This window comes from Xiphophorus maculatus, chromosome 22 (assembly GCF_002775205.1).
Source record: "Xiphophorus maculatus strain JP 163 A chromosome 22, X_maculatus-5.0-male, whole genome shotgun sequence".
NCBI classification, from domain to species: Eukaryota; Metazoa; Chordata; class Actinopteri; order Cyprinodontiformes; family Poeciliidae; genus Xiphophorus; species Xiphophorus maculatus.
This window is the reverse complement of record NC_036464.1, coordinates 22862183-22934271: the sequence shown is the minus strand read 5'-3', so window position 1 is coordinate 22934271 and position 72089 is coordinate 22862183. Positions and strand designations below refer to the sequence as shown.

Genomic DNA, 72089 nt, shown 5'->3' with positions numbered 1-72089 from the left:
TTTCCCAGGGTTGTCGACATTACGCATGAGACTAATCTGAAAATATTAATGGATTAATATTACCTAGCGTAGATTAATCAAACTACTGTTTTGAGCTAAAAAGAGCTACGTAGAACACAACACACGAGGAGCGAGGAGAACAGCAACAGGTGAAAGTTTTCTGTGACATTTTGAACAAAAAATACTTGGTAAGAGTTTATGTTTTTGGTCACACGTATGGCGCCGCCATGACGTCGCGAAAGCAAACGTTGGGTACTGAGAAAGCGCTCTGTCTGCTCATACATCCTTCTCCTCTATTTTATTTATTTAACAATTAAATAAACATATTTGTAGTGTGTAGAACAGGCAAGCAGAGTTGTAAAAAAAGAAAAGAAACACAAAGAACTGCTCTCACAAACTGAGACTCGAGTCTCATCGTTCACGGTAAAGAGAATCAAAACGATCGTGAACGTCACTACCAAACACACGCTTCTTGTTTCTAATGAGAAAACTCGCTGCTTTCTCTCTCCAGCATATTTTTTGGAGACCTTTGATCGCGTGTCCATCGCCTCACTCTACATATGAGAAACCTGGAAAGAACGAAGGACGGCGAGACGATTCGCCAGAGAGCAACACGACGAGCTTTCATCTCAACCCCTCCACCCAGTGCCCGCTCTTCCATCCCTTCATCTCAGCCCGTCATCCGTTCGCCCCCCTCCTCTTCTCTGACCAAATTAAATTGAAACCAGATGGAGCAGGGCCTGGACTGTGCGTTGTGTCAGATTGTCATGGCGCATTAACCATGATTTCACATTGAAACGGTCTGCCTGGCCAGAAACCCAAAAAAAAAAAGAAAGAAGGAAAGAAAGACAATGACAAGACACAGACAGAGGTGGAGAGATAGAGGGATGGATTCAGAGAGAGAGGGGAAAAGTTATAAAAAAAAGAGGAGGGAAGATTCAGAGAAAATGAGAGCCAGATATATGGCATCAGTCCCAGTGGTCGCACAGCTGGCACATGCAGATATGAACACCAGATGACACGGAGACAGGGTTGCATCAGGGAGGCTCAGCGTGGAGCCCCTACCTGTACAGACAGGATGGAACGCTCTGCATAAATCTGAATCCAAACCTAATAAAGAGTCTCTAATTAAACCTAATTCTAAATATTGCCTTGAAATTAAATCTAGAATGGTAAAGAGGTTTTCTTCTTTTTTTTTTTTTTTTACATCTACTCGCATACCGCTGGTGACGAGCTTTTCCTCCGCTTGATGTCAAGGTCAGTCTTAAAATGGTTTGGAGAAATAAAAAAATCAAGTTCAATTTCAAACTCCGGGATGACGGATTTCAATATGAATGTTTAAAAAATGCCTGGCTGTGAGCAAGCGTGCCATATGGGTTTATGTGACGTCTTCGAGAAAAAGATACGCAGTGGCTTTTAGAACATAGCTGCTTAAGTTGAAGGGAAGTTAAACATGCTTTACAAAATTCTTTTTGCAGATAAAACTCTGAAATTTGTTCTGAATAATCACCATTGCAGATTTCCTTGAATAGACCGTCCCATAGTAAAACACGGGGGTAGCCGCATAATGCTATGGGAAGGCTTTTCTTCAGCAGAGATATGGAAGCTGGTCAGAGGTGATGGGTAGATGGATAAAGATAAATACAGGACAATACTCGAAGAAAACTGGCAAAAAGGCAAAAGACACAAGACTGACTTCTCAGCATGACGAAGACGATGAGTGTTAAAGTGTCATTGACACGTTAAAACCTCTTACGTAATTTAAAACGTTGAACCACTATGCTTTCATTCTGTGAACGTAGAAGCTTTTAAATAATAAATATTTCTCACAGAACACCAAAAATACAGTCCTGCCATTTCCGTCTGCAGTGACTTGGTCAAACGCCAGCGCCATCTTGTGATGTAATGAGGGTAAGTCAAATCGCAAACAACCCAGGTTGAGTACACAGAAGCGGAGCCAGTTGTCTGCCATTTCAAGGAAGACTGGAGAGATTTATCTGCAGTTTTGCTTGAAGAAGAGGGAGTTGGTTCTGACGAAGGAATGCAACCCTATGTTGTGGATTGTTCAGATTGTTCAGGAAGGAAAGATGATGCCAACGTTACTGAGGGAAGGCACAACAGTGAAGGGTTAGACCTGTTATCTTTGGACATTCACTTGCTCATAACACAGTGGTAGAATAAAAGGTCCAGTTAGTCACCTCTGATACTGGTTGACATTGGAAAAATTCAAGACAGAAGCAGAGGAAACCAAGTTGCCAACTGCAATGTGAGGTAGACCAGCTACGGGTTGATTAAGACACATAATCAAGTCATAATTGAAATAGCTTTCTTTTTTTATTGACAATTTAAGTTAGTTGCCCCTAGATTTGAACGTTTCCAAACATGTTTGATATCATAGAGACAGCACAAAACAAGTTTAGGAGACTTTTAAGTGGTGTAGGATTGCATCTGCGAACCACTTACTTGGCTGGACATTAGAGCCAAGATTGGATTTGTTCCTAGAACATCAGGGTGGTTCCGTTCGGTTAGAAATCCATCCATGACACCTGTAGTTTGCATTAGAGTCTCTGTTTGAGTTTCTGTTGGACTCTTTTTGGGGTTTTTTTCCAGATCTCATAGAGATTGGACTCATAGTGTCTCGTTGGGCTACTGACAATGTGAATGTAAAACGTCGGGAAAATCGAGAAGTTTTCAGTTTCAAAAGTTCATAAAATATATGACACTATGTTGAAGTTGAATATTTATAACTTATGTTGATTATTTTATAGTTGAACTATAGATTTTAAATCTAAAGCCTTAAAGCCTGTCTTTATAAATCTGATTTGCAAATGGAAATATGAGGATAAGCTTCTCCTGGTCACTCCTGGCTTCATAGAACCTTAGCTGGGTCAAGATTCAGCACTAAGGTTTGTGAGACAAATTGGAAGCATGTGACATCTTTTAATTGTTAATCTCTAATTAAAAATACGCCAAGAAATAAGCTGAAAATTGGAAATGAATGCTAGATAATTGGTCGGTTACCCAGAAATCCGACCAAGCATCTTCAATGGGCGACATTTCTACATCAGTCTAGTCTTTCTTCTGGTGAAGCTTCTCTCATCACAATCTGACTGTCCTTTGATCTTCCTCCAACTTTCCCCAACAATCAGATGAGCATGGCGCTCCAAGAGCACGGTGGGACATCCGTCTTTGGTTTGCCACCAAGGGATCAACGCTCTACTTAACCTCTGGAGAGATGGAATTACAAGTTTGACTCCAACCAGCGATATCATCTCATTGCAGGTGTCATTACCCCAGCTTATAATTGACAGATGCATTAACATGTCATTAACACATAAGCTCAGTCTTATATGTGAACCTTTTAATGAGGCCATCAGTCAACATTAATAGATTAGTTATCATGGGTAATGACTTAGGTGTCTTTGCCTGTCCGTACAGGTCGGAGTTGTGAAAACTCAGCATAATGTTTTTAGTCGGGGGGGCGGGGAGTTGGAAGGGTCCCCCAGGAAATGAGAGGGGAGATTGTTCGGGGCAAACGTGTAGGGAAACAGGAGTAGGTAGAGTCATCTATACAGTCATCTTCAAATGGCCGCAATGATTTGTCAGGAAGGTAAGCAATTTAGCGAAATATTAAAAGTTTGGATTTTGTGTCAGCATATTCCCAATGTCAATAAAACCTCGTACATTTTATTTCAAATGAAGTTACAATCTGTCAGTTTACCAGCTCCCTAACCCTTAAGCTTCTTCCCTCAGTGCCTCTTAGCAATCACGCCGAGCCGGAGTCGCACCTTGTTTACATCAGGCCTCGAATTAGAGACAACAATTAATCTCCTGGAATGCCTCCTGTCACGCCGGCCGCAGCTGATGATTGATTAAAGTTGGCTCTGGCGTGGCAGTCGCTGAACCGGGCTAAGGTTTCAGCCAACAGGAGAAGCTATATGAACGGTGTGGTCCTTTCAGTGCCAAATTCATAGCTCAAGGGTTCTTTGAGTTGCAGCGCGGCAACCCCCCCCCCACCCCTTCCTTTCTGATGGGAAAACCAGGTAGCCCCATAACCCTCCGCTGCACTCTCCTCGGCTGCTGTCTTTCCTCCTTTGCTCCCATTTCTCAGTCCTTGCGGACCCAGTGATGGATTGTATTTTACTCCTCAGAAACACATTGTTTTCTTTAGCACAGCAGGGTATTCTATTTGCAAAGGTCGGGCTGGAGAGGTATTGCGGACATCTATCACTGCGGAGGTGCCTCTGGTAAGCATGTTCCTTCCTTTAAGAGGAGCGGTTGTGAGCGATGGATAGCTGGAGCTGTCTGGTCTCAAAAGACTAATGCGAAGGAAACCAAAGATGTCTAGAAGAGGAGAAAACCCGGGTTAATTAGTAACATATTTCCCAGAGATTTGTGGGGGATTTATCAGATCACCGTAGGGTATGAGTGCAAAGGTAAAACCTGGAGTGGAACCCTTTTGAATCTGATGAGGAAGGGCTTTGGCGACGAGCCAGACTTCAACCATGATAAGGAAAGATCAGGTTAAGTACAAGAAGTCCAGAAACAAAGACTTGAAGGGTTGTTTGGGTCTCGTTTAGCATGTTTACTCCAGTTTGCAGTGGAGCCAATGGTACTAGTGAAACCAAAGAACGCACTGCAAGTCACTACTCTAGTTTGTATGGATGTGCGTTCCACATGCCTGCTGTTATTGCACAAATATTCTACCCAAGTTGGACACAATAATAATCTGATAATCATCACGAAGATAGCATGGATTAACGCATATCGTCGTGTAACAGCAGCTCCTGAAATGCAGCCCTCTTTGAGTTTTGCTCAAGTTACAGCTTCACAAGCCCCGCCACCGCCTGAATGGAGGCTTCTAGGAGATGGATTAGCATCTTCGAAGCTCCCTTTTAGCACCTCCGCGTGAAAGTCGTAGAAACAGATGACAACCTTGAACCGTCCGGTGAAAGGGACCAAAAAATTCTTTTACATTCACAAATGGGCCCGTTTCACAGTATTTTCACTGCGTCTTTCACCTCTGGAGAGGCTGAATACATATACACAGGTCCTGATATGTTTTACATGCTTCCCTCCTGAGGCATCCGGATAACGCTGCTATTTCAACGGGGTGATGATGTACACACCCCAGCTACATTGAAATAGATTGGAGATGATGTGAAACACAAACAAGACGAGTGGCTCTGAGACCCGACGGCAAAATCTTAAAGATAAAATAAATCCGTAAGAGACCGCGTTTCAGAGACCGGTTTCCTTTATTGCTGCTAAAAAAAATGAAAATAAATGTTGGTTTTGAGTATCTGAGGGTAGTTTTTTTTTTGCCTCTACTGGTTTCCATGCACACACAGGGAGAGGTCGGGGGTTACTGCATGCCCAGCAGATGAGGAGTTTACGGGGAGCGCGGGGTGGGGGGACTGAACTTGTGACCCCTCCCTTGGGCACGGGGGCCTCGGGGGTTGCAGTATCACAGCACTGATTCACTCCAGCCTGCCTGGCTTGGCTCCTTCCACTCCCACAGCTGGCACGTAACACGCAGCACTCGCTGTATACAGCCCCAGCGCCGCATGAGCTCATGCTCTCTGATGCAACACCAAAACGTCACTGCGACAAAAAAAACCATCACTCAGAGCGTCTGGTATAATCCCACAAATAGGTAACGCCGCAATAGATGGAATCACATGGTGAGACTCGGTAGGAGCTGTTACGCGAAGGAGGTTTTAGTCCGACTGTGCAAGATGTAGGGAGAAATGTTGGCATACTCCGTCAGTATGAAATGTAATTATTGATAAATAAAAATAAAAACAACAAAGAACACTTTTTGAGAAAACACCACTTCACTTTTTGACCAGTGAAATTTAACTTATTGCGTTAAATCTGTAATTTAACAATGAAAAAAGACAATGGAGCTCCAAAATAAATAAAAAAAAGAGTTAATTTATTACATGTAATCCAGTTAAGTTTGTGAAACCTACTTTATTTATACTTATTAAACTTAAACTCAACATATTTACTTGGATAACCTTAAATTGATCACTTGTAACAAATCAACTCGATTTATTTAAGTTGGATCGCCGGTTTAGTTTTGTTAGTGTGAACTTTAAGCTAAATGACAAAAAAAATAATGACACCTCCTAATTATTAGGTCGCCAGACATAAGAACTGTTTGTATGTTCGTCAGTAAAACGTCATATTAAAATTTTAGCTTAAATCTCCTGTTGTTTTTGTTTATTTTATTACTGAAACTTGCAACATTTTCCGTTTCATTTAGAGATTCTTTGTTGAATTGTGTCTAAAGTTGTACTTTCTCAATTTCTCCACCAATAAAATGATAGTCACCTCTAATACAATTATTTGATCATTTCTAATTGTTCATAATTTTGTGCCTATGGATAAAATGTTGATCTGTTGTCAACATTTTGTAATAAATTAATAAAAGGTCTTTTTCCTGAAGTAAAAAAAAAAGCGAGGGTTCGTGATAAGCATGCAATGATTTAGCTAAAATTTTAATAACTGCCCGCTTCTGTTTCGCCGACATGTGACAACGGTTCCAATAATCGGCCGCGTCAATCCTGTTATCTGCTTTTTCAATCTCATAATTCAGACTGAAAACCCGTCGCATGTGAAGCCTCAACCCAGCAATGATTACAGCATTAATTAGGGAGACAGCATCGGCTGAACAGCTATGCCGTTTTGATAATTAGGGCGTTTCAGAATAATAATTATTATTTCATAATTAATTGAACATTTCAGGGCTCATTACTGTAAGTGACATGATAACCGAGTGAAGTGTATTTTCCTCCTTTTGTTGGAAAATTCGTTAGTATTTAGGTTAATTCAGACGAGACACAATGAGACATGATGCTTACACGTACGTGTAAAAACTCTCTGCTTTTATGCAAGAATTGAAGAGAAATTCATAAACATAACGGTAAAAAAAAAAGAAGAAAAAGCTAAATCAGAAAATATTATTTTTGAATTTAGGAATATCCAACGTTAAAAAAAAAATTCACTGTTGTTTTGGCCAGAGCTGTTTGCGTCGTTTAGTAAGACTCAGCGTTTCCCTCTTGACTGTTTCTCACATTTTCAGAGCTGAAAGGGAATCTGAGGACTGCAACCTTCCTCAGGGTGGGAGGAAGATGAGCTGCAAGCCGTTTATCAGGGTGTCAGCACCCCCTGCTGGTCTTACGTCCCTGACCGGGGGAGAGAAACCTGCCCTCTGGTCAAACCCCAGTCCACCCATTCACAAAAAAACCTTCCCCTCATTCTTACACATTAACGTCTGTCAGACCTCAGCAGGTGAAGTTAAGTAATGAAAACTCTCACTGTGGCAGAGATCCATTAAAAAACACACACACACACCCCAGTGGGTGCAGTTGAATCTTGTCCTCACGTATGAATATTAACAGACTGAAGCACAAATTAAAACACAAATAGGTTAAATGCACTCAAGCTTGCTAAACTAGGTTTTGCCCACCTCATTGCAGTGATGCCACTGTTTGCAATCTATGACAGTGGTTCAACTGAGAAAGGAAATCACAACAATCTGACTTTTCCGGCAAGTATTCGACATTACAATACAAAAGTCCCTCATATACCAACTCTGTTTAGCTTCGAAGGTGCTTGAAATGAGCAACATCTAACGAGTGAAAATGCCAGTTTCATGACGTTTGCTTAAAAAGATGTCAAATTTGAATGTACAATATTCTCAAATTGGTTTCGTTTCAATCAGAAAGGCAACAATTATTTCCGATGTTCCTAAAATAATATAATTTTGATCACCGAAGTTGTAACAGCATTATCTGTAACGGTTTTTTTTTCGTTTAAATTTATTTTTGCACCCACTTTTGCAAAAGTAACAGAGGCATCACGAGGCGATATTAGCTCAGTGATTAGCAGTCATATACTGCAGAAATATCTCTGAACGGCTGAATTTATTTATTTCTTCCTACGAGTCGGATGGTCTTAGCGTTTCAGGAAACTGACTCGTGATGCAGCATACAGATACTTTTCCTGGCATCTCATTTAAAATGACATTAAGCTGCAGAAATGACATGACAGAAAACTTTATTGTTTTTTCAAACCAAGCTTCTTAGAACCTTAGAGCACTTGCTACTGGTCTGTTTGGGCTGACTCAAGATAACTTGGTAGTATAATACGGTGATAAATCCCTTATCATCATGTACGCGTATTGATTTACACTTTCAGTGATGGTATAACTGGAAAACTGAATCATAAAAGCAAGCGAAACATGTTCAAGTTTTGTTCACCTGGATAACGTCCTGATTTCACTTCGACGTCGTTCCTCTCCACTGTCGCTATATATGCTTTGGAGAAGAGGTTGCTGAAAAAATGAATCACTTATTCCAATCAGCTGACCTTATCTGGAGAGAAAACATTTTACCAGGTGACCTTACAAAATGAACTTTGATAATGATCAGCTTTGAATAATTGATCATTATTATAAATATGATTAATTTGGACGGTGTGTGATAGAATTTCCATCCTTCTACACGATGAGATTGATTTAAGAGTGGTGAATAAAAACGTACATCTTATCTTGATATATCTTCTTGTCTTCGAAGGGCTTTGGTATGACATTAGAGGCACATTGGCACAACATAAATAAACTGAAAGGAATTTTAAAACTGTTAGCAAATAGCTTATAAATCCCAAATTTACTAGTTGGCAAAGGCTTGGAATGACCAAAATCATGCTTTACTCTTTTATTCCTTTATTAAACACGGGATTCGTCGGATTTAAATGTTCGTGTTAAAAACTGGTCTGACCTGTTACATCAATCACGGCTGTAATGTTGAGTTTGTTTGGACACGAGCAAAACAAAGCCGATTACTCTGTCAGTCAGAGGTTCCCCGTGTCAAGAAAAAGTCTCTCAACTGTAAATAAACACATCTCCTAAATGGTATCTGAAATTAGTATAAATAATTCAAGAGCTGCAGTTGTAACACGAATGGTGAGTAGGAGTCTGTCTTTGGGAAGTCAGGCCTTCGCGTCATGATGTGGGATAACAAATGTCTTGGAAACAGAGAAAAGACGATCCATCCATCAGGAGGATTAGCTGCTATCTACAAGCACGTTTTGAGTCATACTTTCCACATATCGTTTAGATTTCAGCGGGCATCTGACCAAACGCTACTCGTTTTGTGTTTTTCTTTTATTTCTAAGCAGCTAATTTGAGGCAAACCTTTACTGAAATGTTGTTCAAAGAAACGCTGATTTGATGGCCTTAGCCGTTTAGGGGAAGAAAATATGGCACGTTTGAAAGCTTCTTATCATTTGCTGATGGAGAGTAATGGATTCCCTCCAACAAGAAATCTTTCAAAAATGTTTTATTCGGGATTTTCTTGTAGCTCATAAAACCAGGTCATTCAGAGTACAGTGTCAAAAATATATATTTGCTGAGTCAACTTGGCTCAGTCTAGTTTCCTCATTGCTTTGACTCAGTTACCAAGTTTTTACTGTCAAATTCAAAACACTAAAACTGACAGCAACGACTTAGTCCGCTCTTTTTTTTTTTTTTAGCAGTCGCATTAAACTAAAAATTTGTTACTAGAAATTGAAACAAATTGTTACCCCAACTAATTAAAGTTTTTACATTATTACATTAAGTTGACTAAACATAAAATTTTACATGTTGTTCAAATTAAACACATGTAAACAAATGTTCAGCCTGTTGGCTCACAATGAAATTCCCTTTTTTTATTTTCAAACTCATTTTTTAAAGTTAATAAAGTCAACTCTGTAGCGTTCACTCTTTACTCCATGATTTTTTTTCTTCCAACTTTAAAATATTCCTTCTTTTACAGATTACGTTGAGTCTAAACGAGAAGCATAAGGTTTTATAGACATCATTTATTTCATGTGGGAACATTTTCAAAAATTCGTGCAAAATTATAATTTCACATTGTTTCACCAAAAAACAGAAACAAAAAAAAATTCCTAGCTAGCTAGTTAACATGTACATAAAAACACAGACAAGTAAATAAAAGTAAAAAACTCATTTTGTAACCTAAGTCAAACTCAAAATGACTGCAGGTTTTGCTTGATTTAAAACGTAAATTTCCCTCCAGCCCCATTGTGATTTACCAGACCACCAGGATCTCAATAACACTGGAAAAAGCGCAACACGTCTATCTCCCATGTGGCTGCAGGAGAGAAGGGTGACACTCCGGGGGGCTTCGGGGTCTTGTTGTTAGCCAGGAATGGGTTGCTCTTTCTGGGTTATCAGCCTTCTCCCATGACCCTCCCACCCCCCTCCGAGTGGAGCAGCAGGGCTGTTGTGTTGTTTCATTATCACTGAGGTTCACGTAGCATGGCGAGGCGCCATCATTATCCATCAGGCTTAATGAGACTATCTCGCCGCCGTAAAGGTCAGGCAATTACCGCTGGTGCAGTTTTCAGCCCGGAGACGAGAAGAGGGCCGGAGAAAGATGGTGGCGGAGCAGATAGTGCACACACATGCAAACAACGCCGCAGTAAGGGCTTCTGTTTGCTGCTCGATAGCTATGAATCATCAGCGTTTGAGAAGATGCAAAAACAGCGAAAAGGCGTAAGAAAATAGAACACGGCGAAAACTTTATTTTGTAAGAGTTTTCCGAGATAAGAGTGACTGAAGTCAAAGGAGTGATTATTCAGAGAAGAAGGTTTTTCTTTTACCAAAATTCCCTGCCTCTGCGTTCATTAGTTTGGTTTGTGGTCCAGCTGCAGTTCCTTGGACCGATTTGTAGACGAGCAACTGCTGCTCTGTAAAACAGTGAGTGACTTCCCAGTCATCTGGATCATGTACAGTAAATGACAGGCCTATAATTGGATCAGGCGCTGGACCTCTGACTCCTGACATATGACATCACCTCGGAGACGGCCGTGTATCTCTTCTGACAAACTAGTCTGCTTTTTTTCTTCTTCTTCACTGATTAACATCTCCAAATCAAATTCTGCAATCAAGGCGTTTTTTTTTATTTCAGTAAATTGAGTTTATTTTCTTTTATCGTCGGCTCTTTAAATAATACAGTCATGCAGCCGTTTGTGAATAAAAAATAAAAAAAACCCCACATGATTTGTGTCTAGGGAACATAAATTTTACTTTATTTTTGTTTGTACCGACATGAAAATGACTGAATATACAGCTGTAGTTTGATAAATGAGAATATGATTGAAAAATATATTTATTTAAGTAATTTAGTTCTAAATGTGAAACTGGATTCTTTGATTTTACTGGGGGGGTTTATTAGTTATTGGTAGGCCTGTCACGATAGCAAATTTTGCTGAGCGATTAATTGTCTCAAAAATTATTGTGATAAACGATAATATTGTTTGAAGACCTTTTTACACTGATTTAATGGAAATGACATAATAATCCATGCGATTTCTTGCCAAAGATAGATACACTTTATTTTCAAAAGAAAACTTAACACTGGAGCTGATAAACAAAATAAACAAAACAACCAAAAACGAAATAAAATGGATTCTCGGTCTCCATTAACAAAAAACTTACTTGAAAAAAAAAAACTAAACATAAAGTACAAGTGGAAATAAATACTGCATTCAACCAAAAGAGTGCAGATTATGAAGTCTGTATATTATGTTGCCCTTCAGTAATAATTAGATTTAAATAGAGAAGACGGGCACATCGACTACCTGATGCAATAGTTCACACTACATGATTTTTTGCTCCCATTTTTCCCTTTACAACAATCAAAACGTTGGTCTTTCTAAGATTGTGTGGTGTGTTACGGTAGATCGTCCTCCGATCTAAATCAGGGGTTTTCCCCACTGGGAGCTTTAACGCAGCCTGTTGAATGTGACAGGCAGCCAATCAGAAAGCGCGGATTCCCTCAGTGCTTTCTGAGGGGAAATTACTGAGGGAATCCCAAACAGCTGACACGGCGCAACCCGAAGTCCAGCGGACATTGGAGATGATATGTGGAAACAACATTAATGTTTATTCAACATGCAAAGAATAAAGAAATGACAAGAGGAGGAGTTGGAGCGAAATTGCTACCAGTTGATAAACCCGGTAACTTTTCAGCTGTTCTTCGTTAACGTGACGTAAACAGGTTATAATGATTTTCATTCAGTCAGGACTTTACACTTTACGCTGACACTAGCCACATGCATTGCAGGTAGATTGTAGTAAAGCATTGATTAATGCCTGGTTTTAAAATTAGTTAACTGGACTTGTAGCCATTATTTTGTGCCCATTGTTGGACACCACATGATCTAACCGTTATACCTAGGATTTCTGTCGGCTAAGTTTTGAAAACGGCCGACAATCGGCCGACAGCTCTAAGATCCTGTCGTGTGCGCTGGGCTTTACACTGAGGAAATGAGGAAGGGGGGGTCAGTGTAGAGCACCGGAGTTGAGCCTTTTTTTCTTTCAGTGTCATTAATAGAAAGAGAAAAAGGCCGGAAGAGACGATAATGCCGATAATTAAAATGAGATAGTTTTAATTTATCGGACGATTAATCGATTTATCGTTTATCGCGACAGCCCTAGTTATTGGTCTTATGTGATATCTTAATATTAGAAGAGTATATGCAAGCCTTAAGAATCTGACTGGTTCTAATCAAACACAGAGAAACATTAGAAACAAATTGATAACTTTAAGTAAAATAACCATATCAGTGGTATACCATCAACTCTAGGGCTTAACGGATCATTACATAACCCAGTGGTTCTCCAAGATTTTCTGCTCCCCCCTATGGATTACAATAAAATCCCCCCCAAAAAAGAAAAAAAAATCAACTGGGCACACACATCGTTCAACCAGGCATAAACCTATACACATATTTTGTTTTCAAACTCCACTGGAGTTTATTTCACACTTCAGGTTGCAACAAAAGTAACTACAAACCATCTTTACAGTGAAACATATTTGTTAAAAGTATCGTGATGTTGTGACAGTAATGAGACAGACAATCTGAAAAAAAATCAAGCTTCTCCCCTGCCTCCCAGTGCTACATCGCTCCCGGTCAAAAACAACATGTGAGAGCCATCGATTGGCTCTGGCTTCCGCAGAGCCAGGGGGAAGGCCTTAGCGCTGTCAATCAACCATCTGTACGTGCTGCTAATTGTGCTAATGGCAAAGAAATAACTTATTGTCACAGGAAAACCTTTTATCCGCCGCAATCGTGGCTATGCGAACTAGCCTTAGCATTCGTGGCAGCTTTCGCTAAAGGAAAGACGCTGTAGTATAGCAGAGAGAAAGGAAGACAGTTTGAGCAGCTCATACACAAGCCTGATTGACAACGCTAACACCCTCCCTCCTGGTTGTTTCTGAGCAAGCTGTGTATTTCTGCATTTAGCACTGGGAGAAGGCAGAGGAGCTCTTAAACTACACTGTCACGATATGGTGACAATTCAAACCTATGTGTAAAAAAAAGATATATTTTTTTAATATTTATAAAAGTTACATACCCCAGGTTTAAAAATTACACCTAATAGTGAGCCTTCACTATTCTGACAGAATAGTGAAGGCTCAATACGTCTCTTCAACAAATCAGGACAATAAAAAAAACTTTACAAAAACAATGAGGCTACAGCAGGACGATATCTAGAGACAAATACTGGGAACTTTTTTCCTTCAAAATCCCATGCTAGCACAGTATGCTGTGCGGCTCACAGATGTATCCTTCTTCTCTTCGTCAGCAGTGAGGGATGAACTTCGTGAGACAACGGTGAAAAGTGTAGGTAGGCTATTCTTTCACACAGCTCTTCAATTTAATGTACAATAACTCTAACTGCAGCGAAAAGATATCCACATGAAAAATGTGGGAAAATAGCATCCGTCCTCGCCGTCAAGATCTCTGCCGTGCTCCCAGCGCTGCAGGCGGTCCCGGGACAGCTTTATGTTCCTCCAGCAGGGTTCGAACCACTGGTTACAGTGTTTTAACGGCTGGATTAATGGGGTGGCAAGAGGAGCCATAAATTGATAATACAACCACTGAACATACTTGCCAGGACAATTAAGATAACACAAGTGGAAGTGGAGCCTCCATGAATCGCCACGATAAAGAGCAATGGCTTCGTTGCAGCGAGGCGCGCCCTTGAGGCCCTTGGCTGGAAACCGTCGCTGGTGTTCTTCCAGGGATGAGCGGCCATAAACTCCCAACAATCACACACGACAGTCGGAGAGCAAAAGAGGCCATTTTGAAAATAGGGTGGATAATCTGGGCAATTTATCACACGCATGCACGCACAAAAAAAAAAGTCGTTACGCTGCTGCTTCTAAAGCATTGCTATGATGAAGTGATCAAAACGTAATAGAGGAAATGCTTTTGTCGGGTAAATCCGTTCTGTTCAATGGAGATTTGATATTTTAAAAAACATTACTGTGAACTGGGGGTTAAAAGGTCAACGGGCCTGTTTGTAATTTACATGGCTTTGCAGAAGGAACTTATAAGACAAAAGTGTTGGAAATTACAATAGTTTATGAAGCTATTGTTGGTATCAGTCTCCAGACAATGTACTGTAGACTCTAATAACTTGTAACAAAGCCTCACTTGAGACACAAAAAACTTTTTTTTTTTTTGTTCAGTCAAGACTCCTTCCAGGCGTATTTTTTAACCTCTATAAAAAAAAAAAACGGTAATGTTTTCCATCTTCTGCCACCCGATAACGAGCACCGAGCGACAAGCAAGCAACCAAAACAAAAGGCGTAATAAGAGGGTGAAAAATGACGCAGGGAGGTCATAATGAAGATGAAAAGACTTGCTGCGATGCCTAATGAAGATTCATGCTCGTATTTCTCTGACACGCTGCTAATTACAAGCTGAGCTTCCATTAATAGCTCATGAAATATTAAGTTCCATTAGCTAATAAAAGCAGAGTGCAAAAAATGTGGTTGGCCTTGCCGAGGAATCCCGAGCCAGGTAAAGAGTTAAAGTGTAAGGTCCTGCGGTTTTATTGGCAGAAATGGAAATGATGAAACGTTTCTAGGTTTTATTACAGTTTCAACACTGTCAAGGCTGAGGTAGGTTCGTTTTGTGGCGATAAGAAAATCACAAAGATGTTTGTGGGTTTCACCATTTTTTATTAAGGTGCTTATGGGAGACATTTTATGTAATTTTATAAAGAGATTACGTTGCTTACTTGAGATAATCACAAGCTTAAAAACATTGCAAGCAAAATGGAAGAATGGGCCATTTTCTTCTTTTGCAACATTTTTTAATTTTTGTTACTGTTGGTGTAACAATACATTCAGGTAGTGAGACAACACAGTACATAAAATAAGGTTCACGAACAGAAAAAGAAAAACATTTTGAAAACCATGAATTAGGGTTTGTTTGTTTGCCCATTTAAAGCCATAGTTTCACATGTGCTTTAAGGCTTCTGTAATTAGTGTACATTAATCCAGTCCAGGTTTGACTAGTCCATCTGTTGTATTTTTCACAAATATAAATCTTTGTCAAGTAGAATTATCCCTGTAATTCTTGCTCAGTTGAAAGGTTTTTAGATGCTAAAATTGAGATGGTTTTGGCTTTGCTCCATCGCGGATGCTAACTAAAATGTCTGTTTCAGAGAGGAAATGAAACATGCATCTATCAAACCTGATTAAAGCCATTTTTAATGTTCATTTCAGCAGTTAAAGGATTCCTGTAAATGCTCCCCATATTTTCTCAGGTTGCCACTGGTACTTTGATGATTTATCTCGAGTTGCGAGCTCCAAGTGTGTGAGTTTGAAAGTTTTTCTCTTTTTTTTTTTGTGGTCATCTTGATTGTGCATTCTTCAAATCTGTCTTGGATCTTCATCTTTTGGCAACCAATGCAAAATGACCAACTGATTGCAGGAAAATAATTTCACTTGTGTGGATGAACCTGCTGAAACCAAGTTAAACGTAAAGACGCATCTGAGGAGCACAACGAAGGTCACGTTGAGACCTGCACAAACTTCAGAGACGTTCACAGATGTGTGATTGTCAAAATAGTCAGGAAGGAAGACAAATGGTTAGCTATGAAAATAAAACTCTCTCCCACAGCTAGCAATATTCCTCACCATAAGCTACAAACACAATCTCACAAAAACACGAAGATCTTTAAAAAATAATATGCAATACAATTGAATAATATGTCAGGTCTGAGGATATTTTTTTAATGATTTATTGTCAGAAATCATCAAAAGACGTAAGTTATACATAATATTTGAGAGAGCATAAGGGTGTGAAATTGCTTGCTTATGGGGCCGGTATGAAGGTAAGTCGGCATCCCATTTGTGGGAAAATTGACCCAGAGTCGGCCTAAAACCATTGCTCAATTATCTAAAACGGCCAAGAAATGTTACATTTTCTTGTGCCGTTTCATAACCTGGGTTTAATCAGCCAAATACATTAGAGAGTATTTTTATTTAACTGTTAGCTTTTAGCGAAATTGGAGCTCCATGGCAGCACTCTCTGTTCTCTGCTCAAACAATATTTCAGATTAAGTCGGTCAATTTAACCAAAAGATAATACAGATACATTCTCCCGTCGTTCTCCTCCAGAGCTGAAGAACTTCTGTGAAGACAGAGGGATTTCTCAGAAACGGTTGGCCGGCAACGATCCTGGAAGCTGGCATTATAGGCAAATTACAATAAACGATCATAAAGCCTGACCCTGCTCGGGTCCCTTCAGCTTCAAGGCTTCTTATAAATGAACACGGAAAAGGACCCTGAAGCCCACGAGCGCGGGCTGGCCTTCCGAATTGCCCGATTGATTTTCTTATTTCCATGCTGGCAGCCTCGCTCAAAGGAGCGCGTTTTAATCCTGGCGACGCATGATTAAGCCTGCCTGGGCCTGACGCTGGCCCGCTCGAGTGGGAAAGTGGATGTGGTTGGAAAGCGGAGGTGAAACAATGAGGTTCCACGACGGGGAGAGACGCGTAAGCCGTTTCCTCTGGGTGTGTATTTAAATGGGTTCTTCTGTGTGGGAGCTGCGCTTGTTCAGAGGTCCTGAATGGCATCTGTCAGGATCTTGATTAACGAGGCCTTCTGCCCTTCAATTCCCCAGCTTGTCACTCAGAGAGGACACATTAATCTTCATCGGCCGCCTGTCAGGTCAGGGCCGGTCTGAGACGCCCACCACTGTGTTGCCACAAATACGTGCCTTTAAAGCATGTCTGTGTGTTTGAACATTGGTCACATGGGTTTTGGAGTACATGTATGTGTCCTTGCTGCGGTGAACAATAGCGTGTTAGGGCCACTGTACATATATGAAAGAAAAAATTACTTTTCCGCCAAAAGACTGGATTAAAAACTTGTACATTTCTGAGCTCAAACAATTTGGGAATTTGTGAGAAAAAAAAACTCAGAAATTTTGAGATTAATCTCAGAAATTTTTAAGAAAAAAATGTGGACATTTCTGAGCTCAGAAATTCATCAATTTGCGTGAAAATAAATCTGAAATATTGAGATTGATCTCAGAAATGTTGTAGAAACTCAAGGAAATTTCTGAGCTACCAAAGTTTAAAAAAGAAATTTTGAGACTTTTGGAAATTATTTGCGTTTCAATAGTAGAACGTTTTCAACTTTTTGAGTTTGTTCTGGAACATTTTTTATGTTAATCTCAAAAATTCAAAGTGTTTTCTTGCAAATTTGAGACTTTTTGAGCTCTGAAAAATTCTAGACAACTTCCGTGATCAATCTCAAAATTTATGAGTTTTTCATAAGTCGTAGCAGATCCAGTTTGTGTGATCGAGTACATACATGTCTGACACTGGTTGGCAGGAAGGAGGAAGTAGTAAAGTGTGTGACATGGAGCTGGATGAAAAATACACAGAAGACGTTTCGGGGCAAAATGTCAACAACAAATTATAAACAAGGATTTCTAACTAACATCTGTGTCACATGGAAACATGATATTTGCATAATTTATTACTATTCACAAGAGCGTGCGCCCTGTGTCGCACCCGCATCAATCCCTTGTGAGAGGTGAGAATCCAGGCTGAGGTGACGGTGGCGATGAGGGGGGGAGTTATGTTGCTCGTTGCTGCATCATTGTGTGTGTGTGTGTTTGTGTGTGTGAGAGACAGATGGAGAGCTGCGCTGCGCCTCCCGCCAGCCGACACTCACTGGCAGCGATCGCGACTCGAACCGCCCCCCGCCCCAAAACCCCCGGCGCCCAAACTCTCCCGCCAATCAGAGGGGTCCAGCTGCACGCGCGCCGGCCAATCAAACTGCAAAGCGAGAAATAAAAAAAGGCAGTTCAATTAGTGTATAATGAAGGGGACATTCATCATTCAATTAGGCATCTGTCATGGAGACACAACAGGAGAGCGATTTACAGCAGCTAGAAGGCGGATAGACTAGAAAAAAAAAAACTAGAGCAGGCAAATGCATTAATGATCAAGAAAAATCTAGTGTTAAGTGTAAAATACTATAAAATATTTATATCATGTTAATATTTCCATTTGTTCGTCTCGTGCAATATTTCACACGGCGGTTCCCATTACTTTCTACTTTAGGAAGCTGGGCATATCCACAAATAAGAACAGTCAAACATTTACTACCATCATTATTCCATTTAGCCAAAACACACCATCCGTTAGTGTTTTCTTAGTGTCTTTTAGTTAAACTTCCTAACCCAAATTGGACCACTGGAGGCTGCGGAAGCTGTGTGCAAACAAATAATGACACACATGGGATGCTGTCAGATTGACCGCTAACACAGCCGCTAACGGCTACCGCATAGTATTGGAGACCTGGTCAACCAGTGGCATTTGTTTACGTACTGGATAGGAAAAAAGATGGTGACGGAGTGAAAAACAGAGACAGATCATTTGTATGCAGTGAGAGTACTAGACATGGATATCTATTAGCTGATAACATTGGCAGCTTTGTAGCTACAGGTTAGTGCAAGGCTATTTCACAATCTTTTCATAAATAAGGACTTTGCTATTGTGTGTATGTATTTATATGATCAAGCCTGAATAGGATAAACCTACAACAAGGACTGTGAAGCACAGAGATAAAAAAAATAGTTTACAAAAATAGGCCCATGAACAGCTAATATCCACAAATCTTTGAGATGACTTGTAAAAGCACTTAAAACTGCCTATTGGATTAGTTCAAACACCAAGTATTACATTAGTACACACAGTGGAAACCATCTTAGCACCACCACAGAAGCTAGCATCTATAGTTTTCCTTATTTCCAGTCTTGGAGGTGTAGCCAGCCAGTGCCAAGGTAAGTAAATGGTGCTCCTGGATTTGCTGCTTTGCAAACGCAAGCCAATCGTACCTGAAGTAACATAGTGCCCCAGTATTTCAGCTCCCCAGCTTGGGTTTTCTTTCGAATGTTTGATCTGCTGTACAAAAAAAAATCCACAAACAGGTGAATCTTCCACTAGTAAAAATTGACAAATATGTAAATCTGAAAATATTAAACCCTGAATATCCGGGAATCCACTGTACCTGTGATAAATTGAAAAGAGAATGTGCTGGTTTGGGACTTTTCACCTAAAATGAAAAGATAATAATTCAAGACCTGTCAAAAATGGATCCATCAAATATATTTTCTCTTTATTTCTTATCATTCAGCACTCCATCATCTCCTTATGTTCATTTAATCATTACGCATCTAGTATGAACTGCAATATGCATTCATGTAAGTTTTTGGGTTCCCCCCCCCCACTTAACCTGCTTATATCTTTTTCTGGCGGATGTCACCACTAGCACCAGACAATATGTACAGTTGAAAATGTTGTAATGTAATTTGCCATTTAACTTCAGCTACACATAGTCACACATAGAAGCTGCTGATGAATAACTTGTCTGACGTACAATTTCTTTCCCAAGAAAGACATTTGTAGAAACAGGGTAAACAAAAAGCCCACCTATTCTTGTCTGTTATTGTTGTGGCTTCATTTACACATCAGAGTTAGACCGAATATTTAAAGCTTGAATAAATTCCACTGAAATCCTCCTCGCCACATTGAAACACCTTCCTCGCGCTGTCGTGTCTTGCCTCCTGGATCTATCAGTGACTCTTGTGCCAGCTGTCTCCAAACCCCTGCGGTCCTCCCTCCCCTCCCAAGTCCCCAACCAAGCAGGAAAATGATCCCCAGTAAATAATATATCAAGACAAATGATAATTGCTCCGATTTTTTGTGTGTGTGTGTTTCGCATCGGTTAATGAGTGCAATAAATTAGCAATGAATACGGCTGACAGCAGTTGTCAGATGTGCTTTGGGGTCCCGATGGTTCAAACGGCCTCTTCTGTATTTCTGGTATAACATGGGAGGCACATTTTTTTGACTTGAAGCTACACAACTCAGAATTGAATCCCAACCCGCTGCTATTTTTCCTTTAATCTGTATAACAAAAACAGAAATGTGTTTGATTTGAAAAGAAACAAAGGTGATTTGCTTCAAAAATTGCTAACCAGTAATGGTTTTCATAACTAGAATTTGTAGAAAAGTACAAATACCTAAAATTAGGAAGAAATTTTATGTTAATACTTGTAGTAATTTTTTTTTAACTACACATTTGTTTTCATGCAATTACAAAAAAATTTGATTGTGCGGGTTTCCATGTATGCAGTAATAATATTCATGTGTATTTATTTTTTCATCTTTTTATATATTTATATCCACACAGATGGATATACATCCATGACTTTACTACGGGGGTAACAAAGTAAAGGGGGTGAAATTAAAATGTCCTCAAAAAATTGTTACAAAATGTCTATCATTTTTCTTCCAGTTCACAGACACACAGTGAATTGAAACATAGAGAGGTGTGTAATTGTGTCATAAAAGAAGGTGAGCTTTAAAGTCTGTGAATACTGCAGCTTTCAAAAATGGCCGCAACTCAGGCGTCCATCGTGTCTTATTTGAATATTTACGCTAAAAGGCAAAAGCCCAACAGATTAAATAGTTTCACTAAAACCAGAAGTTTTAAGAGAAGCGTTGTCACAGTTTGGTTTCAAATTAAACTATAATTTATCAATATAACAACAATATAAGTTAACATTCCTTGTTATTGTTACAACGACTGACCGAGCAATATCACGTCCTTTGAATAAACAACATGGAGGATCTGTTTGGGGTCCAGGTGTTACACCCCTGTGGAGGGGTATAATGAAAGCAGACACGGACACGACATTACTCTTTTCGCTTCCAGTGTTGCAATGATATTTCAAAAACAGTTTGAAACATTACAGTGTCACATACTGAGTGCTGAACATCGCACACAAACATGGTGGTTATACCCACACAGTAATAAGAAATGTAGCACAGGCCACAGCTAGCCAGAAAGCTAATTCAGGATAGTTCTTGAGAAAACAAGTTATCGCAGACACCACAAGCGCTCCCTGCTCATCAGGCAAACATAATAAACTTAAACACAGCTTTAAACCTTATAAGTCAGAATTTCTTTTGTGAAGGGGAATAATGAAAACACACGGACACGACATTACTCCTTTCGCTTCCAGTGTTTTATGTTGTTTTATAATTTATCTTTTACGGTGCCAGTAATGCCAGAATTAATAGCAAATAATTAAGACTTTGTGGTATTCTGATTTAGTAAAGTAATTCCATTAGTTGCGTTACCACCCCCACGCCACTAGAGGCAGTAGTAGACCCGAAAAGATGAGAGTAAGGAGCAGATTTAGAAGTACAGAGAAAGCTACAGAATTTGTCAAGTATATTTCGCAGATTTCAAAAGAAAAGAAAAACGGGAGACCGTGGATAATATAGGAAATAGCGCCCCCTTCACTTCCGGAGTGCAATGGTCCCATTTCCAAATAAGGTATGAGACTGACGGTGGTCCCTTTCTGTTTGTTCCCCTGCATCGACTCAGACAAAACCAATCAAGACACGATTGGTAAACAAACTCTCAAGACTTAAAAATCTAAGAAGGTTGAACTCTTCAAATATTACACACAAACATAACCAGAAAAGTAGCATTAAAGAAAATATATTTGAAACTTATGCATCCCTTTACTGTGTTGGTCTGTAGTTTTTAACTTACCAGACCAATGTAACTGATGGTAGATCACTATATCTGCGATCACAGACTACTAATGCGAAACAATATAATTTTTCTTAATGCCTTTTTTAAAAACTTTTTTATTTATCTGAAATAGTTTTATAACCACTACACATGCACACTGTGCAGTCATTTCTGGGTTAGTTGCGGAACAACCCCCGCGCTCAGGCCTCGTCTCTCCGTCCCTGTCAGACATCAAAGAGGGGGCCTCGGCCACAGATCGCACATGCTTGGTGTCCCCAGAGATCGCCTGATTGAAACCTGGCAACACGACCAAACAGCTGCTTCAAACAAAAGGCATCTGCATATTTCAGATTTGTTCTTCATAAATTAACACCGCAAACCTGCCAAACATCCTGGCTGAGGGAGTCGGCAGAATTGTTCATAATTAGATCAAGTTTATGGGCTTTGAAAGTTGGAAATTATAGCGTTGAGGAAAAAGGTGGAAGGAGGCAGGTTATTATGTCATCCGCCCGCTTTCAAAACAAATAGGTGAAAAGGGGGTATAAAAAAATTAGCTGAATTCATTCCCCCCACCCCCAAGGCAAATGTTTCAGAGGTGAGGTTTGATCATGTTTTATTAGCCGCTGCTCTCTGCTCTCCCCAGTTTAAAAAGCGTGCGGCTTTTTAAGGTTCTGCCTGTGACCTGCTGACACCCGCCGCGTGTTTGTGTGGATGTGCAGGAGAGCGTCTCTGCTCAGCTCTGATAACGCCCCGTGTGTTGCCTTCATGGGCTCAGATAGCGAGCTGTTTCACTTGTAAAAACCCCTTCAATTATTCAGTGAAGTCAAGCCTCCCCTTTATCTCCCACTTGTCTCCTGGTGCGCTCAGGGACACCAGGCAGCGAGAGACAGAGAGGGGAAAATGGTGAAAGAGGGGGAGGGAGGGAAGGATGGATGGCTCCTCAAAAGCATTGCTGCCTAATTACTAGCTCATTTAGATCAGCATCCACAGATATAAATAACCCAACAGCTGGCAAGAGGGAAGCAAGCAACACCAAACACAGACATGCAGCACAACATCCCAGTCAGCTGAAAAAAGCGTCGGAATGATAATAAGTGTTTATTCTTTAACTGACCTGAACTGGGGGCGTAGAAGTTATATACATCCACATTTGTGAATGGGAATTCAAAGATTATTTTTATGGCATTAAAATGTAAAGACCTTTTTCTAGAAATAAGTTTTATTACATAAGTTTTAAAGAGGTAGTTTGGATTTTTTGTGTGGTTAGAACAGAATAAGCTTTTATTTGTTTGTCAGTGGCCATTACAAGTGTGTAGGAAACTTTGTCAATATTCCCACTAATGTAAAAAAACAACAGCAACCCCACCATTGTGGTGTTTACATTAAAAAGCCAACACAATTAAAATCACACTTGAATACGTTTGTTCACACGGTAAGTCATTAAAAAACATGCTGTGTCGGCGTCCTCCTACCACTTCCTGTCGTCTTCTTCGTGTTTTCAGCAAGTGGCAACAGTCGGTTGTTGATCATGTGACTCGTGTGATGTGACAAAAGTGTTTCCATTTGAGCTTTGTGAAATAAATCTAGTTTGATAAAGCTGAAAAACCATTTGATTGAAAAACAGAATTTTTTTTTTTAAATTGCCATGTTTCCAGAAAACTCATTTATCTTCGCAGTTCTAATTTACACAATTTTTTGGGTAATGGAAAGGTAGGTACGGGTTGCATTTCCAGGCAAGCAACAGGTACAGATAAACACAGTTAAAACAAAAACAGGAACACCAAATATGAAGTAAAATCTGTATCCAGGTGTGACAAAAATGCAAAGTAAAAACATATATACCTGTGTATAAGTAGGAAAGAAATTCCACAGTACTGTATTCAAATGCATGAAATAAAATGCAATGTACAGATTGGACTGGTCTCTATTAAGGCATAAAGCAGCTTTGCATAAATGTAATGGAGCTTGTTGAAAGAACAGCAGCAAGTGTAAAAACATTGTTTTCATTTGATTTATGTTTTATTTGTACTAGTTGTAGCATCAGCAGTGAATTGTTCTTTAAATATCTCCATTGTGGGATACATTAAAGACTTTTTGGTTAATTTAGTAACTTTCTATGAAGTCTAACGTTTTATACCGAGAAATTTTACACTTCTTCCTGTGATGTTTTTATTGAAACTCGCTGCAAAGTTCAATTTGTTCAGATCAACTGAGGAGAGAAACTATCTGCTGCAGAAACAATACTAAGCAACATAGTGTACAAATAAAAAAATTGTATAGTGTCTTACAGCTGCACTACATAACTTTTATAAAAATAATTTGTTTACATATTTGTTAAAACTGTTACTCTGTCATCACAGTATGAGACAGATAATTGAGTTCCCATACCTCCTCCCTGTGGTCTTACTGCCATCTGCAGAAATGCACTGCTCAGAAACAAACCAATCAGAGTCAGGAGGAGGGTCTTAGTGCTGTCAGTTATGCAACGATGTTACTTAATCCCATGCCACACCACGCATGTGTTCTGTCTACAACAATGAAGATTTACTCACCTCAGCATGCTGACATGCAGAGGGGGTCTAATTTATTCCTCAAATATTTCAGCAAACAATTATCTGACCAGGTGTAGCTTGTGTGTAGAGCATTAAAACTCAAGATAATCACTTGAAAAGGAAAAAAATATATAGATCTGACAACGTTACAAAGCTCACAAAAATCTACCCCCTTTACCCCAAAACACAAACAATTTATGAAACAGGAGCGTATGATAACTGGCTTTATATATCTGACAGGATTTGATGTTCCACTGAATGTGCTTAATTTCTTCCATTTTCACACACGACATCGTATGCGAGATGATAACAAAAGGTGAGACAGCCCAACAATTAACGGTTGAAATAGCAGAGAGGATCAGGCGATTCAAACACAAAGTGATTTGATTATGCCCCTCCTCACGAGGGGCTGGTTGCAGTGGTCTTGGGCAAAACACTAAACACACAGCAACGCTGCAAAAGTGCATAAATGCCACCATATTTTTCCCATTAACCTTCTTGTTGTGGTCAGTTTAGAGCATTTATGTCTTATTTTCTTCAATGAATCCTTTACAAATCCCCTCCGGTTGACTCTAAAAACCCTAATCGGCCCTATTATGTCCACCATCTCACAAGCTCGCACAAAATCCAAGAGGGGGACAAAAAAAAAAAAAAAAAAAAAAAAAGCAATCCCCCTGCGAGTCCCCGAGGAAAGACTTTAAACATTTCCATGTTTGTGTCAAAGCCCGCACAACTTCAGGGCTGCACCTTAAGACGAGCGATTATGCAGACAACTTGGGAGTGATATAATTACCTCAAACATGGCAACCCTTGTGGTGGAGCTTGTGAAGGTGATAATATATGGTAATTACCAGTTTCTGGGGCTGAACAATCTGGAAGGAATGTGTTTAAGATAAAAAGCATGAAAACAACCCCGGCAGCGGTTGTACAAGCACGGCGTCGTGTTTGTACTGGAGAGGAAGACAATGGCTGTAAACATTTAAGAAATGGTAATGAGATAAGTACTGTATCCCTTCCGGAGAACACATGTATTTTAGCACTCTCTTTCCTCCGCGCTTAATGGCACTCGGAAGAAAAGGAATTAACAACGGGGAGATTCGAATCTTTATCCCTAGAAACCGAATAAATAAAACGACTGTCTAGGTGGCTTTAATTGGGTTTTAATTGTAAGTGAAAGCTCATTGCTAATTCGCTCCTTAATCTCTGCATATTTGTTCATTCCAGCCCAAAACACTATTAAGTGTCAGTGGCATTTATTAAAGTCTTAACATGAATCCCGGGGAGACACGTAAAATGAAATCATTGTGTGGTGCTAATTCTTCGCTTTAAGAACAAGGCCGTCGATACGAGCTGGCTTTGGATGTTTGAGTTATTGCTATGTTTGATTTTTAATGTTTTGTTTGGGAGTTTAATGGCCAAAAATTACGTTTCAAGGGATTTTGTGGTAAATAAATATTTTTCTGCAATTTCTCTCGATCAAATAAGTTTTTCAATTCTTATATGGCAGCCTCTTACGGTAAGTTATTGCCTCTAAATTTCTGCAATATTATTTAAGCCTACTTCAAACCGCATAGCTCAGTTATGAGTTTAGTTTAGCTAAATTGTTCTTGTAAGCCAATATTTACGACGCTTTCAACTTCTGTGTATTAGACCCAACTGTAACGCTTTTAAATCTGGTTATATGAATATACAATGAAAACGAGATGCCTACATACAACGTAAAAAGTTAAATTTTCCTCATTGTTACTAATAAGACTAAACTTTTTCTGTTTTCAGTCAGCTAGGATAAGGAACATTTTTCTATTAGCAAAAACCTCAGAAGAAGACATGAGCGCAACTTCCTTCTTCCCATTGTAAACAAAAACGTCGAATGGCATCAGGTTTTAGCGAATGTAGGGTTTCTCTTTTGTCTTTGGCAAAAGACCACGAGCTATTTCTCCCACTATAGACTCACACGTTTCGTTTGTTTTGGTTGCATTTACCCAGAATGCACTGCCCTATAGTAGGCTTCCTGCTTTTGTAGCAGTCCCCGGTCCGCCTGGCATTCACGTAAACATTCGAATCGCCCAAGAGTTCACTTCAACCGAACTGACTCGAAGGTTTCTAGGTGGACCAGAGTTTGTTTGTTTTGCTCCACATCAGAATTTGATTATGCATTCACACCTCCCCAAACGAACCAAACATTCTCGGCAAACAAACTAAAATTTCATTAAAGTGGACTAAACAGGGCTGGCGAGAATTCGCCTCAAAAGTTACATTAATCTAAAGGTATAGCTTAAGGACTACGTAAGCCTAAAATAGTACTAAGTGTCATTTCCTCCTGTAGAATGTGTTAAAGTCTTACCAAGAAATCCCAATGAGACACGTAAAATTAAATCTTTGTGTTCATCTCCAAATGAATTGCTCTTTTTCTGGAATGAACTGAACGAAAATGACTGGATTCTCTCTCAGTTAAGTGTTGAATTTAATTACCCGCTCAGATGCAAGTGGCGACAGTTAAATCTTTGTCCTGTTAGACAAACCTTTGCAGGAGGAGAGGAAGGCTGAGACTGAACCTCCCCAACGAGCAACAGTGAGAACGTCAATTTTTCAAAAGGTATTCATCCGGTCTGAGCTCTTTGTGTGAAACAGAAGAGCGATACAGTGGCTCTGCCTCGCTCGACGTCTCTTTGCAGGTATTTAGCAGCGGATGATGGCCACTGAACTCGTGAAGAGGCGACCAAAACACTGCAGCTCTGTGCTGGAAGAACAATGGGCAGCTTTTAACTTGAGCGCGATGAAAGACTAGAGCGAGGAAAGGTGATCTTGATGTTTCAGAAATGAAAAAAAAAAAACGGAATGGGAAAGTCCAGCCAGACATTTTTATATTAATGACGATTAATGCTGAAGCACTGACTAATACGTAAATGAGAAGAAGGTGAAGATGAAGATTAAAGGGGTAGTTCGAGGCGGTGTGCGATCACTGGGATTCCTGTGTGAAACATTTACTGTGGATGGAGCGTGTAAGTGTAACCCACAAGAAAGATTACTTCAAATACTCTTGATAATAGTAGATGGCAGGTAAGTTAAGTTACTTCAGTGACTAATACCAACACTACACATTTATAAGGGATGTTGGGCCTGACCAGAAGATTCTGAATTCGTGGGAGCCTAGGATAATTTAATATAGTGAACATTGTGGATCCACATTTACACATCAACAAAATTTGAGCGCTTTTGAAAAAATAAAGAAACAAGAAAAATAACCCGGTATTTTTAGTCTTTTTGATGTGTCTGTCAAATGTTCATTCAATGTTTGTTTAGCCTTTTCAATACAGCCTTTTCAATACGTTGGTCAAATGTCATTTCAATGTTAGTGACCAGTCGGGTCACCATCTACCGGTTCACTCGGTCCTCTGGGCTGCGGCTCGCCATCCAAGTTCTGGAGAGGGTGATCTGGAGGTCTTTGCGGCACCGCAGGCCAAAGAGTGCACCATAACAGAAAACCTGACCTGAAACAAGGCCCAGGATAACGCATCTTAAAATACAGGATCCTTGTATCAATCACATTAAGCTACAAATTAAAGGGATCTCTCATCATTTCACAAGTTTTCCCATCTTGTACAAGTTATCACAGTTAAATACAATCAACACATCAGTAAAACTAAAGAAATTAGCTTGTATGTGGTAATAAAAAATATATATATTTCAATCTAAAAGAGTTTTAACCGAACCTCACTAAGAAAAAAAACCCCTAAACGTTTTCCAACATATTCCTGCACCATATTTCTTTTTATTTCGACCACATTTCATGTTTGGCTCCTCTTGGATTTTAATAGCCGCTTGCGTCCAATAAAACGAACAACCGACTTGTAAGCACATAGCTCCACTTGTGTTACTAATTTCCTGCATTTCTGAACGCAGCAGGATGGAAGGACTCGGGGAATAGGAGACGTTAGGAGTGGGCGGCCCCCGTCTGTTGTAAGAAACTCCAGTGAGGGGTGTTCGCCATATGCTCTCAGGGCTCCGAGGGAAGAACGCTCGGAGGATAAAAGTGAGCGGAGCAGCAACGGGCCCTCCATCAGGACGTTCAAAGCCTCCGTGTGAAAATGACTGTGTACATCTTTCTGCTGAGGCCAAATTTAGATCAAAGGCAACCCCAGGCGGAGGGAGGAGAGCGAAGCTGGTTTGGGGCCGACTGGGAGTTGTGCATGAAATGGAACTTTGTGCAATGTGATGAGCAAATCAGTCAGTGCATGGGGGAATGGTAATAATAACAATAAGTAGAGAAATTTGTCAAATTATTTCATCGCCAAAAATTGAGCTGTTAGCTTGATAGGGCTTCATGCTGGGTGAAATTAAGTTGTCTTTTTCAGGTCACCGCACTGGCGGCGTTTACAGAACCAACTCTGGACAGGGATTGCGTTTAAAGAACCAGGCGGCAGTCGACACAAGTTAGCTTTTGATGTTTGAGTTGCGTCTGTGTGTGATTTTTGTTGTTTGTTTCCGTCGTGAAGCCTGACGGTCCAAAACTGCATTTTTTTAAAAGGGTATTTCTGTTGTAAATATCTAGATTCTTTTTTTTTCTCTGGAATTTCAACTGACCAAACATAGTTTTTTGGAAATGTTAGCCTTGTACGGTATTTATTGCTTCTAAATTTCTGCAATATTATTTAAGCCTACTTCAAACCACATGGCTCAATTATGAGCCCCGTCTAGTTACATTTTTCTTGTAAGCCAATATTTACAACACTTTCATCTTCTGTGTATTAGACCCAACTGTAACGCCTGCACAGCCGGTTACACGAATATACAGTGGAAACCAGATGACTGCATGCACTGTCTCGCTGACTGACTTCATATAAGGCAAAACTTTTCCTGTTTTAGGTCAGTGAGGATTAGAAAACGTATTTATATTAGTGAAATGCAAAAATTACAATTAATTAGGTAAGTATTTATCTTGTAAACGGTTGGTGCTAAACTCTCCTCTCGCTACCAGTAAAAGTATTTTTAAGCACCACCTTTGTGACTTGCACCTCAGTTTGAGATATTTTGATCTGCAGCATCACATATTAATGACAAGCACCTTATTCTACTTTTTACAAAAATAAATTCATGATTGTGGTTTCCTTAAGAGCAGTTTTTATTTTATCTATCACATGGAGACTCAGTAGTTTGGTTGGATTTTTCAGCACTTCATGAGACTTTTGGAGTTAAGAGTGTTGTTAATCATCTTACGTTTGTTTTATTCAAAGAAAAGATCATCTAAGATTAATATATAACTCCTCAGCTCTTTCATTGCTTCCTTTTTTTTGTCATGTTGAGCTCCGCTCTCCCCCCCTCTCCATCTCCTCGCACTGCGCTGTGCATCCTGCCCCTCCAGAGAGGAGGGTCACCTGCTGCAGACCTGCTCTGTGCCATCTGGCTGACTTCCTGTCATACTTATCCCAGGAGAGAGAGGCTCTGCAGGGCAACACACATGGAGAAATCCCCCTCCGCAACGTCTTTCCCTCCTCCACTGCATCCAGGGCTCTGCACACCTGAGCAGAGAAGACGAGAAAAGCACACGAACAGACAACTGTGAGGAGCAGAAAAGTCCCCGTGGGGGAGAGAGAAAGACAAAGAGACGAAGAAGAAAAGCGCCAGACGAGGCCAGAAGGTGAAATGGGAAAGAAGAAAGTCAAGAGAACGGCGCACGCTGCCAATGCAGAGGAATTCTCCGCTGATTTAAAGGAAAACAGGAAAATCAAGTAGTTCCTCGTTCCATGTGGTTTGGGGGTTTGATTTTCGTGATAGTGACAAATTACATTTTTCCAAAACCAAAACATCAGAGGCCAGTTTTTATGTTATTATATACGTTGGAACATCAGAATAAAGTGGAAGCAGCAGCAGCATGAGCCTCCTGGTTTTCCTTTAATCAGTGAAAGATTGTTGAGGTTCAGATTCTTTTTTTTTTTTTTTCTTTTCACATCAATGTAGAAATTTTACAAACATCGTAAAAGAATTTGCGGTTCAGCTCAAAAACACAGCTCTTCCCCTCCCAGCCCCCTGAGCTCAGCACTCTTTTGTTTCCCACATTCGCACCTTCGTCGCACACTCCTCCGTCTTACGGCGAGATGCGAGAGCGCCGCACGTGACAGATTAATCTTAATGTCCTACCCGTGGTCTTGCATATTCATATAAATATAACATGACTGCCGCTCGCATTTGAATTTATCGGCTTTCCTCCTCTGCAAATTAGGGCGACTCCAATTGATGAATATTTTAACACATGTGCACTCTGCGGGACATTTATCATCGGCTTTGCTATTATAAACAGAATAAATGAGCAGTCAGAGTGGGTTGCTGAGTGCAGAAACGCCGCCTCTCTCCACCTTCTTTGCCTTTGTGCCCCTCCAGACTTGCTACAGGTCTGAACAATGGCTCTCTCCTTGAGGCCGCCCCCGGCCCCCCACCCATTTTTTAAGTTGCATGACCCGGCACATATGGATCAGTTTACCATAACACCATATATTTCTCATAAATGGCCAACACACTGATGATAACAGAGAGGTCTCGAAATTCAAATTTAACACCTAGAGCGGCGCTGGAGTCAACTTTTAAGTTGAATCTATGCTAAGTGACGCCCTGAGGGGGTCGAGACCGAGGTTAATTGGATCTACTAAAATTATGATATTTCATTACAGACATTAAGTTTTAGAGGTTAGCCTAAAAAAAATATAAGAGTTGCTTGACTTCTAGATTCCATTCTTTTCATCTTTGTTACAAAGGCAACCAATGCCACCCACATTGTGAGTTTCAATCAAACTGGACTTTCCAAGTGACTCTCTTTTAAAAGGTTATAAGTAGATGAGTCACTTGAAATGCTCATGTGGTATAAATCCAGACTGGTTAGTTCTGGAGGCTAAAAGCTAGTGGCTAGTCTAAGACTGAAGTGGACATCCAGCATCTTGAAACAACTCTAATCAAAATGTCAACATTTGTTACGCTTTCAACTGGCGTGGTTCGCTTTTAAACTGCACCGTGTCAAATAATCCAACCCTTTGAACAACCTACTTACCGTTGCCTGTTGTGACGCTGCACCATGAACTACTGAAGGGAACGACACCAAAACCTCGCAAGGGCAATTTCTTTCTTGACAAAATGTAAACAAAAATAGAGTGGTGTCAGATTTTAGCGGCCGTAAGATTCTCTGGGGTCTTTGCTAGAAGGCTACAAGCTATTTCTTCCGCTAGTGCTAGAGTCTTGCGTTTGTTATGGTTGTATTTACCCAGAATACTCTGCGCTGGGTAGTCCGCTTCCTGCTTTTGGAGCTGTCTCCAGTCCGGTTGGTTTTCACATATCGTTAGCCTATTAGGCTAATGAAAACCCTCCTCCAAAGTTCACTTCCACCAAACCAAGTCCTAAGTTTGAAGGCGTACTGGAGTTTGCTGTTTTGGTCCGGATCAGAGCTCGATTTGTGCATTTACACCTTCCCAAACCAAATGGACTTTCTGTCCAAATGAAATAGATTTTGATTAAAGCGGACTTAACAGGGCTGGTGTGAATGCAAATAAAACGTCATAGTGGTTTATCCAAATACTGCTCTATTGAACCTTTAAATGGTAAAACCTGTGTAGTGTTCTTCCAGTCATACTGACCACTCAAAGTGCTTTACACTAGAGCTACATTCACAAACACACTTACATACTGATACACACAGCAAAAGGCAACTTGGGGTTAACCCTAAGTCAATCGTCTGATTGAACATATGACAGAAGGAAGCTGGAATCAAACCTACATCCTTCCAATTGCAAGAAAACTACCCACTACACATACAACTACAATTACCCACATACAACTACCCGTATGTGGTTGCAATACTTGCACAGAAGAGGACAATATATTGGAAATGGTCGTTGGGGTTGGTGGGTCATCAACCATCTACCCATGTGAAACATATGCTGAGAACATTTAACTTTTACTTTTCAGTCAGAGTAACTGTCTGATTTAAAAGTAAAGCAGGGTAAAAAAAAAAAAACAGCTTAAGTGAATACTATGTTATTGATTTTCATAGTTTGTATGTAATTACTCTAGCTGTAAGGCTTTACATGTTTTGTCCTCACAGGAAACCATTGATTTGGCACCATCTGCTACCTCCATTTCCTCAGTAAATAATCATTGGCTCCTGTCTAAATAACTGCTGTAGTCTATCTACAAGCACATAAAATAGTGTTTTTATCACCATTTTGGGGTTTTTCAGATTGCGGTTCACTCCGGGCACTTTAAGACCAACGGGGTAACCAACCATTTGACTGATGGTACATTCAAATCAGTTACATTTTTCACAACATATCTGACCACGTAAAAGTTAAGCATTTTTACTTAATGGTAAAATGCTATTTAACAGAAAATATCTGGGTGATGTCCACTTTTTATTCTTGGCCATTTCCTACTTTTGCAGTGTTTCTGCTTTCATATCCAACTTTTACTGCTTTGAAAAGGAGTCATCTTCCCGTGGGGCACATCTTACAGACCATATATCAGTTCACACATTCTGAGGAGTCAAGTCAATAATCACTTTGGTGAATTTTCCATCATCTTCTTATAGCATATTGGAAGGACAATTTGTTATGTGGCTCAAATCAAATATCTAGGGGTTTTTTCGGTTTCATCAAGTTTCAAAATATCAGAATTTTTATTTTAAAACAATACATTTGTTTTTTAGAAAATAAAATAATTAATTTGAGAAATTTACGAATTTGTATTTTTTACTCTAACTCAATAAAAATACTTAATCCACCAAGAGAAATGAACTGAAATGGAACGGTTTGGTATGGCTGCGAAATTGCTTGTGTGGAGGTTCAATATTAAGCAGATTGCAAAAAAAAAAAAATTGTAACACAAAGGAATGAAATAAGATGCAGTTCTTTTTTGTGATGCCAATCTTTCATTTTAAGTTTTCCCTTAAGTCTCCCATTTCAAGGACCCACCACTTTGCTAGTATTTGTGACTTCCCTATCAATGGCTAACAGGTAGGTGTGTTGGATGAAATGGGAATCCTCCTAACTCTGTGATCACTTTGCTCCTTCCTTGTTGTAATCCCAGCCCTCTCCTGCTTAAGCAGAGCGCAGTCGGATGCCCTTTAGCGCTTCTTCTTTTTAAAATTTTATTTGATTTTTTTTTGTGTGTGCCTCATGTGACCAGAAACGTTTTCTTGGATTCTTTTCAGGTCGACGCCAAACCTCCTCGGGCTGCGTCCAAAAGCTGCAGCCGAAGCCAGCAGCTCTGACAACGCAGAGCTACACATTGTTTCAAACGCTTTCGCTCACAGTCCCGGGCCTTGGCAGAATATTGTGAAATGGGCCCAGCTTGGCGAAGCTTGGCACGGTAACCCGGGATCCTGGAAGCCTTCCACTTCAGAGAGCTCCGCCACATGCTAACTGTCATCCGCGAGGCACTGCTAGCCCAGAGGGGGTCTGACAGGATGGGTGTGTTTGGGGGTGGAGTGTTGTTATAAACATTGGGATGCACCCTTTACATACAAACACTGGAGATGTGTCATCAGAGACCATCAGGGGTGATTATTATTTATGCCGACACTTTTGTGAGTTTAGCTTTTATCCTCGCACAACTGGCAGCTGCCCAGTGAATCGTCCCTTGGATCCACAGCAATGATGAGCCTCCGCTACCTCACAGACTACATGGACACACACACACACACCCACACACACTCTCTCTCTCTCATTGCTGTCTACGCCCGGTATATCCCTTGGCATGTTCGCTCCTCCTTCATAAACACTAGCAGCTGCTTGGGCAATTAGCCATTAGCTCTTTACTTTTTACTATAATACCCAGTCCTCAGAAATCCCCACAATTAGCTCCTTAATTGCCTCTAAACAACCCAGGCGTAACCAATAAATAGAAGAAGGGGGTAAGCAGCTACGGGTGAAAAGACAGACTTATGGGAATGAAACATACCAGCTTGGAAAGTATACATAAAAGCCTCATTTCTCCGCCGACCTCGCGCAGCCTATGGCGGGATTTTTGTTTCCCTGCCCAACCCCCTGCCCTTTTTTTTCTGCTTGGACACAGTTGTGGAACGGAAAGCTCACAGAGGAGAGGAGAAAGAAAAAAAAAAACACGAGTTAGGCTGATGGCTCATATTCAGATTCAAAGTGACATATCCATGCCCTTTATGCTGTGGTCTAACTATCACTTCTGAGGAATGCTAACGTTCAGTGTGACAGAGGGTGTTACTGTGACTTTTCGGCGGGCAGGAGACGGTGGCCCCCGGGTGTGGATTTTGCTTTTTCCTTTTTTCTTTTTTTTGCTGCGGCGTGATATGACACAGCTCGCTTGACGGAGCAATGGGGATACCCCCAAGATTAGCTGAATGCATTAAGGGGAGGCATAAAAACGTGGCTAACTGTTGATTAAATCACTGTTACATCCATTCTGGCGGTTCCAGTTAACCTCTTTAACATTGACAGCAGCTACGCCGCTAACATGACAATGGCCTCTAGGCAGAAATGTGCCGTTTGGTCTCTACAGTACCACAGTGGCCGTGTTTTTAAGAAGGAAAAAAAGGCTCTAAATTGTCTCTTAAAAAGGTGAGAGTGCAAAAACTAATTAGTTAATAAAAATATTTATTATATTGTATCTTATGCATTTTAGTCACACTGTTGAAAATACGAATATATTCTGAGCTCTTAAATGAAACACAAAGTCTTGATTTTGAAATGAAAGATCTTATTTTGAGCTTACAAATTTTGTATTTTTCACATGTATTATATGCTCAACATATCCAACACTGAATTACACTTTCACTTTTTAGAACCCCCACGTATGGTGTATGGCATTTCTATTTTACATCTACATGGCATATTTTATTTAAGAATCCTAAATGAAAGAAAACACAACTTCTTTGTCTTATTTATCTTAGGTACTTTTAAAAAAATTGATTTACATATCTAACAGTGAATCTGAGTTTAACTTATACGACGGCAGCAGTGAAAAGATATATGTATATGTTTTTATAAATCAAAAATGTGAAAAGAAGAAACGAAACAAATTCCATGAAAAATAATAAATAAAAAGGCAGATTTAAAAAGTGCCAGATCTCTGGCAGCTGAGTGTCTTATAGAAGGAAGTTGATTTCAGGCATGATATTTATAACTTACATATGTGCCAGTTAAAAATACATTTCTATAATTCATTGGTGATTAACTGTACACATTCAGTGTTTAATTTGTTAATTGAGCAGGTATAAGAATATTAGAATCGCATTATTTCTAGTCCCCTATTTATTTAGGAAATTAATATTACATGATTGTAAATACTTTGGATTTTTTTGGTAATAAAAACCCTTTAAGATCATCAATTGACAGGGGCACCAATACAAAACTGCATCCAACTGGGGACCAAAGAGGGAGGAGGGTGCCGTTAAGAGAGTTTTATTTGTGTATGTTGCGATAATAAAATTAAAAATCACCTTTTTCCCAAAATGATGAAAAAGGTGATTTTGGTGGATTCATGTTTTCAAGCGGTTTCAAAGCAATAATCAGATCCAATATATGTTCGAACACGCTTGTTATAGCTTCCAAAATGTTTACTGGTCATGATTTTCTCTCTTGAATTGTCCTAAATTTGACATTTTGAAAGGGCTGGTCTGTGCTAACAGCATAAAAACAACACATATTAATATTAAAAGGGTAATAAATACACAAAAAAGTAACTTAACCTTCATTCCTTATTTGTGAGGTTAAAAAAAAACATTTAGGACTACTGACCAGGGATCTACGACATATTTAGGAAGGGCGATTGGCCCCTCCAGCCCACCGTTCGTAGTGCAACTGGGAAATACCTCAGCAATGACATACGTTTCCTTTCCTTTCAGCTCTTGTGAATTTGATCAACACATGTTCCTAAGTATCCGCTGCTGTTTTGATAAAATGAGAATTATGCTTTAATTGTGGAAGTCGAGGCTCGAACACCAGGTCATCTGTTCGTAACAGTTGCTGGCGTTCTATCAAAGCAGCACGGTTGATTGGTGTCTCGGTTTCTTCGTACTGATAAACTGCTTCCAAATGAAAACAATCAGAGCAGAATCAAGTATAATCAAGGCCAGTAATTTACCGCAGCTTGAGTGCGCACGTGGGCCTGTGTCGCCTATTCCAAAATAGTTTCACTGGAGCGCAGAATTTCAATGGAAGATTTTTTTTTTTTTTTTTAATACAAAATCTGCATCCAGTTTTTCTTGAGTGTTCCTTATTGTGTCCTCTCATGCACAAACACAAAAACATGTACAGTATGGAAAATATCAAAAAGGGCTGCAAGCACCATCTAGTGATTTTTTCAGGAAATTACTCTGCAGAAAGTCAGACATTCAACTGAAATTATTAATTTTCTTAGTTTTAAAAATAATATATATATATATATATATATATATATATATATATATATATATATATATATATATATATATATATATATATATATATATATATATATATATATATTTTTTTTTTTTTTTTTTTTTTTTTTTTTTAAATCTGCAAATTTGAGAAAAAGCTAAATAAACACTATGGTGAAACACATGCAGTACTTTACAAGAATCTTTTACATTTTAAACTGCTTAAATTATTTACATAATGAGAAAACATTACATGAAACCAATAAACACCAAGTAGCATAAATCTAGAATGCTAGTTCTGTCACAGAACCGCCAGAAAAAGAGCTTTTCACTTCCTTATGAACCAAATATTTTAGCTATTATTTTACTGAAATCATAAAAGTGAATTGGCATGACATCATTAAATAAACAACACTGATAACTTCACTGCAAAACTCAGCTTTCAGAGATAAGAAGAAGATGATGGTGGCATCTGTAAGAACACGGACATGTTGCAACAACAGCTTATTACCAACTGCTCTGTTGAAACCTTGTCATCGCAAAAGTCATTTTTCATTTGGCGCTATCATACTCAACTGAGCTATTTTTATGCCAACAAAAAGTAAATAAAAGGTAAAATAAGTACTTTTTTGAATAAAATCCAAGACCTAACTTGACAAGTATTATCTGTAAGATCGAAGAGAAGATTAATGTGGATTGTTCCCCGACTGCTTAAAACAGAATTGTTTATGCTTAAAGGATTTTTAAATAAAAGTTATTAAAGCCAGAACACACAAATAAAACTCCACCCTGATAGTGAGATCAATAAACACATCACAAGAATAAGATGAACAGTGAACATATACATTACATAATTTCTTAGCAAATGTGTGCGTGTATCCTACTGGATACAGTTTGGAGCTGAGAAAAGTAAAGATGAAGTCAGGATGTTGGGGGGGGGGGTTTATCACTAAAAAATGTACAGTAAAAACAGAGCTGGGTGCAAAAGTATCGATTTCTACTGCAGAATGTTAAAAGTATAACTCTTTTGAAAACAACAAGAAAGAAAGAAAGAAAAAAGGAAGGAAGGAAGGAACAAAGGAAGGAAGAAAAGAACCAAATTTGTCAGCATTTTTCAACACTTAGCTATTGTTAAGTAGCTAAGTTACTTAACAATAGCACCAGTACTGGAAAAAAATAGACAAAGGTCCAAATCCAGCGGCCTGCAGCATTCGACTGGCCTAAAATGCAGCACAGCAGCCATGTTGACTGGACTCCCTCTGACGAGAGGGGACATCCCTAACAGCTGACCGCTTAAGATGCCTTCAGGGTCAAAAAAGTTCAAGTAAAAAACAATTATTTGTTTCTCTTTATTGAAGTGTACCGTAAACAACCGCGACTTTAAAACTGAGGCATACTCAAGTCAGGAGTTTAGCCTTTTGAGGTCGACGCCCGCCCTGAGGCGGGCATGACGTCATGTTTCTGTGTGTGTTTTTTGCTCCAATGTGATAATAAATTTTGTCAAAATGAAACAAACACTGTAAAATCACAAAGTTTAGGATGTTCTGAAAATAATGATACCAAACAAGGTAAGGTAAATAGTTTTTATGGTGAAAATATAAGGGTAAATTCAAAATTAGACCAAAACGGCCATTTAGACCCAAGACTCCAAAGGGTTAGTATACGTGTAACAACCCTAAAATATACAAACCCATTCAATAAATTAGCAAATTATTGATGCTTGTTTATTTCAGTAGTGCCATCATATTATGTAGATTAATTGCACGCAGATCAATGTTTCATAGGCTTTATCGTTTGTTTGTTTTTTAGCCATTAAACATAATGATTAATGGCTGATGAAAACGCATTGAACATTAGAATATTACATCTGAACAAGAATATCCAGAATATTACATATGAACCATAATTAAAGTAAAGTATATTTATTACCTGCTTAAAGGTTATTTTCAAAACATACTTTATTCTGAATTTTTTTTTAAATCTCATTTGCATCCTTTAACTAAAACCACCATCTCCAGAGAAATTTAAAGACTAAAAATAATCTCACATTTTTGTATAAAAGGTATGAGTCAGGAGATGGGAACAAAAAATAGACATTATTTTTATATACTTTGGTACAATGAAGACAGACATTGGTAATAAGAGAAAGCATGGATCTACATCAAGTATTAGATATTTTTCAAGTGTATAATGTACCATATAGATAAAGAAAATTAGATGCTGAAAGAATATGGAATATGATTCAACAAAGGATTAGGCACACTTAAAGCAATGGCAACAGCGCAATTTCACTTTCAATAGAATTGTGTGGACTTTAAAAACCACCGTGCATTTCGAGGGCTTTCCAAGGACGTATTTAATTTTATTTACTTTTTCAATAAGGGTTGATGTTTATTTGATAAAAGTTGACATGATGTAATCTATGGTGTGTTTTGTGTACTTAAAGTTAAAGTTTTACAATATGGTAAGAAATCAGACATTTTCTTATGATCAAAGCTATGAAGGCCATTTCCGCCATGCAAGAAAAAAATAAAAGCTCAACAGGAAGTCATAACTACGAGTCTATTCTCATAAACAGCTATGTTTATTAGAATAAAAGTCCTAATTTTGAATTTCAAAGTAATAATTTGGACTTTTAAAGTCATAATTATGAGACACAAAGTCATAATTTTGACTTTCAAAATTATAATTATGAGATAGATATTGATTCTCTAAGGAGTCTTGTTCCTGCATCTCATAATTATGACTGAATCAAATAATTATGACATAAGTTTGAATTATGACTTTGTATCTTATAATTAGGACGTTTAAAGTCAAATTTATTACTTTGAAAGTTATAATTCTGACTTCCTGTCGAGCTTTTTCTCTTTCATGGCGGAAAGGGGCTTCTATGCAATACTCACTGCTTTTTGAAATAAATAATTAACAGGTATAATGGATAAAAAAACATTACCCTTTTACTTCACGCGTCATATGAGCTCCCAGCTCAGAGTCAAAACCTATTCGGCATCCGTAGGCTGCCGACGTCACGGGATAACAACATGGCGGCTCACTTCGAATGAATGCAACGACCCAAAACAGAGATTTTTCTACAGCCAGCAGGTCGCGAGCCGCGCTGTTTTCGGCCCTCCAGTATTCCCTTCCAACAGTTAACAGAATAATGGTAACCGGAACTGTTGCTGTTACCGTGAGCCATGTCGGAACCGGGGGCAGAAGCTGCTGCTGGCAGCCCTGAGTTCTTCGAGCTGTGGAGGAACATCTCTGAAGTTGACCGCGGCAAACAACAGGCCAGGAAAGGCACACAGCAGATGCTACCCACAGCAACTTCTCCTGGGTGTAACGGTGAGGAAGAGGAAGGTAGTTCTGGTTCGTTCAGGTTAAATCAGACATGTTGAAGATTAATACTTACACGAAAATAGCCTCAATAATAGTCGCTATATCTGCACATTCTCCTATAAATAAATGAGCTGTAATGATGGGGTTTTTTTTTGTCAAATTGTTTTTATTCGGAATCCAATGTTTAGGTTTCAGGACAACCTCTGAGTTGACTCCTGTTCGCACAGATCTGCGGAGTCCTCGGCTCCCAGGCAGCAGCCGCAGCAGGTTCCTTGGCTCTAACGTGACAGAGTCTCCAGGAGATGTTGAGGCTTCACAGGACATTTTCTGGGATGCCACGTCCCCTACTCACGCTGGTGACGAATCCACGCTGTTTGTCTGACTGGATGTTCTGATCATGTGTGAAATATATTGTCAACAAGGGAACCAAGAAGTGTAGTAACAGCCATTTTGTTAGAAATTTGAAAAAGAAAAAAAAAAAAAACTTCACATGGTTTTTCCTTACAAAGTAGATGCGTGTACTCAAATACATTTTTAGATTCTTGTAGTATTTGTTTCAGTGTTAAGTTAATCTACTGCATATTCATCTTAAAGCCTATTACCCCTCCTTAGTATGGTACTATTGTGTTAATGTTAAAAATGACCATTAAAAAACGATTTATTACTTATTTTTAAGGTAACTGTATGGCTGTGACTGTGTGGCACTGTATTAATAATGCCTTAAACACAAATATTGCTCTTGCATTAATAATTGCAAGCATAACATCGTAAGTTGCTGAAGGGACTGACTTAAAGAAGTGTGATTTATATCAATAAACTCCACCCAGTAACTGCATTAAATTATATTTTTGAATTTACTGGCATTTATTTATGTTTAAATGAAACAAACAATTGAGAAAGCTAGTTTAAAAAATACCATTTCTGACAATATGGTCAGTTTTGTTTTTTTAACATCATTAATTGAACATTTTTGAAACAAATGATCAAAATTCTTATAAGAACTTTTTCACAATAAATGTTAAATGACATGATAAATGCCCAACGCTATTGGGATGGAGGTTCACTGTACAGCTCGGCTTATGTTAATCAGATGTGATCGCATTGCTTCTACCTTCCTCTTGTCCCTTTAGGTCGACGTAACAAGAACACCAGAGCTGTGAAAATCTCTGATATAGCTAACCGCATTGCTCCGAAGGTCAGTCGTTTCATCCTCACCTTCATCACTGCATTCATCCTCAATCTGAAAAACTTCTGAGAGGTTTTGTTTTCCTTCAATTTGCATCTTTTAAAGAATATAAAACCCAAAGTGACCGAATCCTCGCTGCTCCACTGGATGGACGATGGCGCGATCCCTTGCACCCCTGATGTTCCGAAGCAACGAGCCCGGAAAAGGTCTTCCAGATGTGAAATCCCAATAGCACTCTCAAGTCTCAAAGTCTCACACACCATTTTCACCTATAGAAGCTAATTCTTCTTACCTCTTGATAATTGTTTCATCCCAAACAGACAGAGCAATGTGAAGGATCTCCTGTCTCTTGCCAACCTGTTTGATAAAACCATGCAGCAAGATCAGGAGACTTCTGTCCAACAGGACACCGTCACCAGTAAACTTCGTGGCACTGCGGACGTCTCTGAAAACAACGTCAAAGAACCGAGGTGTCCATCTTTGTCGGAACAAGCGGAGGCAGAGCTTCGGGCTCTGTTTGACTCGTCCACCCAGGGAATCAGCGGCAGGTTGAGCGAAGGCTCGGTCTCTTCGCAAGACAGACAGGACCTAGTCGAGACTTTTGCCTTCATTGACCAGAGACAGTCAGAACCCAAATCAGCTGATAAGCACTCTACAAATAACTTGGTTGACTTTGAGGATGACTGGGACAATGACGACCTACTCAATGACTCCTTGATCTTGGCACTGACGCAAGATCCAAGCAATCCTCCTAAGACCTTAGCAAAGTCTCACACAAACACTACAGAGTTAGCTTCTGCTCTCCAGTCAACTTCGAATAAGAAGCCGGAGAACCCGTGTAAAACAAGTTTCTGTTTGCTGCAGGATCTATGTCCCAAAACAAAAACTAGAAATCGTAGCACTTTTAAGTTGGAATCCAACCCTCACTTTCAGACCATGCTGGATAAGGAAGCTGCAAAGTTTGGTTCCACTGCTATACAACCCAAATCGAAGAGCACAGAGCAGAAACATGCTACCACAAAGACGGACTCCAATCCCCAATGTGAAAAAGTCACTAATGGGGCGAAGTTTTTTCTGCAGGCCTCTTCGGTTAAAGACGTATCGGACAGTTTATGGGACGACGGCGATGATGACGCCCTCCTCTACCAGGTATGCGCCAGCGTGGAGAGGGTTTCCAACAGCCAGCCGGATGAAGCGTCTCTGAAACTCTGTGAGGGACAAAAATCGAAAGGGCCTGTAGACGGACGCCAGAACATGAGAGATCGTCATGTCAGCGCCGAATCCTCTGGGAGTTCTGGTGTCGGTGCGAACAGACGATCATCGGGTTCTTTCATTCGTTCCCACTCTCTGCCGTTGACTTCCTGCAAAACCGGAAACTACCAAGGATGGAACATTCCTCTGAAAGGCGGCAACAACAAATCGGGGATTTCGCAAAGATTCCTGGGTAGCCAAGTTGATCCGGGTGGAGATTTCTCCCATGGCAACGTGGCTATGAAGCCTCATCCAGCGATGACCAGAGTTGCCCAGAACTCCATGTCCCAGCATGCAGCATTCAAGAGGAATGTGTCTGACTCAGCCATCATAAACAACAAAGGTAAGCTGGTAGAATATAATAAGAACTGCACAAATTAATTAAAGAAGACAGTTTCTATTCACTATTATACATAACTTATTACTGTTATTAGTAATATCCTGTGACAGCAGTGGCAAAGACAAGGTAAACTAAAATATAACAAATTTAATGTCTCATAAAATAATTTAGTTAATTCTACCTTGTTTTTTAATCTCCGAATTTTTCACTGGAAAAATCAAAAACTAAAATTGAAAACGCTTGAAAAGTGCTTGAATTTCACTGTGGGAAAAGTATACAAACCGTGGACCCAAGTCACACTTTTTAGATTTCTTTTTTCTAGAAGCCATTATTTTCCTTCCGCTTTACAATTATTCTGAACTTTGTGTTGGATTGTCTCAGAAAACCTCAATGACGCACATTAATCCTTGTAGTTGTTAATAAGCAAAGCACTGCGAGATCACAAATCAGTCATAATGCCAATTTTCATTACATTTATCGTGGTCTCTCTTTTTTTTTTTCCCACCTGTGTCCTTCTGTACTTCGGTTGTTCCAGTTTTTGTCAGCAGCCAGACTGCAGGGAAGTGCTCTGCAGCGGAGATCGAGAGGAAGAAGCAGGAGGCTTTGGCCCGGAGGCGGCTGAGAATGCAAAACGCTTCAAAACCTTAGAGGAGCTCCATCCTGACTGACAAAAACGTCTCGTGATAATCAGTTTATTGCTGATAATCGGTTTATCATTTCAAACCAGCAGTGGCCTTACTTTCTTTCACCTAAAAAAGTTCCCGTTAAAGGAAAATGTAGAGCTGCTCAGACAAAATGATTTGACAGTGACTTGAAGAACAGTTTTATTCCTTGGCTCTAGCATGTTTCTGGGTGGGAAAACTTTATATTTTACTAAGACTGGTCCTACTTGTTATCATTTGAGCTTGTTTCAGTTTCATGTTGATTTTGTTCAGATTTGAATAATTGTACCTCGTAGTTACGTCTCATTTTATACCATAAATGTATAAAAACAAAAATGCAGTGTTAAAATAATGGTATCCTTCACTTGGTTTATGTTGTACACTTCAAATATTGTGAAGGTCTTCTATTGTCTGAGTGAGTGAAACTGTTCTGGTTCATGTTTTATAAGTCAACAGTCAGACTTTGATGACTTTAGCAGAATCAGAGTTTTGAACATCACTGTAGCAGATGTTAGCAGAAAAGCTGTAGCGAATGTCTGATCTATTTTGAACCTTAAAGTAAGTTCATGCTGATGAGACTGATTGTGATAAGAACATTTTTGAATAAATCTTGACGTGACACTTTTCCCCCTCTTTTTTTTTGCACAGATCTGAACCAATTGCTGTTCAAATTGTGTGTAGACAGCTGAGTCTGTGACTTTTTTTAACACTGCACTCCCTGAGTTTTTTCACAATAAACAGCAAAAGATAAACTGATTCTGAGTTATTGTTTTGTTGTTGTTGTTTTTTTCAATGTATCACATAAAATCCCAATGAAATATATTGATATTTGTGCATGTAGTTCAATGCATTTTTGACTACTTTTGCAAGGCACTGTGCTCTGACACCATGTGCACTTAACTTCAGTTTGAAGCAGCAATTCCCCTCCATTTATTTCCACATTTTAAATTCATGTCCATGTGTTAAGTCGCACGTTTAAAGCGATTAAAATAACCTTTGAATTAAAATTTAGGAATAAAAGCAAAAAACCCAAGACACTCAAAGTTTTAGCATACAAATTTTATTAGCTTCTGAGTTTGAAATCACGTAGCACCGGGTCATTCATGTTTATTCTTCATTTTAAGCATATCAGTATGAAGTGCTGATTCCAGCTTTGATAATGACAGCAGGAGTTAATAATTAATTTGTACTGTGACTGGTGGGTTGCTTTTTTGAACCCCATTCTCCACTGGTTTCCTTGGACAAGATGCAGGAGGACTTTGTCGTTTCACATTTGACCGATGAACAATCCTCCAGTCACTGGGTGGCAGCAGTGCTCAAATTTATTAGCCTGTTAAACCCAGTACAGGAAGAAGCCTACCAAACACACTGGCGTAAGCGGAGGACGAGAGCTGGAGAAGTTTGTAACAGTGAAGAGAAAAACGGTGGCAGAGGCCAGTAATAATTTGATGGTAATGTGTTAAAAGATTTATATTTTTCCTATTTACCAAATAAGTATAGACGAGAGGCTCAATAATCCACATTGTAACCCAATTGCTTGTACTACAACTCTAGTTGTTTTTGACAACGCAAGATAAAATTTTTTATCTCAAGATAAAAGACCAGGAAATACGACAAAGCCCACATAACCAATGGGTTTATGTGAATACAAAATGTAATGTAAATACAATTAGCTGCAGCAACTTAAAATGTAAATGTAGCAGCTAATTTTATTAATATTTTTTGATAATGAGGTGATGGAATCACTGCTGCCTGTTTGTACTGACAAATATTGTAATATGATCAGGTTCTCAATAGTATTTCAATTTGGGGGGGAAAGAATAATTATGAACCCTGGTAGGCGTTTGACAATAGTAAAACTTAATTTCCCAACCCTGTTGCTAGGCTAACAGAATAACATAAAGATCCCATTTTCAATAGAACGTCACCTCATCTGTTCTCTGTACATTGTTTCCCTCCATATTTTGAGTTATGTTGCTTGGCAAAGTCAGGGTGTTTTCACACCTAATAGTGCCGTAGACTAGCTTCGATTAGGGATCAAGATTGCAACATTTGTTACATTTTCAGCTGCTGTGGTTTGGTTTCACACTGCACTGTGTCAAACAAATCAAACCGTTTGAAAAACGCTAAGAACCACTGGAGGAAACATGAAGCCCTCTGAAGAAGACACTAAGCCCAACTTCGTTCTTCACAAAATGCAACACAAAAATATTGTCTGATTTTAACGGTTGTAGGATTTCTTTTGTCTTTGGTAAAAGGCCACCAGCCATGTATCTCTAGCACCAGACTGGCGTGTTTGTTTTGGTTGTATTTACCCAGAATGCACTGCTCGATAGCCCACTTCCTGCTTTTGGAGCGCTCGCTGGTCCGCTTGGCATTCACATCCATTCAATTCAGTTCACTTAAACCGAACAGATGTCAGGGTTTTTAGGCAGATTAGAGTTCGCTTTTTTGGTCTGCATCAGAGTTCGATTCACACCTCCCCCAAATGAACCAGACTTTGTAGGCAAACGAAATAAAGTATGATTAAAGCGGACTAAACAGGATTGGTGTGAGTGCACCCTAAGAAACACCCCCCCAAAAAACATAAATTTTGGTCAGTATTAATCAAAACCATGTTAAAAGCTTTAAAACAAGCCTAGAACCTTGGAAGACATGAGAACATTTGTATCGCACTGTTTTCCTTCCGACTGAAAAGTTGAGGATATAACTGGGTGAGTAAAAACTAGTCTTTCCCAGGTGTAGTTTCAGCTGTTTTGATGTCGTCCACATTTTCAGGCTCCTGCCGGGATCCCACCAGCTGCTCAGGATCTGGAGTCATTACAGAAGCGCTCCCTCATGGCGCTCGTTGGCTCCCATTATCCCAACCTCTGCGTATTGCGGAGCTGCTGACAGGTCAAGTAGTCATCATGGCCTTATTTCACAAGACACTCAAATCTGTTTTCAACAAGTTGCTGTTCGAAGCGCATTGTGGACGTCGGGCGCCGCCTCGGCATGGAGAATATTATTGTTATTAGACAGGAGGGATTATTTTAATATGAGGGCTAATTTGTCTTATCATTACACTCACCTGCTGCGCTGCTGTGTTCCAAGGAGGGGAGGACAATGTTGGTCTTTGTGATCCAGGGATAAATCGTCAGTGTTCCTCCCTCAGAGCCATTCCCACCCCGTTACACGCCTGTTAGAGCTCGCAGGTGTGTGTCAGAGAGAGAGAGACGGGTGGTCTGCAGGTGTGTGTGTTTGATTATTTGTTCCTCCTCTGCCCCTATCTGTTTCCCCCTCTCCAACCCCAGTCTGATGGTAAATCACATGGCAGGGCAATTTGGCAACAGTATAAAGGCCCCCTGGTTTTTTATTTTTTTTTGTTCCTTTTTATGACTATGATTATGGTTATGATGATGACTAGTGTATTTATTTCAACTATTTGATGAAACCCCTGGCTAAAGCTAACAGGTGTTGAGCAGGTACAATATCACGCTCGCTGAAGGATCCCTGTGATGTCGCTGCAGTCGGAGTGAAACATCAGGGGGCCAAGCAGGAGAAAGGCTCGTTTCAGTGCCCACGTTGCACGGAGCAATTTCTGATTATCGGATAGCAGCGGAGCGCCACAACGTTCCCCTTTGTCGGAAAAGGAATGATTTATGGCTGTTAGTTGGGCATACGGCAGTAATTGCCGCAGTTACAATTATGTTACCATAGCACCTGTTTAAACTGTCTATTCTTGTGTGGATGTTTTCGTTTTCCAGCAGAGCAGAGTTTGCGAGCTTGAACTTTATATGCAGAGACATTAAACGACGTCGGGAACGGGGGCCCTCGGAGAGAGGTCTGGGAGCAATTTCGGGATAAATGGGAGCGTGTGATGGGCAGATTAGTGTTGTGTCATCTGATATGCAAAGAAAACAACGTGGAATATTTTCTTAAATGCGAACGATGGAAGCGGTCTTTTCAGCGAGTACAATAAATATACGGAAATGTGGTTTAAAAATACAGCTGAGTAAGAAGGAGTTGACGGTTATTTGGAAATCAGCACTGCTCGGCAAACAAAAATATTCTTTTCCTCGACCTCCATTGTGAAAATATTGACTTAAAAATATCACAAAATTTGAAATTGTGTTCGTTGGAATCTTGATTCATCAAAGGCACAGAACTCAATAACATCCTAATGTTATTGAGAAATAGAAAACAGTAGACTTGGCTAAAGGTCTAATTTTTAGGAGTGGTTGTCTAAATGTAGAGTGTATAAGATCCTTGGCTAAAGCTAACACCTGTTAGCTTAAAAATATAGCTGAGTAAAAGAAGTTAATGGTTATTTGGAAATTAGCACTGCTCTTCAAAACAGTGCTAACAAGTGTTAGCTAAGGCTAGCTTTAGCCACAGGCGTGGCCAGGGATTAAAGCTAACACCCCTGTCGATGCTAGTTTCAGATTTCCTCTTGAAGTTTATATTTATTTCGGTATTGCAGCTTCTCCACTCTGCCTCAAATGAGATTTCCTTTTGATTTGGACTTTGTTTATCTAGGAACAATGCACAAAATCATATGACTCTGTTCGTTAAAGTACTTTGTAGATTTCTATACACTTTTTCTAAATTCTGTCCTAAGTTTGGACATAATATTTCAAAGGTTTCTTTGACAGAATTATTCCTTCTTGACATATTTGTGTACATTTTGTTACGATTAAATACCATACTCCAATGTATTTAATCAGAAGTTTAGGTGTATCTACCTCCAGCATGAGAGTCCTTTTGCAGAGCTGAGTACAGAGACGCTTCAGTTTTCGTTAAATATCTAATGTTTTCATATCTTGTCATACGGCACTACACTACCTGATGATTTTCATCAGCAGAGATCCTTTCTCTTTCCCTTATTGTGGCCTGCTTAATAATGTGGAACATCCTTCTTCACTAGATTTCCTTTAATTGAGCTCACCAGACAAACTAATCAACCAGCTCTCTGAAATTAATTATAGTGATTCAAAGAGCCCTGACACACAATACAATCTATACATTTAATAACACAACAAGAAATATGATCTTTATGACACTTAAATCCAATTTGCATAATAATTTCGAACACGGTGTATTTGAACATTTTGGAGATCAATATGAGGCGGAAGTTTCCAGAGACATCTGCTGTTTCACTAAAGGAAAACCAAGCAAAACTAAAGCATGTTTAAAGCACTGACCAGCCAGTAGAGACAACTCCTCTAACAGCTTTCCCATGCAGAGACCTTGCTGAAGGACTAAACACAGCTTTACAGAGCAACAAGATTACCTTCCCAGAATACAACTAACTAACACACACACATCTAACTTTGACTCCCTTATCAGCGTGTCTATCAGCGTGTCTATCTGCGCCATTTCTGTCTCCGACACACACACACACACACACACACCCACACACACACACCCCAACAGGCTGAGCGCAGGAGGCTTTTGCACAACTATGGCAGCAGCCTGTCAGCAGCGTAAATGACCTGTGAAGAGTTTCACGGTGCGTGTCATTAGGCAGCTTTAGATTTGTTTCAACAGCGCTTTACCTGAGGGCTTCATTCATGGGCCCCCAGGTATGACTGCCTTCCTCGCAGGGCTAGAGAGCAGGGGGAGGGGGGACATGGTGGGCTGGGAGGGGTCTAAATGTCCACAGAAGCGACTAAACGAAGGCCCGTGAGTGGAGAACTGAGCCTGTTTAGAGAAGGAAGACGGTTTATTTGGGATGACCTCTGAGCCAGACTTTATAAAGGCCTTACAGGGCAGTTGCCCAGGGCCACGGGCTTTTGGGGTGCCCCCCCCAAAGAATTGTTTTTTGTGTATTGTTTTACAAACATTACTCAAAGTCATGGGCTCATTTTACATGTGGTGTGTTTTTTTATTTTATTTATTTATTTTTTTTAAATTCTTGCATTTTTATTCATTTAAACTGCACTCAAATGTTTGAAAATTATCATCTTTGTGGTACCAACATTAAGCCACCTGCCAGATGATTTAAACCAACCAGCCATCAATTCATACCTGCAAATCTGTAGGTCTACCTGTTTATGATCTGTACTTTGAATGAGTAAAATATTGTGATCTTTTTTTTTTCCAAGACAGGGTACCCAAATTAACTCTAGCTCAGAGGCCCTTATCCTTCTAAATCCGGCCCTGGACATTCTAGTGTTTTCCGTGGACTTTTAATTGTGAAGTGGAAGGCAAATCTTACATCATTTATTTATTTTAATCTGACAGGGATGCCATGCATTCATATTTAACATTTTTTACTCTGACACCCCTACATAAAATCTATGCAATCAAATACCCCAAACCCCTTCGGAAAGATTGTAGTAAAATGATGCATTTTGTCTTTTTTTTTTTTTTTTTTACAAAGAAAAGTCTGAAAAGTGTGGTGTGTACCTATATTTAGCTTACTTCATTTAATACTCCTAAATAAGGTGCAATGCAACCAGCTTGCCGTCTGAAGTAAATTACTTAGTAAAAATTGCCCTCTTCTGTGTAGTTTATGGATATAAATACATCTGTCCCATGTAGGTTTCACAGCTACGGTGGCCCAGAAGGAAACAAGTGTAAAGGCCGCAACGGAACAGCAAGCCACATCACAACGGATGTGTTGTTAGGAATATGATTGACCCTTCTGGGCCACCATACATGGGTTTGCTAGAGAAAGTCAGATAGATCTATAATAGATAGATTGTGGTTGTAGCGAGATATAATGTTTTAGAAGTTCAAGGGATAAGGATACTTTCTAAAGCCGTCACATTTTAGGGAAATTTATAGTGACCGGTTTTTATCTGCAAACATATTCTGCTTTTGAAAATACAGACTTTTATGAAAACTGTAGGGAGTTGAGAAGAAATAAGAGCGTTTTAAGATGCTACAGCTGGTACCACTGACTCCCAAACGGGCCTGTTTGTGTTTTCCGGAGATGTATGGCCTTAATAAGTGAACTTCCTTTAGTAGTATTTAGTCTTAAGGCAAGATCCTCCTGATTTTATCGCTCACTTAACTCACGTTGCACTAGATCACGTCCCACTGACTTACAGTAAGCGTGACAGTTAAAATAAATTTCTGATGAAATGAGTCAGGGAGAGGTCAAAATTACCCAGACGTAGCACAGATAAGGAGTATGGAGGTGTCTAGAAACGAGTCGTTGTTATTACAGACTAACTCATTCCTCTGGAATGGAGGGAGTAACAGAAAAAAAAACCACATCTCTGGAGAGATTAATCACTCTGCTGAAAGTTAGGCAATAAACAAAACTTTCGATTCCTCGCATTGTACACTTTTCAAGCCTGGATTATCGTAATGTTTTCTCTCTCTCTCTCTCCTTTAATTTTTTTTTTCTTTTTAAATCCCATCCAACCCGTATTGATATCTCAGATCAGCACGCTTCATTAAGCGTGCTGATAAGGGTTTACAGGCCCAACTGTGTTTGGAGAAGTGAGACTCCCCTCCACACGGCCAGCGAACATCCGCACTGCCGCATTCCTCCGGCCTATATCTGCCAACACCTTTTCGCTACAGCGGCTGTGGCCTTTTTCTCCCCAGCCTGTAATAGTCAGCATGGGCTGTAATGGTCTGTTGACAGGTTTAGGCTGAGGTAATTTTGTTGCCGAGCTGTACAGTGAGGTGCCAAATCTCCCCCTCAGGAAAAAGAAGAAGAAGGGGGGGGAAGCGAGGAGCAGAAGCAGAGAAGCGAGCCATCTTCCTGCGGCGCGCTCCTTTATTGGCAGATAAACATTTTACGTCTGGGCTTTCACGTGATTTTGGCTGCCTTTTCAAGCGCTCGGAGCGACGGGGTTTGCAAGGCTTCACCGTTAGTTTCTCGTAAATCGGCGGCCTCGACATGTAAACTGGGTGCAAAAAAAAAAAATACCCCGTTAAGTGGCGCTAGCTCCTGTTGCGCGTTGCGTTGCTCTGGAGTTAAAATGGTTCCCACTGTGCAGAGACACAGTTCATTATTTGCAGCAGGACTGCATAAAGAGAGAGAGGCCGGGCTGAGTGGAACTCCAGCTGCTGGACTAACACGCGTTCACACACAGATGCAGAGCAGAAACACTCCGTGGAAAATGCAAAGGAAAGCAGAAACTGCTGAGGCCAAGGGGTTCCCTTAGCAATGTGCAAAGCAGATCAACTGTACGCTAACGCACCTGCCAGCTGAGCGTCTCCGGCGGGACAGAGGTCTCGGGGGGCCCGCAGTCCTACAAATTCTCCCACCTACTGCACGCAGACGTGCACACAGCGGTTGCTGGTGACCCCTGTGGGGTCATGCTGGGATCTGACTGCGGCTGAACGCTGAGCTGCTAACGATGTTCGGCCCTTTGCTGCTGTGTCATCTGGCTCTCATTTAACACAGAGAGGAAGCAGTTTTAAGATCATGTGTTTATGAGTTAGGATTTGTGAATTAAAGTGATTCTGAATGTTACGTAGCCTGTGATCAAAAACCTTTATTTTTCGCTCCATGATGGAAATCTGAACTGCTGTTATTGTTTTACTTTTGTGCTAACTCCCGTAGCATATAATTTAAATGAAATTAAATGTAGAATTAAAAATTTACATTAAAATAATGCCAAAGCAAAGCACGTTCAGAAATAAAGGTTGTCTGAATCATAGTTTGACGTTTTTCTAGTTAGAGGTTTCTTGAATGTTGACTTTAGCTTGATTTTCAGTTTTTGCAGAAGTGTAGCTGCCCTATTATACCTGAATTTCAGAAATGACGTCATACAAAACAGGCTTTCCATTCCTCCATTGGTCGGTCTGATAACGTTTGACAAAAGGTTTTATTATGAAAACGTGTGTTCACACCTCTATTGCATTTTTAATCCGTTTCAACTTTCAGTCTCTGAAGGTCATTAAGGGAGAGGCTAAATTCGCAAATTTAGACAAATGCCTCGTATTCTGTACATCCTATCTGCCAAATAGCCTCTCATTTTATTCAGATAATTGATTTTTAATTTAAAGCTTCACCCTGCTTAGTGGAGCGGACATTTCTGCTCAGAAAGGATTCACAGATTACAGCTGTGTTATACACACTCCTACAAAAGCTGCGGTTTTAACAGTCAGCTAAATTTGAACGCTAACTCCCATCCTGATGCTGAGCCAAAACAACAAGGACAGTTTCTACTGTGTTTTTTTTCTCAGTTGCCACCAATAAAATGTGCTAACACTCTCCTGCAAAAGATAGTTCAGACACTTTTTCCTTTTCACATTTGAACTACTTTGAAAAGAAAAGTATGGCAATGGCTGAAGTGCAGATTTCTCCTGCAAGGCAGACTGGGAGTCCCCAGTCAAATTACTCGGGCTGTTTCCGAATCCAAATATGTGGTGTAAAGATCAACAAAACAACTAAAGATGCAAATCAAGAAATCTTGGCGGCCCGTTTTGGCATCTGTTGGGAGGAAAGGAAATTAAACATTTCCATCAACATTTAGCCCCGGAGTTTTTTTCCTCTGAGAGCGAGACGCTCGTTTGTATTTTTCTTTTTTTTTTCCCCAAGACTCGTCTTTGAGAGTTTTTACAGAGGGCTGAGACTCTTTCAACTGCGTTGTATTTAACATCATGTAGTCAGTGAAACCGTAGTTTTTATATATGCGAGACAGAATGCCTTGCAAACGTATTCATACCCATTGAGTTTTTCCCCCACATTTTGTCACGTATGAATCTAAAGCAATTTTTTTTTTGTTTGTTTTTTTACAAATCAAATCAAAAGGGTAAAAGTGTGGCATGTGTTCAACCCATCTCATTCCATCTCGCTTTATAGAAAAACATTTTCCTGCAGTATAAGCTGCAAGTCTCTCTTGATTTTGAACATCAAGAGACTGAACAGTTTTGCCAATTTTCTCTGCCAAGTAGCTCATGCCCAGTCAAGCCCGACCTGTTGGGGGAACCATTAAATGTGTCCTCTGTGATACTAATTTTGTCATTTTTAATTACAAAAGTTTTTACACTCCTCAAACTTCAACACTTTCACAAGTTGAAACCACAAATCCAATGAATGAAATTATAATTTGTGGTTTTTGGATCTATTTTTCTATTCATTAAGTTGAAAACTGGGCTTTATTTTTATTTTTTTTTTTTTTTTTTACATAATTTCCACAAATGACATAGAAAATGCTTCCATTCTGTTTCCTTCTTTCTTTCTTTTTTTAACATTTTTTTTACAAAAGTGAGATGTCTTTTTGTTTAAAAAAAATAGTAAACTAAAATAAGGCGGTGGTTCCTTAAAAGACCCACATGTCACAGATATTTATCAAAAAATTAGAAGTTGTCTTTTTTCTAGATGTCACTTAACATTGGATTGGATAAAAGCTGCAGACTTGTGACACACCAAGAAAATATTGCACATAATTGCAAAGCGTAAGAAAATAATAAGTTTCCAAAATTAAACACCTGGACTCTGTTTTCACGCTGATTCTCAATTGGACTAAGTTTTGGACTTGACTGGGTCATTTTAACACTTTGTGTTTTGATCTAAGATTTTCCCTTGAAGCACTGATTGTATGTTCAAGGTCATTGTTCTTTTGCAAGGTCAACCTTGGTTGTTTTTACCCGGGAGTGGTGCACTTCTGCATATGGCAATGGTAGCTCCTGGAAGAGGAGCTTGATTTTTTTCAGATTCTGTCGAGACATAAAACGTTTAACAGATATGTAAAAAAAGGAAAAAAAAAAGAAGTTATTTTTGTAAAAAGTTACATAATGTAGCATTCTTTGTGTCTGATTTTTCAGCAAATTAACTACGATTACCAAAACCAATCGGTTGAGTCTAAAATTGACCTCAGAATTGTTCAATTTGCATCAGAGAGACTTTTCTTGTTCTTCGCATGTTTTACATTGAAAGATCCAGGACGCATATGCACAAACATTCAGTACATTTCACCTTCTGGGCGACTTTCACGTCACAGATATGTCTCGCTAACGCTGGTACATGTCTGTCCTGTGTCACCCGTGCCATTTTGACATACAAGACTTGTTTACATGCTGCTAAGACTCCTCCGCGCCTCTGTTTCGCCGCCCACACGCAGCCCACGCTAAAGGTTACCATGCTGGGATTTTAATCTACATGTGAAATGCGCTCCCCTACGCCTCCTCGTCCGCTGAGTCAGCAATCCGGCCAATGGCCCGCAATTCGGAGAGCCGTGCTTTATTGATTGAACGGGCTTTACTTTCCAACACACACTTTGGAAAATACCCATCCGTACCCCCACCCCCCCCACACACACACACGCACATATGCTGGTGACTTTGTTGCAAATGGAGGGTGGGAGAGAGATGAGTGTCAGGCCTCGCTTGATGGGTGCACATCAATCATTGCCTGTCAGGCCTTGCTTTTTCACCTCCACCTCCTCTCCTTTCTTTCTGCTTCAGTGATCAGTCTTTGCTTTCAATGGTGTGTGTGTGTGTGTGTGTGTGTGGGTGTACACGCATCTGGGGAATGCAGTCTTACCACATAGACAAGACGTGGGTGTTTTGCAGGCGTTATTGTTCTCAACTGCCAATTAAATAAGTGTCTCTTGTTGTCGTACCTCCATGTCAATGTAAACACCGTGCGTCGTAATACCTTTTTACCTGCGACAGCCGTTAGAAAAAGGATGTCTGTGTAATTGAGTTCAGTTCACAAATTTGATAAAAACTTTTGTTAAGCTGTGGCTGATTTCCTTCGTGTGTTTATCTATTAGCAAACATTCTGTGGTTAAGGTGGAGTTTGGGTAGAGATGTAATGAGATTTCGTCACAATAGCTTTTATCAAAGTAATGTCTACCTCATGGAGAGATGTCTAGTTGATGTTCTCCTTAAATTATTGATATAGTCTCCAGAATAGAAACTGTGAACCAAAGTCTTCTTTGAGTAAAAGTTATTGGATATATGTGGTATTTTGTCTATGAAAGTATAGGCAAGGCAAAAAGCTTAGTTATTAGCCCTTCCTCCCGCGTCGTAGCACGACGTTCAGGAGGAGCACGGTAGATGTCACGGTCGGACAGCGAGGGGTTGTCCTGTCAGACCGTCAGTTCCCAAAACCACACACACAAAAAACCCTCAGAAGGGTCAGTGCGACTCTGCCGGGACTGCGGACAGAGTAAAAAGTTTGAACCCCTCCCTCTTAAGACCGTGAGAGGGTTAAAAGAAAAAATATTTTGCATTGAAGATTTTAGTTTGTTGTTGATCCATCCACATCCACCACCTGTGACAGCAAGTTTATATCAGTCGTAAGGGTTGAGTTGTGGGAAAGAATCAAGGCAACACTCCAGGTCTGTTTTTGAATAACATTATAACATGATGTAAAACTCAAAAAAGTTGATTTTACATAATACAGTCCCTTTAATCCTTCTGCATACCAAGACATTATGGACTATTTCTTGCTCTCGGCCTTTTTGGGAACAGTTTTCCTTTCCCAATATGACTCCACAAAAGTTCAATTGGTGTGGCCCATTAAGTTATGAGTGAGTGAGTTTAGTGTTGAAGAACTTAAATTGAGTTCTGTCCTCAATTCAATTAACAGCAGCAGAGACTTTAAGCCAGACCTTCTTGTCCAGCATTAGTGTCTGACCTCACTTCTGGAAGAATGGCCTAAGTTTCCTGGAACAAACTTCTAAATTTAATGGAAAGACTTACCAGAACAATCCAACGTCAATTTGTGAGCGAAGGCAGATGAGCGAACACTTTCAGCAAAATTCTGTGTGTTTTCCTGTTAAAGTCATTTCAGAAAATCCACAATCTGTCTGTCTATTGTTGTTTCCCATTTCCATTTTGTCTGTCTGTGCACTTCGCTTTGAAAAAGTCATTGAAACCAGAGTATTGGACATCCTGAACAAATAGACTTTTAGACTTCAACTCAGACTCTTAACGATTTATTATTCGGTCAGGGACAAGTGCTTCATCCATTTGTCAGGGAAATGTATATTTCTTCCATCCCCCCCCCCTCCACAATCTGGCATAATGGATTTGGCTCTCCACCAAGAACCTGGAACACATTCTCTTCATCTTGTGCCAAAAACTACAGCGTGCATCCTCTGTTTTTGGTTGCTCCGACTCTATTTGTTATTGTGCTTTATTTTGCGAGGGGGGAAAAAAGGCCCGGTGAGCCGAATTTGTAGTGGGTGCCAGGGGTTCGGGGGAGATGTGTTTTCAATTACTACTTGGTAAAATGATGGATGGAGGGACAATCGAGCAGGAAAAATCCAGCTCAAGTGTGTATGTTTGCTTATTCAGTTGTGACCATGTTTGTATGTGTGCAAACATCTTTGTTAGTGTTTGATTTTGCACATGAGGATTCGTACTGAAATAATGTCGAGGTTTCCTACTCGTTTTTAATTTCAGAATTGCGCACGCTTCCAGACTGAACTGAAACTTCAATTTTTCCCCTGGAGTTTTTACAACATGGAGAACCTCTAACTGCATTCGGGCTATAATGAAAATTCCACACAGTCCTGAAATTGTCTAATTTTGAGAATACTTAGCTGCTTGGATTGAAATATATCAGCACTATTTTATAACACTTGGAATTCTAAAATCAGATTCTTTGTACACAAACTAAATTGGTAAATTAAATATAATAGTGACCTAATGCTTCATTTGGCCTTTGAACCAGAGCATATTTATGATACAGACACAAACTGCATTGTGCAAGATTTTAGAAGGGCACGATTTTTGTCCAAAGGAAAAAGGACAGATATGCTAGATGTGCTCTAGCACCATCTAGTGTCCATTTGTTCATATCCATGTACCTGTTTGAATAAATTAGTTTTGACATAAACCAATTCCAGATCAGAGGATCATACTTTACAAAAGTAGTCAGAGGCTGGGTGATCGTTTATAAAAAAAAGGATTTATCAGTATTCCAGTAATCTTGGCAAAAATCTATACTTTTTTTTTTATTGTAGCCACTTGTGCATATAATTGGACAAATATTATTGGACAGAAAACACAATTGTATGGTTTGGCATCTTTATATGAGTAAACAAATATCAGTCTTGAATCAGAGTGTCAAAGTAATTGTTTCTGTTTCGAGGCATTATCAACATGGAAAGGATTTGTTTGTTTTTTTCCAGTTCCAACACAATCAGTCAGTGATGCACAAAGTGGAGGAAAAAGTGCAAATATGATGACAGCCTTGTTGTGCAGTTCTCTTCTTTTCACAATGGTCCAATGTAAAGATGACTCCACCAGAAGCTTCTTTTTTTTACGTTAGGGAAAAGTTTCAGTAGTGCTGTTTTGTAACCGGTGTCACAATCCAATCTATTTTTTGCATGAATAAATATTTATACATAAGATAGACATATAAATAATTATTATTTCATAGTTCCTGTGTTGCAAAGCAGAAATAATAAAGCAGCATTTAGCTTCTATGCACCACAAATCTGGTACAAACTTTTAGAAAACTGCTAAACTGCTGAAACACTGAGTTCCTTTAAATTAAGACTAAAACCTCACTTCTTCAGAGTTGCCTTTGATTAGTAGAAAATGGAATATTGATCAACATATTTGGTGTATATTTTGATAATGACATTTGACAAAATATGTTAATTACTTGTTTCATAATTAGCGTGTTATGTTGTTATTGTGTAAAGCACTTTAAGCTGCCTTGATGCTGAAATGTGCTGTACAAATCAGCTTGATATTAAATACAGCAATTAAATAACTACAATTATCAGTAATTATGTATTTGTGCTATGATTTATTATAATAATTAAATGGGGGGGGGGGGGGGGAATAATGTTACCATTTTGATTTGAAGTGTCTTAAAAATCTAGAATTATTCCAGTATTTTTCTTTCTGCGGAGCAGCAACAATCGGTTCAAACCGTCGCTGTGTCTCGTCAAATAGATCTTAAAATCTGATCGGAGCAAACAGTAAGCAGTTCAGAGTTGAGTTCCTGCTCAGGTTATCTTCTGAGATGTAAAGAGCAAACATACACATATTTATATTTGTAGCCAAACATCCACTTTCCACTCAGATATATGTATCTTTCATAGGGGGCGATAAAGAGCCGGTTCATACACAGTCTAGAGCAGTGGTCCCCAAACTACGGCCCGCGGGCCAGATGCGGCCCGCCTCCACATTTGGTCCGGCCCCCTGAACAATACCAGAGTATTTTCATATATGTGCATTTTTATTTGATAAGTTGGACTTTTGCAATAAAATAAATGTTCCTTAGTAATGAACTTTATTTATTATTAACTACTAGTTAGTAACTATTTTATACATGCATATAATTGACCCTAACCCTTTTTTTTATGTGGAGAACCCAGTGTTATTTGGTTATTATTTATTTCATAAATAGTGTTATTTCCTGACTTTTGTTCTCTGAAGAATCCAGAAAAGGTTATTTGATTGTGCTTTCTGAAAAACAATACATTTTTATGTTTAGCACTCTTACAATCGTCACACTTTTTCTGTTACAAACTGACCCCGGCCCCCCATCAGAGAAGGGACAAGTTATGTGGCCCTCACAGGAGAAAGTTTGGGGACCCCTGGTCTAGAGAGAGAAGGAGAAGAGAAAAAGAATATCAGTTTCTGAATCCTTGTTGATCTTGTTGCTGAAATGAGCAACGCTTAGAAACACAGCAGATCTTTCCTCACTGTATTTATTTATGACATATTTCAGGGTTGTTTCTTCTTCTTCTGCCCATAATCTGATGCGTTATCGTTTTAATTTGCTGCGTGATGCCAACCTTTGACCTGGAGTACTAAAGCCCAAATCCTGTGCACACAGTCAACACAGTCAGATTATTTGGACTGAATTCACTTGATCTTATATTTTTGGCTGCTCAAACATGACTGCCATTTGTTCAAATAGACTTTTTTTTTTTTTCCTTTGATAAATCTAATAGAACCGTTCTGGCACTGATAAAAAATAATCACATGCTGAAATACATATCAGTTTGAAATCATTTCAGATTATCATTAGAATGAAACAGTTCAAGGCTTGGAACAAAATTTCCCAGTTTCCATCTGAAACGTTGCTCCTCTGTGGAAGGAAACGGTGTTGCAGAAGCCTGTGGTGTGTTGCTGTTAACCGAAAATGCCCCGGACGCAGATGGAGCGCATAAATGATTGATCACAGGTGATGGATTTCACAGCAAAGCAGCCGCAGTTCCATAGTGAGTAATGCAACGTTGGTATATTTATGCTTCCTTTGTTTTCTACGACGTATGTGTGTGTAAAAATGGAACAACGATCGTTTCAACCCCAAATATAAAACTGCATCAGCTGCAATTGTGTTGGGGGGGAAAAAGACACATGAAGAAAGGAAGAAAACTAAGAAATATCATAAGAAAAACAGGCGTGGTTTTTTCTGGGGAATAGTGAGTAAAGTAAAGACAGTTATCACTTTATGACATTTTAAACATTATGCAAAAAAAAGTCAGCTAAACCTTTTGGCAGCTTCTGGGTAATTTATGGCGTCAATTAGTGGTTTGCATAAGAAGTTTTTGTAAAAGGGCAAATGAAATGAATGCTTGCGTTTTGAGCCTCTGCTCATCAGCGGAGTCCTCTCGAACTACAACACTGACCCCTAGTGTGGCTGCTCTCCTGAAAAGCTGCAGCAGCCCAACGTGGAAGCTGCTTTAGCGCACGCTGGTTTAGCTCCTGGCTGTTTTCAGGAACATGTTGCTGCTTTGGGTGAGAAAGGGAAACTTTGTTTGCACAGGGTGTGTTGTGGAGGTGGAGGTGGTTTTGTTTAAGTCAGACGGTCCTCGCCGAGGATTATGATTCATGTTTCTTTCATTCATCCTTCAGAACTTTGAAAGTACAGCGGTCGACACAGGGAAGCATGAAATGGATGCCGTGTCGGAAACATATTCACGAGTCATCAGACCTTCTTTTTCCAAAGTTTTCTCCTATTTTTCCAGAAAACAAAGCGTTTGTTTTTATAATATTTAAAGGGAAAAACTTATAAACATGAATTTGCCATGTTTGTACTATGACTAGAGTACAATTAAGCTTTCCTGCAGTAAAACCTCCAGGTGTGTTTGGTATGAAACAGTGGATAAATATGTGGAAAAGCACAGTGGTTAGTATGGTGGTGGATCTGAGATGCTGTGGGCCTGCCTCTCTTTCAAAAAACCCATGTTGCCATGAATGGCATAATGAACATTTAGAAACACCTGAAAATGTAAAATTCCTGTGTGACTCGTCTGAGTGAAGTTGCCTCCGCTCCGGCCCGGTGCCTTTTTACCTATTTAAAATTTGTGTCAAACTTTTCTGCAGCAAGAAATGTCACTTGTGCAGATATCCTTTTTAAGATTTTAAAAAAGAAGAGACATTAACCTCTGGTGACCTCTGGAAGAGTCGCCTCACCTCTGGATTTGTTCATTTGATTAAGAAATCTGATCAAATTGATTTTTAAATTATTTATGCTGGTTTGTGCAGCTAGCATTTTTGATTGACACCAAATTAGTTTGATTTCACTGAGGTGTTGGACTTTATGATTAAACTGTAATATGTAATGTGGACCAGAATAAAGATGAGCGATTGATTCATTGATTGACTGATTGATTGACAGTGACTTTTCATTGGATCTTGTCTGTAATGATTGAAAACAAGCAGCCACAAAATCAACTTTATTCCACAAAAATTGTTCGTCATCAGACAGTAAGAAGATTCTAACTGCACGCCTGTTGCAATAAGCAATAAATTGATTGCATGATAAAACTAAATCAATAATTTCCATTTGCATCATTTATTGTTTTTCTCTTTTCTTTCTCTTTTTACCAAAATCTTCATTCTGGTGCTTTGGTCTCACCTGGCCCTTTTTTTAAAATCACAGTTTTATTTACAGAGGTTTTTTATTTGTTGTTTATGTTGTTTTGTTATTTTATTTTTTGGATATTTCAAATGTCCTCCAGTTCCAGTGTTAAATGTTCACTGGAATTTAAAGTTTATTGATCTTTGAGAATGTTTTTTTGCATTATTATGCCATTAGCATTACGTTATTTGAAAATGGTCTCAAAACAACAATATTATCGTAAAATTTGTTATTGTGACAGAACTGCTTAGCTGCATATTTCTTGTTTAAAAGCAGAGTGGCATCATATTTACATTTGGAGTTTTTGTGGCGTTATCTTTTTGAAATGACGAAAATTCTGTAAAATAATCTCTTTTGACAAAATTGTGAAATTTTAAAAGAAACACAAACAATGGAGCGAGTGGAGCAACATTGTTGTAAGTTTGGTAACCCATTTTTTTTTTTGCTCCAAATAAATCAGATCACTTCCTGCTGTCAGACAAATTTATAAAGTCTCTGCTCTGTTGTCATACAATTATTTCAATCAAGTTGCATATAGAAAATAACTGCTAAATTTTAGTTCCACCATCCTTCACCACACTCTACTTTAGAAATGAATCTGGACACCATCTCTTCACATGGACAGACTATGACAAAAAGGTAAAACCAACACAATCTTGTTCAGCTTTTTTAGTGCTATGAGTCCTGCTTCTCTCTCTTAACATAAATCATATAAAGCTACTTTAGACTCAGGTCTTTCATCAATGACATACAAATCCGTTGATGATGGAGGAACAGCTTCCAAGGGGCTAATTTAAAAAAAAAAATTAGCCCCTTTAAAAAAAAAAAAAAATCTTGAATGGGTTTTTAATCCACCAATTAGGTTTTTATTCACCCAAAATATAAAAACTTTATGAGCTGCGCCTCCAATACAAACATGTATAAAACTTCCACTAACTTGAAAAACCACAATTTTGCAATTTAAAACGTTTCCATTAAAAAAAAGACAAGAAATGCAGTTAAAATCACATGCGGTAAGTCATTAAGAAAACATGGCGCACTCTCATCCTCCTATCACTTTCTGTCATCTTCTTTGTCATTTCTGCCAGTAGTAAAATCCGTTTATTGATCACATTAATTGTGTGATGCCAAAAAAAAGTGTTTGTGAAATACACTAATTTCGAAAAACCACTTCATCCTAGCGCAAAAGCTTTAAATGGAAAATCCAGAGATGTTATTTTGAAATTGCTGTTTTTTCCATTAGCTAATGTATTTTCGAAATGTCAATTTGCACAATTTTAAGGTTAAACTCAGCTACTGTCTGGAATAAAGAACATGCTGGTTAATTCTCCATGCTAAATTTCCCTCATGATGCGCGTCTAAAACTCTAATTACTGTTAACCAGCTTTTAATACATATTAACATGCAAAGAGCAGAGACTCACATGCTCATGCAAATCCAGCGACTTCAGTGACAAAGCCAGCCAACGTGATGGGATTTCGTCTGGAAAACTTCACATACACACTTGTTCTGCACCAGCCAGGCTCCTCAGCCTCAGGCTCTCCGCAATGAAATTTTCATGCAGCCATATGGAAGAGTATTGGTGATAGAGATTTACTGTCGGGGCTAGACGTCCCGCTGGAGAAAACAAGGAAGCATGAACATATTGCCTTCTGTAAATCAGAGGGAGAGCAGCTCCTGGATTCGGATGCTGCTGCTGGAAAGTAGCCTGTGTGTTTATCATTCAGTTTCTCTGCTTCTTTCCTCTGCAGTGTTTGAGTCAAAGTTCAGCTAAAGCAGCAGAGAGACACCAGGGTTACGTTGACTTTTATTCTTTGTCGAGTTATTAAGACAGCAAATGGAGGCGTTAAATCGACCACAGACAAAAACAACCCCAGCCGTCTGTCTACAGGAAATGTCATTGTTACAACTAGAAGAATAACACTCTAGTCATGCAATGCATTCTGGCCGTTTTTTTTTTTTTTTTTTTTTTTTTTGTACTTTCTTGAGTCTTGAGAAGATCCAACAGGCAGAATGTATTTCATTACCAATTGGCTTTAGGTATTAGGTTGGTCTCAGGTTTCACACCTGATGGTCCAAAGATGTGGCTCGATTTCGGACCAAAATTGCAACGTTTGTTACATTTCCAGCAGCTGCTGTTTTCGTTCACACTGCATTGTGTCAAACAAACCAAACTATTTGAAAAACCTCTTCACCTCCTTGCCTGTGGTGGCGCTGCACCAAGAACCACTTAAGGAAGTGACCTGAAAACCTCTGAAGAAGACACCCAGCGCAACTTCATTCTTCATGAAAAATAAAGAAAATATAGATTTTAGTGGTTGTAGGATTTGTCATTTGTCATTGGTAAAAAACCACAAGCCATTTCTCCCGCTAGCTCTAGACCACTGCATTTGTTTTGGCTGTATTTACCCATAATGCCTTGTACTGTAGTCTGCTTCCTGCTTTTGGAGCGGTCTCTGGTCCGCTTGGCATTCACATATGCATTCAAACCACACCAGAGTTCACTTCAACCCAACCAAGACCTAGGATTGTAGGTGGGCCGACGTTTGCTTTTTTTTGGTTCTCATCAGAGTTCAATTGAACGTGACATTTTAGGCAAAAAAATTTGTTTGATTAAAGAAAGCTAATGTGTATGCACTTTTAAATGAACGTACTCAGGATCGCACATCTCAATTTAAAAGACAAATTGGTAAATTAAGAGCTTTGGCTTTCATATGCCTTTCATCTTTGTTGCTCTGTAATGAGGATAGATCATTTAGGATGCTAACTGATCCCCGCAGGACCTACGATGGAGATTTTTGCATTTGCATTGGATGGCCTGAATTTGGGGGGGATTTCTCTGGGTATCGACTCCAGGTAGGGTTGGCAAAAATCATACATTCCTTTTAGTTCTTGAAAAAGCATCTGCGTTAGTGGACGGACCCATTCTTTGTAAATGGTTTTGCATTTCTTCCTTGAGTGATAAAAGAAAACAGCATTTCTTGACTTATTCCACAGTCTAATTGTTAAATATACTGTTAAATCGTAGCCCCGAACTCAACTAACACAAACTACTTATTTCTACAGTCTCTCTCTCCCTCTCTCTCTCTCTTTCTCCCTCTGAACTGAGAAACTGAATCAGTGCCAGGGTCAGAGAAGCAGTCCAAACATCCAGGTCTCAGCTAAGAGTCTGCTGGTCCAGACCGCACAAAGCAGCCTGGCTCAACCTCAGCCAGCAGCCCCACGCCCCCGCCTCCTTCCTCTTCACCCCCACCTCTCCTCCAGAAGGCCACAACAATCCCGTCTTTGTCGGCCAGTGATTGATGACACGGAGGAATTTCATTCACGACCGCCCGGTGTTTTTGTGTTACCGTGACGACCAGGTGAAAACAGAGTGCACCGGGGGTATCGAGTTTCACAACCTTGATCACAAGGGAAAAGTTAAAGAGAGAGGAGGGGGGGGACAGGGGAAAAAAAATGAGAAGCAACAACTGAGAGGTCACTGTAGACGTTAGACAAACAGCCATCGCTGTTATCTCGGGAGATAAGCCCTGGGAACGATCGCGGTTCGCCCGTGTGACGTTCCTCCACAGGTGATGTGAAGGAAAATATTTTCTCCTCCACATTTTTTATTCTCTTTTTTCACACGAGCCAAAAGGCATTATTTTAAGAGCGTTTGTTTAGGTTATGAATACACCCCACAGAAACGTCGTGGTCAGATTTCGTCACACGCAAAAACACAGGGACTCAATCAGGAAGAAGAAAACGAAAGAAGAAAAAAAAAAGCAGCACATCACTTATCAACGTAAATAAAGGCATAGTTGTTCATCCCACTCACACTCAGACTCACTCAGAGCACATCCACTCACATATGGTACTCTCATTTAATGGATATAGCAAGTTGGTAAAGTGCCCCATTAGGAGAGTCCAGAGCCTGAGCATAACAAAGCTCTAATGCAATATTCATGTCTTCCCATTCCCTCCGTTCCACAACAACAGATCTCCACATAACATACCTCTATATAGACTTGTAAACTGCATCTAGATGAAGTTTTCTTCAAACAATGGATCACCTCATTCGGAAGAAGATGATTAATGGATTTGTGTGTTCCCATGTTTATGAGATGTAAAAGTTAAAAGATCTGAGCAGACAAGCGTGGCTGCTCAGTTGTTTTATCCAAATGCACAGGATAGAGAGGAAGATGCAACAACCAGACAAATCGTCGTGGGGTGCATTCATACCAGCCTTGTTTAATTCGCTTTAATTAAACTCTCGTTTATTTGGCTGGAGGTGTAAACGCGCACTCAAACTCCAAAATTTTGAACTCTGGTTCGCCTGGAAACCCATGATTTGGTTTGATTAAAGCAAACTCTGGCGCGGTTCAAATGCATATGTGAATGCCAAGCGGAGCGGAGGCCGCTCCAAATGCAGGAAGCGGACTATCGCGCCGGGCATTAAATAAAATAAAAAATTTAAAAAAAACACATGAGTCTAGCGCTAGCGGGAGAAATGGTTTGTGGCTTTTATCCAAACGACGAAAGAGAAATCCTACAACTGCTAAAATCTGATGTGATTCCAATTTTGTTTACATTTTGTTCTCAGTTTCTTCTTCAGAGGTTTTCGTGTCACTTGCTGTTTTGGTGCAGCGCCACCACAGGAAGGAAGATGAACAGAGTTTTCCAAGGGTTTGGCTGGTTTGACGTAGTTGCAGTGTGAAAACCAACCTCACCAGGTGAAAATGTTACAAAATTGTATAAAATGTTACCGGATTACGAGATGTTAAGACATCTTTAAACTCACATCGTTAGTGCCTTGCAAAATTATTAAAACACCTTGAACTTTTTCACATTTTTTTACCTTACAGACACAAACAAAACAATTCATGTTTTTTTCACTTATTTCCCATGTTACAAGTTAAAAAATCTGCCAGTGGAACTCAGTTGTTTTTTTTCTCAAATCAATATTCAGAAGTCATTGACTGAAAGCAAGCTCCTATACCTTGCAGAAAAGTTCCTTGCAAGTTAGTTGTATCTTCCTTCAAGTATACTCAGATATTTGCACTAGAAACTAGACAACAATACTTGGTGAGGTTTTGTGTTTTGTTAGTGTAAATGCAAAAAATGAAGGATAAACAAGACTAGATTACGTCTGACCAATTAACACAATGTATTCAAGTTGGATCACCAGTTTTCTTTGGTCAGTGTGGGTTTCTATAGATCATTTTGATTTTAAATTAGCACAATTGTCTACGGTTTTCTTGGTCGCCGGGTTACCTGGTGACAGACGAGAGACAGGTCAGACAAACAACTGATTAAACCAAAAATAAAGTGACTTTGTCTGTTATACTGGAGGACGAAATGGGGGGGGGGGGCAAAACAATTCTCAGCCAAACCCTCTCCAGAAACAAACACAGTTTAGTCACATGAAATATTCTGCCAATGAAGCACTGCGGCATAACTTAGGCCTCATTTCTCATGCAGCAAATTAATGCGTGATGCTTGATATCCTCATTGGAGCTCCTATCCAGGTATGAATTATTCACCCCAGCTCCATTATTGATCCTGCCACTTAGGCTAATGCTTCTCTTCAGCTCTGTAAATACGCACACGTCAGGCTTCCAGGTGCAACACACATATATGCCACTAAAATGCACAATTACCTGCTGTGTATGTGCACAGGAACGTCCTGAACTTTATTTATATTTATACGCCACATAAATACCAATAACACGCATTAATAGAATCAAACGCCACACGCATTGCATTGCCAAGCGATACTAGAAAAAAGTTCCCAGTGGAGCGGAGGGCCATTCGTCTTGTTCACAAAGACACTCACAGAAACCAAACAGGGCCCTCTTTCTGTACTGTAATCAGCGCCGTGTTGAGATCATCTCCACTCCCAGCAGGGTAAACGCTGTAATGTATCACTCTAAAGTGTCATTATTGACTTCCCTTTCAGTTTAAAACGCAGCCCCTTTATCAGCGGGTAAGTTGTTATCAGCTGTTTGTTGTGCACACAAAACCGCAGGCCGAGCCGAGGGAGACATGAGGAAGCGACCTCTGGCAGCCCCCGGACTGACGATGACAGCTTTACGGCCGATGATCGGTATAAAACTATCAGTTGTAGCTCGCCGCACGTAAAAGTAGGACGGTTATCAAATTCGCTTGCGATCAAGCTGGCAGTCGGCCAGAACGGCAAGGCAACTTTGCAGAACAGCTTGTGCATTAAATTTAGGTGGAAAAGTTCAATAGAAACGCCTGAATGCAACGTGTAGTTTGAGATCATGAAGCGTTCTCAGTTTTTTTAATTTACCGACGTGAGAATGCTAACATCAGCTTGTTTGATGGGACTTCTTTATGGTTGTCGCAATTTACCAATTAATCGCATGATAAATTAAACCAAGCTTGATAAGTTCCATTCTGATGATTAATATACTTTGAAGGGCAATTCTGTTTACAGAGACATCGTAATCTATTTTATTAGTGATTTCGCCGGGGTGGGGTTTTCATTTCCGTTTTATCGGTTGTTTTTGGTGTAGCGCTTTGTCATATAAGAGATCAACAATATTCAAATTCCTTTCAGTGGCGAATCTAGACCAAAAAAAAGTGTATTATACCTTCACTATGTTATACATAAATCATCATCAAAATCAAAGCAGCAGAGTGTTTCCTGTATATTTTTCTAAAACATGTTCCCCGGGAAATGGTCTCAAAATATTATCATTTATCGCAGTAATTACCGAGACAAATTATCGTCCAGCAAAGCTTATTTGACAGGCCTAGTTCCTCAACCTGATGCCTCATATTCCCCTCTAGATGTTAAATGTACCTAGAAAAGTCTCCAGAGACATACTGTATCTCAGCTCCAGTCTGGATTGCAGCTGAGAAAAAGATGCAACAACCTGTGAAGACTAACAAATGGCTAAGCCGCTGTAGGAATCTTTGACAAAATACCTCACGTATCCACAGCTATAAACCTTTCCTCCTTTATCAAAGAGAACAAAAACTTTGGAGATTAGCCTGCGAGTCAGTGATTTACTTTCCCTACGTCTGCTACGGGCCCAGCACGCCGTTACTTCCACTAGCACCGGCAGCGTGATGCATTACGCTACGAACTCATTATGACCGCCAAGGGTTTCCCGACAGCTTGCGCGGTCCGTGGTGAGTCTGCTCTCCTGCAGCGCTCGAAGGGTTGGACACTGCTGCTAGCAAGCAGCACCATGTGTGAGGAGAAACCAGAACTCCCCCTCTCTTGTACCACTGCGTGTATATCAGAGCCAGGGTCATTTTATTACCGCCAAGAACAAAGGCACAACTAGGTGAAGTGGGCTTGTGTGCAAGGTCACAGGAACAGAAATTACTCTCGTCTCTCCCGTAGTTGTCTTCTTGTTACAGAATTTCAGATAATTTAGCATTTTGTTATACATCGACATTAAAAACTCTGATGGTTACATTGCTTCGTCTATGACAATACTAAAGGTAAAACTTGTCTTCCTGGTGGGTTGGGACTCTTGTAAAAAAGAGGACATAAGCAGTAAATGATTGTAGCCAGGCCGTAAAGATGTTTAACTACTTGTTTACATCTAGTTCTAAAATGTTACATTTTGCTGTTATTTATACAAGGCATTATTATAAAACATGTCTGATCTGCATTATGTAGGTGTAGAAGCTTTTAGAGGTGAAACAATTGATTGTTGCAGTTCAACAGTTGTTGGAACCCTGCTAAATAAAGTCAGATTTTATTACGTTAGCATAATCTCACATAGATAAGTTCGCTGCAGTTTACCAACAATGAGCCTTTTCTATTTCAAATTTTTTTTGCCTCCCCTGTCATCATTTTGACTGTGTATGGTGGCGAGATAGATATGTACTTATCCAGCATCATTTTCCATATTTGACTTTTTAATTTTTTTTATTTGACCATAAAGGCACGTTTTGGCCGCCAGCTATTTTTTTGTTTACTCCCCTGTTTACTTTGCAAATTGCATGTTCTCCTGTCTTTAGCGTAGGAAAGAGATTGTGCTTTATTGTTTGTTCAATTCTAAGGTGGTTCTCAGTAACTGCATTTCAAGATTAGGCTTACGCTTTGGCTAAACTAAAGGAAGACCTAGCTTGTTTAGCATTTTGTAGCTTATGGGAAGCTACAAAGTAGATGCTAACTGCTAACCCTAATTAAATGATGATTACAACACAACGATTCTCTCAATCATTACAAACCATTACTCTGTCTTTTTCTCCTGGGCACACAAAATGTTAACACAAACAGTTTGAGAGTTGAGGAGGATCCTTCTACGCTTTTGAAATTGACTTTGCTCCATCAAATCACTGTACAGCAACTTCCTTCCTTGCTTCAAAATCAAAGTCTCAAACAATAAATACAGGCTGTTGAGCTTAACGAAAATTAGAGAAGGTTCGGATTTTAAATAAAAATTGTTTTGGTTTCATTTATTCTACTGTGACAAAGGCCACATGCATTTTCAAAGGTTTTCTTTTCGCACGTTTTTAGCCACAGTACCGCAGGTGTTCAGATAAAAAAAAAATAAATTGGTCTGAGCTGTAGTCTTGATGCACAACATCACTAATGACGCAGTGAACAGGGATACACTGCCAGTTTCTAGCCAGAACCATCCATCACAAGGAAACTGGATCTGCGGGGGCCTCAATTTCTGGTTTGGCGATGACCAACCCACCCGCACAGAGTGGTCCTTGAGCAGCATGCTAACACTAACAAGAACAGCAACGTGACACAAGATAAGCTTTCGCCTAAGAGCTCTTGAGTTGATTCCAATCTTTCATTGTTTTGCCTTGATTTCTTAAAACCCTCTGATTTCAGCCTGAAAGGTATTGCGTCAGATGTGATGAGGCGCTAACTGAAATGTCAGCAAGTCTAACTTTTAACGTGCTGTTACTTATATAAGGCTTTTTTGCTTTGGCATAAAACGCTCAAAGCAAAAACTAAGGAGCAGCGTCACATGGTCTGTGATGTTGGAAAATGAAACCCGGCTCATGGCCCGATCATCTCCTTTAGTGCATATTCTTTCCCTTGTTAAAATTAAGATGACGGAATTTAGTTTTGGAAGTTGGATATGTTGTTTTGATATTTGTATGCCTCGTAATTTCCTTAAGAAAAATTACATCAAATTATGTGGTTGGTGGCCATAAATTTGTCCTGAATATGGATTCAGAGCAGTTTTTATGCATCCATCTATATTAATGTGAGAACCAACATTATATGCACTCATAAAGCAGTGTGTGACTATTAAAATGATTGCGGTGTGGTTCATTTATAGTAAATATTTCTGAGCAAAGATGATGTCTCAACAGCAAAAAAAGAACCCAAAAGGACTTAAGTCTTTAGTTGTAAAAAGAAATTACAACAAATGCTTAAAATATACTTAAAAATGATTAGATCCTATTTTTAGTACATAAGTCCTAAGTTTACCAATGACATAAAGTTTGCACACAATTGGGAGTACTTGTCAGTTTAACCACAATATTTCTGCAGTCTGTGATGCTTTGTCTTAATTATGTCCATCACTTCCAAACCAGCAGATTTACAGGTTAAGAAAACTCTCTTTCAGAGCAATTACAGATATAAACATGTGGAAACGTCAACTTTGATACTTGAAACAGTATCAGCTGTCTCAAGGTTAAGAAGGTGAGCTTGCTAGCAAGGTTGGCTTTGGTGTTAGTATTATTGCTGAGATAATTGAGACGTAAAACCTCAATAAAAAGTTCTACAAGTTCTTTCTGTGTATCCTAATAATAGAACACACCACTGCAAAGGTGTGTCATAGCAATAACCCCGCCAGGCTTAAGAAGCTCACCTGGCTGCCAGAATTGGCTGTTAGCATTAGCGCTGTTGCTAATGTGGCTACAACTGGATGGCAGCTTAAATTCCTCCTCCGGCAGAGAAACCTTCTCGACCACAAGTTTTTGTTCAAGTTCCCAAGACTCTTACTTCCCGATTTATTCATACATAATGTCATATAATAATCAGCCTTACAGTTAAACTGCCTGTAACTGGACCAGACGTCATCTGGACACAACAAATGAAGATGGAAGCTTACCGATCCAACATCTTCGCCTAAACACTAATCAGAACGTTTATCCTTGATTTGTGACAAAAAACTTTACTTCGTTATTAAAATTTGATCGTTATTTAACATTACATTTAGAAACTTGTGTGCGTGATTGCATTTTGGATCATCTAATCTGATACCCTCCTCTTTATAGCGCACTCTTCCAGTTTAATTGCTTTCTCCTTCGTCATGCAGAGTGCGATTTGGTTTCCTCTTTTCCTCTCTATCACGCCACCTCAGACAGCTTTATTCACCTTGTCGATTACCAACCATTTTAAAGTTAAGCCATCCATGCTTAATGTTTATTCTTTGTAAGCAAACTCCCTGTGACAAACCAGTAAAAGACGATTTACTGCTCACTAGAACCCACGATCGGGATTATCACAAAATTCCAGCACAGCTCCCTTTGCTTTTGCTCGCCTATCCCCGTACAGCAAGACGCGTGGGCTTATGGCGTATGTGTGCTTACTCTGCAAAGGTAATACTTCTCAATATGCCCATTAATCCTTCTTGTCGAGGCATGGGAAACGGCCAGGTCCTTAAATCAGCAACAACGCCGGACTGCTTGCAGCGGGAAGAGGAGCTGCTGCATCCAGCGCCCCTGCCTGACCCTCTTTAAATAGGATGTCTGGATGTGTTATGAG

The 72089-nt window shown here is 39.6% G+C and overlaps 1 protein-coding gene across 3 annotated transcripts; it reads left to right on the top strand.

Moving 5' to 3' along the window:
- The first annotated feature begins 39894 nt into the window (after positions 1-39894).
- On the top strand, positions 39895-44401 carry LOC102216876. 3 transcript variants are annotated; one of them, XM_023328076.1, is made up of 6 exons: positions 39895-40214; positions 40436-40564; positions 41339-41403; positions 41500-41600; positions 41715-42988; positions 43521-44401. In XM_023328076.1, exons 1-6 carry the CDS (start codon positions 40067-40069, stop codon positions 43631-43633), a joined length of 1830 nt encoding a protein of 609 aa, XP_023183844.1. In that variant the 5' UTR covers positions 39895-40066; the 3' UTR covers positions 43634-44401. The 3 variants fall into 3 exon arrangements, with proteins under 3 accessions (XP_023183844.1, XP_023183843.1, XP_023183842.1); XM_023328075.1 differs by having other exon boundaries at positions 40397-40564; XM_023328074.1 differs by having other exon boundaries at positions 39895-40229; positions 40397-40564.
- The last annotated feature ends 27688 nt before the right edge of the window (positions 44402-72089 follow it).

Coding starts and splice junctions, on each gene's coding strand:
- LOC102216876 (XM_023328074.1), top strand. CDS start 40,067: ATGTCGGAACCGGGGGCAGAAGCTGCTGCTGGCAGCCCTGAGTTCTTC. Junction 40,565..41,338: donor CACGTCCCCTACTCACGCTG/GTGACGAATCCA, acceptor TTGTCCCTTTAG/GTCGACGTAACAAGAACACC. Junction 42,989..43,520: donor AGCCATCATAAACAACAAAG/GTAAGCTGGTAG, acceptor CGGTTGTTCCAG/TTTTTGTCAGCAGCCAGACT.